The sequence below is a fragment of the Brachycentrus maculatus genome, unplaced genomic scaffold (assembly GCF_059751285.1).
Source record: "Brachycentrus maculatus isolate JH-2025_06_01 unplaced genomic scaffold, ASM5975128v1 h1tg000001l, whole genome shotgun sequence".
NCBI lineage: Eukaryota > Metazoa > Arthropoda > Insecta > Trichoptera > Brachycentridae > Brachycentrus > Brachycentrus maculatus.
In genome coordinates, this window is record NW_028280756.1 from 1,616 (window position 1) to 67,500 (window position 65,885).

Here is a 65,885-nt window from a genome sequence, read left to right on the forward strand (position 1 = left end):
ACCTAACCTAACCTAACCTAACCTAACCTAACCTAACCTAACCTAACCTAACCTAACCTAACCTAACCTAACCTAACCTAACCTAACCTAACCTAACCTAACCTAACCTAACCTAACCTAACCTAACCTAACCTAACCTAACCTAACCTAACCTAACCTAACCTAACCTAACCTAACCTAACCTAACCTAACCTAACCTAACCTAACCTAACCTAACCTAACCTAACCTAACCTAACCTAACCTAACCTAACCTAACCTAACCTAACCTAACCTAACCTAACCTAACCTAACCTAACCTAACCTAACCTAACCTAACCTAACCTAACCTAACCTAACCTAACCTAACCTAACCTAACCTAACCTAACCTAACCTAACCTAACCTAACCTAACCTAACCTAACCTAACCTAACCTAACCTAACCTAACCTAACCTAACCTAACCTAACCTAACCTAACCTAACCTAACCTAACCTAACCTAACCTAACCTAACCTAACCTAACCTAACCTAACCTAACCTAACCTAACCTAACCTAACCTAACCTAACCTAACCTAACCTAACCTAACCTAACCTAACCTAACCTAACCTAACCTAACCTAACCTAACCTAACCTAACCTAACCTAACCTAACCTAACCTAACCTAACCTAACCTAACCTAACCTAACCTAACCTAACCTAACCTAACCTAACCTAACCTAACCTAACCTAACCTAAACTAACCTAACCTAACCTAACCTAACCTAACCTAACCTAACCTAACCTAACCTAACCTAACCTACAAAAAAAAAAAAAAAAAAAATTATCAAAGTTCAAAGGTCAAAGTTCAAACTTCAGAGTCAACGTCAAAAAGGTAAATTTCAAAGTAAAAAGATCAAAGGTTAAGTTCAAAGGTCAAGTTCAAAGGTCAAAGTTCAAAGGTCAAAGTTCAAAGGTCAAAGTTCATAAGTCAAAGATCAAAGAAAAATGTCGAAGGTCAAAGAAAAATGTCAAAGGTCAAAGAAAAATGTCAAAGGTCAAAGAAAAATGTCAAGGGTCAAAGAAAAATGTCAAGGGTCAAAGAAAAATATCAAGGGTCAAAGAAAAATATCAAGGGTCAAAGAAAAATGTCAAGGGTCAAAGAAAAATGTCAAGGGTCAAAGAAAAATGTCAAGGGTCAAAGAAAAATGTCAAGGGTCAAAGAAAAATGTCAAGGGTCAAAGAAAAATGTCAAGGGTCAAAGAAAAATGTCAAGGGTCAAAGAAAAATGTCAAGGGTCAAAGAAAAATGTCAAGGGTCAAAGAAAAATGTCAAGGGTCAAAGAAAAATGTCAAGGGTCAAAGGAAAATGTCAAAGGTCAAAGAAAAATGTCAAAGGTCAAAGAAAAATGTCAAGGTTCAAAGAAAAATGTCAAGGGTCAAAGAAAAATGTCAAGGGTCAAAGAAAAATGTCAAGGGTCAAAGGAAAATGTCAAAGGTCAAAGAAAAATGTCAAAGGTCAAAGAAAAATGTCAAGGTTCAAAGAAAAATGTCAAGGGTCAAAGAAAAATGTCAAGGGTCAAAGAAAAATGTCAAGGGTCAAAGGAAAATGTCAAGGGTCAAAGAAAAATGTCAAGGGTCAAAGGAAAATGTCAAAGGTCAAAGAATATTGTCAAAGGTCAACGGAAAATGTCAAAGGTAAAAGGAAAATGTCGAAGGTCAAAGGGCCAAGATCAAAGGGCAAAGAGCAAAAATCAAAGTACAAAGATCAAAAGGAAAAAGTTCAGATTTTTTTTTTTTTTTTTTTTTGAAGTTAAAATGTCTCAGTTTCGCCTTTGCGAATGCCAAAAAAGGTTAAATTAAATTATTTACATAAGAACGTAAGTAAACACGAAATTTGTCAAAAATCAAACAGAAAATATCAATAAATAAACAGCAAGAAGAAACTCAACAAAACTCTTATCTTGTACGCAAAGAATAAACTAAATAAACTAAATTAAGTAGCGAAAAATGAACGAAGAACAAAAAAATAATTAAATGAATTAAACATACCATTTTATGAAGATATTTTGTCACCTGTAGACGAATAGTCAGAAACTCCGTATCGATGTATGGTAGAAGAAATCTGCTTTCCGCTTTCTACTGGTAGACAGGTGGCGGTAGTGTGCCTGAAATGAACAAGTGAGAAGAATTCATTATTTTTTACTATTGTCGTTGATCGAAAAACATATGATTTTATAGTCTATGGAAGAATATGCGTGTGTGATTGGAGGACTTGAAGAGGCGAGGGAGGAGGAAAGTAGAAGACTTGTCCTGTAAGGGGAAACGTCAGGGACTTAAAAAAAAAAAAAAAAAAAAAAAAAAAAAAAAAAAAAATATTGATATTGATATTGCTTTGTGATGTAGCTGTTGCTGTTGCTGTGATTATTGTTTAATTGGTTTGTATTTGTGATATTTTATTTATGCGTGTAGGCTTGACGATATTACGTTGCATTCGTCGTTAGCGAATGAAGAGGTAAATATGATGATTCATTTTATCAAGCACCCGAAAATGGATGCACGTACGTAATAGACGCCGTCGTATATACGTTAGGTACATAAATCGAAATGAATGAACTTATAAATTGCATGTTGCTTTGACCCTTTTTGCACGTTCGTCCTTATAACAATAATAATTGATTGTTATAAGAACGAACGTGCAAAAAGGTCAAATCAACATGCAAAGACATGCAAAATTTACTTGCCATTTTTAGTAATACTTGTTTTACTCAGGATCGTTTTGCTGCTGACTTCATTTGCGTTTATCGAATGTCACTGACAGCTCCTTTCGACGCGTTGTTTTCTCAGTGTGAAAGTTTCTAAAAGATGAAAAGTTTTGTTAATATATATTATATATTGTATAAAAAAGGAAGAAACGGTTTCGAACAATAATACATTATTGATCCGTCGGCTCGATATTCGATTCCAATCAACTTTGACGTTTCAGAATACGATAACCTCAAAACTCCCAAAGAAAAATTGTTACCACAGAAGAATACCTTTCTCGATTATATTATCCTAGCGAAAATGTTCCGTTGTGCCCGTGAAAACTGTGAATTCTCTTACGTTTCCTTTTGGAGTCATTTCCAGATTTATTACAGTCATGCTTCGAGATTTTTCTATTCGTCAAATCTCTCTGAACAATCCACCGATCCCCATCGTTTATAAACCCAACATGAGTTCTGCTGGGATAACCATAACGTGACATGTCCACGTCTACGTGTGCAAGTGTGTGTTCATTTTTTATTTCGTGAATTTGCACGTACATGCACGTGTAATTAACATTCACGTGTAATCGCAGTTGTAATTGCACGTGTACTTGCACGTGTAATTGCACGTGTAATCGCACTGTTATTGCACGTGTGAATACACGTGTAATCGCACGTGTAAATCCACAAGTAATGACACGTGTAATTGAACATGTAATTTCACGTGTAAAACCACGAGTAATTACACGATTGATTACACGTGTAAGTTACGTGTAAAACCACAAGTAATTACACGTATAATTGCACGTGTAATTTCACGTGTAATTGCACGTAATAGCACGTGTAATCGCACGTGTAAATCTACGAGTAATTGTACGTGTAATTGCACGTGTAATCGCACGTGTAATTGCACGTATAATCGCACGTGTAAATCTACGAGTAATGACACGTGTAATCGCACGTGTAATTTCACGTATAATTTTACGTGTAATCGCACTCACTGACAGTTCCGTTTGACATTTTAACTATGACCTTTTACCTTTGAAATGAGACATTAGAACTTTGACCTTTGCCCTTAAAATTAATACATTTTTACTTTGTCCTTTGAAATTAGACATTTGAACTTTGACCTTAAACTTTGAACTTTGACATTTGCGCTCTGACTTTTGAACTTTGACCTTTGAACTAAGATATTTGAATTTTGATCTTTGAACTTAGACATTTTGACTTTGACCTTTGATCTTTGAAGTAAGACATTTTTAACTTTGACCTTTGAACTTTCACCTTTGACCTTTGATATAAACAATAAGAAGAAATGAAGATGAAGACGGAGATGGAGATGAAGATAGAGATGGAAGATGATATGATGAATAAGATGAAATGAAGATGAAGACGGAGATGGAGAAGAACACGGAGATGAAAACGGAGATGATGACTGAGATGAACACGGAGATGAACACGGAAATAAGGACGGAGATGAAGACGAAGATGGATATGAACACGGAGATAAAGATAGAGATGAACAGGGAGATGAAGACAAAGATGAACACGGAGATGAACACGGATATGAACACGGAGATGAACACGGAGATAAAGACAGAGATGAACAAGGAGATGAACACGGAGATGAACACGGAGATGAACACGGAGATGAACACGGAGATGAACACGGAGATGAACACTGAGATGAACACGGAGATGAAGGATGAAGACGGAGATGAAGACGGAGATGAAGACGAAGATGAAGACGGAGATGAAAATGGAGACGGAGATGAAGACAGAGATGAAGATGAATACGGAGATGAGCACGAAGATGAGCACGGAGATGAACACGGAGATGAATACGGATATGAACACTGAGATGAACACGGAGATGAACACTGAGATGAACACGGAGATGAAGACAGAGATGAACAAGGAGATGAAGACGGAGATGAAGATGAATACGGATATGAACACTGAGATGAACACGGAGATGAACACTGAGATGAACACGGAGATGAAGACAGAGATGAACAAGGAGATGAACACGGAGATGAAGACGGAGATGAAGACGGAGATGAAAATGGAGACGGAGATGAAGACGGAGATGAAGATGAATACGGAGATGAACACGGAGATGAACACCGAGATGAACACGGGTATGAATACCGAGATGAACACGGAGATGAAGACGGAGATGAACACGGAGATGAACGCGGAGATGAAGACGGAGATGAAGACGGAGATGAAGACGGAGATGAACACGGAGATGAACACCGAGATGAATACGGATATGAACACTGAGATGAAGACAGAGATGAAGATGGAGATGAACACGGAGATGAACACCGAGATGAATACGGATATGAACACTGAGATGAACACGGAGATGAACACGGAGATGAACACGGAGATGAACACGGAGATGTAGATGAAGACGGAGATGAAGACGGAGATGAAAACTTAGATGAACATGGAGATGAACGCGGAGATGAAGACGGAGATGAAGACGGAGTTGAAAATGGAGACGGAGATGAAGACAGAGACGAAGATGAATACGGAGATGAGCACGGAGATGAAGATGAACACGGAGATGAAGACAGAGATGAACAAGGAGATGAACACGGAGATGAAGATGAACACGTAGATGAGCACGGAGATGTACACGGAGATGAACACTGAGATGAACACAGAGATGAGCACGGAGATGAAGACGGAGTTGAAAATGGAGACGGAGATGAAGACAGGGATGAAGATGAATACGGAGATGAGCACGGAGATGAAGATGAACACGGAGATGAATACGGAGATGAAGACAGAGATGAACAAGGAGATGAACACGGAGATGAAGATGAACACGTAGATGAGCACGGAGATGTACACGGAGATGAACACAGAGATGAGCACGGAGAGGAAGACGGAGATGAACACGGAGATGAAGATGGAGATGAACACGGAGATGAACACGGAGATGAACACGGAGATGAAGACAGAGATGAAGACGAAGATGAATACGGAGATGAAAATGGAGACGGAGATGAAGACAGAGATGAAGATGAATACGGAGATGAGCACGGAGATGAAGATGAACACGGAGATGAATACGGAGATGAAGACAAAGATGAACAAGGAGATGAACACGGAGATGAAGACGGAGATGAAGATGAACACGTAGATGAGCACGGAGATGAACACGGAGATGAACACTGAGAGGAACACAGAGATGAGCACGGAGAGCAAGACGGAGATGAACACGGAGATGAACACTGAGATGAACACGGAGATGAAGACAGAGATGAAGATGGAGATGAACACGGAGATGAACACCGAGATGAATACGGATATGAACACGGAGATGAACACTGAGATGAACACGGAGATGAAGACAGAGATGAACAAGGAGATGAAGACGGAGATGAAAATGGAGACCGTATTCATCTCAATGAAGACGGAGATGAAGATGAATACGGAGATGAACACGGAGATGAACACCGAGATGAACACGGGTATGAATACCGAGATGAACACGGAGATGAACACGGAGATGAACACGGAGATGAACACGGAGATGAACACGGAGATGAACACGGAGATGAAGAAAGAGATGAACACGGAGATGAACACCGAGATGAACACGGATATGGACACCGAGATGAACACGGAGATGAACACGGAAATGAAGATGTAGATGAAGACGGAGATGAACAAGGAGATGAACGCGGATATGAAGACGGAGATGAACACGGAGATAAAGATGGAGATGATCACGGAGTCGAACACGGAGATGAACACGGAGATGAAGATGGAGATGAACACGGAGATGAACACCGAGATAAACACTGATATGAACACTGAGACGAAGACGGAGATGAATACGGAGATGATGACGGAGATGAACACGGAGATTAAAATGGAGATGAACACGGAAATGGAGATGAACACCGAGATGAAAACGGAGATGATGACGGAGATGAACACGTAGATGAACATGGAGATGAACACGGAAATGAACACGGAGATGAAGACGGGGATGGAGATGAAGACGGAGATGGAAATAGAGATGAAGATGAAGAAGACGATGAAGATGAAGAAGATGACGGGGATGGAGACGGAGGTGAAGACGGAGATGAAGATGAACACGGAGATGAGCACGGAGATCAGCACGGAGATGAATACGGAGATGAACACGGAGATGAACACGAAGATGAACACAGAGATGAACACGGAGATGAAGACGGAGATGAAAATGGAGACGGAGATGAAGATGAACACGGAGATGAGCACGGAGATCAGCATGGAGATGAACACGGAGATGAACACGGAGATGAACACGGAGATGAAGACAGAGATGAAGATGGAGATGAAAACGGAGATGAACACGGAGATGAACACGGAAATGAAGATGTAGATGAAGACGGAGATGAAGACGGAGATGAAAACGGAGATGAACAAGGAGATGAACGCGGATATGAAGACGGAGATGAACACGGAGATGAAGACGGAGATGATCACGGAGATGATCACGGAGATGAACACGGAGATGAACACGGAGATGAAGACAGAGATGAAGATGGAGATGAACACGGAGATGAACACCGAGATGAACACGGTTATGAACACTGAGATGAAGACGGAGATGAATACGGAGATGATGACGGAGATGAACACGGAGATGAACACGGAGATTAACACGGAGATGAAGACGGATATGGAGATTAACACGGAGATGAATACGGAGATGAACACGGAGATGAACACGGAAATGGAGATGAAAACGGAGATGATGACGGAGATGAACACGTAGATGAACATGGAGATGAACATGGAAATGGAGATGAACACCGAGATGAAAACGGAGATGATGACGGATATGAACACGTAGATGAACATGGAGATGAACACGGAAATGAACACGGAGATGGAGACGGAGATGAAGACGGAGATGGAAATAGAGATGAAGATGAAGAAGACGATGAAGATGAAGAGGATGATGAAGACGATGATGAAGACGGGGATGGAGACGGAGGTGAAGACGGAGATGAAGATGGAGATGGAGATGAAAATGGAGATAGAAGATGAATTGAACATTAAGATAATTGAAGATGAAGACGATGATGTAGACGGAGATGAAGTAGTGAGTGAGATGAGATAGTCAAGTACTCGAACATTTTGATCACTTAAAGAGTCATCTTTATTTGATATTTTTTCTTTATTTGATTTGACTTGAAGTCTTTCAAGCCGTACCAATGTTTTATGTCTGTAAAATAGGGATAATAATACTTTTATTAACGCGGTTTGTATTTGACTGATGTAATGACGTGAAAACTGATGCATTTTATGTCGCTTGCCGATAGTAAAACAAAAGAAATTTAATGTGAACTTAATACAATAGCAATAAAGCTCAAATTGACTACGTTTTAGTTAGAAAACGTTTGTATGGGAAAAAGAAAATGGCCGTTTTAAGGGTTTTTCCGGCAATTATTCGAATTTTTCTCACCGTAAAAACCATCATTGAACTCCAACGAACATTTAAAAAAAATTGGCCAAATTGGTCCAGGCGTTGTTGAGTTATGCGCTTACCAACACATTTTGCGATTCATTTTTATATTATAGATTACACAAATATTCCCACTATTATTAATATTTTTAATATTATTAGTATTTATTTAATATTACCCATGGCTGGTCCCTGAAGCGCAGGAGTGATCACCTTACCTTCATGTAAGTATTGATCAAGATGCAGTGCATAAAGGTAGGTTAGCTAGTTGCTCTTGTGCTAGGCACTTAATACTACTAAATTCATAATATAAATACAGTCGAACTCGGTTAAAACGAGGATGAAAGGACCGACTGATTTTGCTCGTTATAATTGTTCCTCGTTATGTCAGAGAATATTTTTTTAAATACCAATCACATGAAGTTTTTTTTTATCTGGAACGGTCACATAACACAATATGTCACAATTGAAACAAAATTCATACAATTCACCCATTACACACATGTCATATTTTTCTGTCAATCCAGTTTTCCTATAAAAATGGAAAATCTTGTGCTGCTTCAGTACATACCATTGCAGCAGTTCGATTAAAATTTGTACGATCACAGTTCCCGTATGTTTTTTTTTAATCTGTGATGTTTTTTAATGCAGATAAAAATACAATATTCACACTGAGAATGAAGAAAACTTTTTAAAAACTTCAATTTTAATTTCTACCTGTTCACGAGAGACTTTTTCTTATTAGTACATTTGTTGATAATTCAAGGGTTTGTTTTTAACTGACCTGCTCTAGAATTGATTTGACATTCCCCACCTCGTAGTGTTTAATATGCAATGTCCATAGTAAGCAAAGAACATACAAAATATGGAAGCTATCGTAAAAATTTCCGAAACAAGCATGACGTTCAATAACTATATAATAAGTTATTGTAACAAAGTTGGTCCTTACAGACATGACAAAGCTTGTAATTTGCAACATGCAATTCAAAACCCATATGCGTGAAACCTTTTTTTACTGTCGGTGACAACACCAAATTAGTAATTAAGAGTCATAAACGTAATCCGATCCCGGCGGCAACGGTCCTGATCAATTGCCCGATTGAATTTTATTGCTTAAGGTCGAAAATGTTTTAAAGCATTAAAATATTTTCAACATTTAAAAAAAGAGCAAATATCTTCTTGCTCCCTATAGCCGAGAATAAATGTATGGAGAAAATCAGAAACCAAAATGTCAACGAATATTTCCTCGCTATAACCGTGCTCGTAATAACCGAGTTTGACTGTATACGATAAAAAAATGCTCACTGTTCGCGGTATTTATTTGGAAAAGACCTGGCAACCCTGCTAACAAGTCACCTTCGACGGTATACCGATCCCCGCAAAGTCGCTGATGAGCTTATCTATACGGTTTAGTTCTCTGCTTCAAAAAATTTCGCAACACATCCGAGTCCGACGTAATGTTGACATTTGAATGATTACGGCTCGGATAAACAAAAAACGAACGCAAATATCCAACTATGATAGGAGACTCGTCGGTTGCCGGGAGCCGCAGCCGGGAGGATGTCGGACGGCCGATGCGGCGACGCCGACGCGATGCATGTCTGTTCTTGTTCCGATTCGGAACAAGCACGGACAAACATCACCTCCAGAGTTAATTTCTGAATTACAATGAAGATATTTATTTGTTTACATATTTTTACTACTTTTTATTTAGTTTGGTGTGTATCACCCTCTTCTCCTTCTAGATACCTAGTTCGATTTGCCGCATAATTTACTACTTAATTTACTAGCGAATTGAAATCGTTTTTACTCTAATTTAGCCGGTGATCGAGAAAATTGAAAATTTAATAGGGACATACGGAGAACTGTCAAAATCAGTTATAATAGGTACATATGATTTGAACTGTGAGAAAAAAACTCAATATTCGTTAATATTATTGACTGTAGGCATTGTACTTATGAATTAATGGCTACACAATAAAGATAATCATCAAACATGAATGATTTAAATTTCATGAGCACATAACGGAATTATGAAGGAGCAATGAGGATTATTTTCACACATGGAAAGTCTTTGTTTCACACCGACAATTTTACAAAAAATCAGATGTTTAAATCAATTTTTAGATCAACACAAAATACAATAATAATAATAGGAATAAACAACACATATATATTTTTAATAAATTAAATTATTATAATCACAAAATACACACATGGGTATCTTATAAACAATTATTTGTAATCAATTCCTTAAAATGTTTATATTGTCCAATTTGAATACAATAAATAACAAATGAAAAAAAAACACTAAGTTATTGTTTTAATATCCACATTAAACATTTAAAAAACAAATAAATAAAAAAATATATAAAAAAAATGATAAAGACATAGAAAGGAGAGTGAATGCTGGGAACAAAGTGAATGGTGCACTGAAATCAGTTATAGCAAATAAAAACCTATCAGCGGAAGCTAAAGTGGCAGTCCACGACGGAGTCCTGGTTCCAACTCTAATGTATGGAAGTGAAACATGGAGTTGGCAAAAGAAGGATGAAAGTAGACGGAATGCAGTCGAAATGCGATCTCTCAGAAGAATGTGCGACAAAACGATGTATAATAGATGTTCGTATAGTGAAATAAGGAAGGAATGCAAAGCTGAGATAAGCATTATCGATAAAATTAAGAAAGGTGTGTTGAGATGGTTTGGTCATGTAGAACGAATGAGTGAGGAAAGAACGGTAAAACAAATTTATGAGGCGAACGTTAGTGGAAAAAGAAGCAGAGGAAGACCGAGAAAAATATGGCACGATCAGGTATCCCAAATACTTGAAAGTGGTCAGGTTAGGAGTCGTAACAATCGGCGGGTATGTATGAGGAGATGCATGAACGTGGAAGAGGCGAAGAATGTTTGCAAAAACAAAGTTGTATGGCGTTCTATTCTATCTGCCTACCCCTGCGGGTAAGCGGCGTGATGGTTAGTTAGTTAGTTAAAACAAATAATATTATTATTTTAATAAAATACAATGCACATTGTTTTTTTTTAATATTAGTTTTACGAATATAATATAGCAGATGAAAAAATAATTTGACGTGAAAGTTCCTTTCACGATTGAATAAGGAAGCTGATGATTGTGTTATATAAATTTGTCAAAATAAATATTGTTTACAAAACACGACATCCGGCATCCGTGCATGATCCGCGTACACTCCTGAAGGGTAATAATGACCAAAGTGCAGAAAAACAAGCACTAACGCATATTAAAAATGCGTGCGAATATAGATCACATAGGCAAACATTTTTGAGGTTATTAGGTTGAATTTCGTATGACACATATTTAGGACTGCTAAAACTGCAAATAACATCTCCAACATTTGGGAAAAAAATAAATTAAGCTAGGGGAGACCACAGAAAAAGCTAAAACATTGCCTCGATCAAAATCGAAAATACAAGGCACAGCATTGATCTTTTATACTTATTGACATATTTTACCATCCGGTTTCATTAAGGGTTATTTGTATTTAATGTTTATATGTAGTACATATATAAATTTGATGTAAGTATGCCGTATGGACGTTTTGCTTGAAGGTAAGGGAATAATAAATCATCTACAAATAGGTTGTCGGCGCCATTTCTTTTCGGCATTTATTTTTTTATTATTTTACTATTAATCTTTTAAAATCAAGTCTGTCGAAAAGAATTCAGAGTTGTTCTGCACTTATAATTTGGCGACAGGAATGAAATGGCCCCGTTTTTGTTGTTGTTACGAAATATGTTATATGTATATGTATTAATATCATTACTGCACTGATCGGACTTATCTACATGTAGTCTGTAGTAGGTGATCAATCTTTTCTCAGTATGTACGAGTATGTATTGAATATTTATAGAAGTATGTATTATGTTAGAAAGTAACTGATTATTTGAGTGACATCAATTGAATTAATTTTTTTATCTAAAAATATTTAAACTACAAATGCGGTATCTGAAATGTAATATGTACTTAAATATTTTCATAATGCATATTCTTAGATTCAGTATGGAAATACTCAATAGATATTATATCTCGACGGCGTTTATTACGTTGTGTATCTAGTATAAAAGTAGGAATATCATACACAGATATTATTTGGAGAATTTGCTATTTACTTTACCTAAAACCACGAGAAAATTATGAATGGTGCGGCGTAAGCAGTCCGTTATTAAAAATTGAATCACGTTGTGGTAGATGGGGAAAACTGTATACCTACACATGTTTTTTTTTTGTATATGGTCGAGAATATTATTGATTTAACAATAATTATTTGATTTATAAAAAAAAATATTAAGAGAATCAATATATTTCTTTAAATACATTATGTACGTACCTTCAAACACCGAAGATCTATGTATGTAAATAGTAACCAGTGCGAAATTGTTCACTTTCATGTGCACCACGTCGTAAAAATGTAAATATAATGTTTTTTGTTCTTGTAACGTCTATGTAGTCTGTGATTGCTGAAAAAAAACACAAGCAATGAATGAATTAATTAGCTAAAATAGTTATTACAACTAAAAAGCAAGCACTTTTTTGAAAGGGAATTATTTTTGTCCTCAAAACGGGACATCTACCAATTTTTACGTAAAAGTATGTATATTCAAGAAAACGCGTATTTTTTCATAGTTTTTATGGATCATTAAAAAGAAAAGGAATGTTGATAAAGTAAATAAAAGGAATAAATAATATGAAAAAAATTATGTTGTTTTATATTTTTCTGATGAACAAATTCCTTAAGTAAAAGTGGGTTTGCTTTTAATAAGAATGGAATTATTGGCAGGATTTAAAAAAAATATATCTTAACTAACATCGCTTTAAGTACTCCGATGTAATTGTGTTTTTTCTGTCGTCCACAACTTATTCATCTGTGAAAAGACTCTTTCTACGGGCGCATTTGTTCCGGGCAAGCATAAAATGAAACGGCTATACTACAAACTACCGTCATTTTTTTGCACTTTTTTTTAATTGTAACCGTGTGTTGCCCTTTTTTCGAAAACGGGGCATTTCGACGTCCAAAAAATTTTACTCGGGGACAACGGGAGACAGGCTAACTAAAACGGGACGGTGCCGTTCAAAACGGGACGTATGGTCACTTTACCCATTACGCCAGTGCCGCGCTATCAAACTTGTTCACTATGGTCGCTTTGAGTGTGTTGGTGCTTTACTATATTTTGGGGAGCTATGTCCTAGCTACAACGTTTAAGCTTATCAACTTGTTTAGTAATAGGTGAATGAAAAATGAATGAATTACGATATGTTAGAAATTGTTTTTTGTATGTGCTTTTAAATGAAATATTAATGTGAATTATGAAAAATAAACCATTTCGTTTCTACGTGGCTGGCTGATAAGTTAACTATTGAGAAATTTGAACAAGTGAGATTTAAAGATTGAGGATATGAATGAGATAACTTTGAGACGGACGGTTTTTTTTCTGTACTAACAAATCATTATAAATACTTGTAGTTGTTGCAAACTATCACTTTGCGATAAAAAGTAAACTAAATAATAAATTAAATAAGCAAGTTATGTCCTTATTTAAAATTTCAAAATAAATCGGCATTCGTTATTGCTTTGTTATTCTTATTTGATTGTTTGGCACGTAAGCTGATATGAGAATATGAAGAATGTCATACACCGCCCACAAAATAAGTTTATGGTTTATGAAAAAAAACTTTTTGTCAAAAGTAATGTACCAACACAAATCGGACAGTTAACTCAAATCTATTCTAAACTTATTCACATTTAAAACAAATCAATGACTCGAATTGCGTTGTTATAAATTATGTGTACCGTACCTAGATTTACATTACCTGGGGAGATGTGATTTGATGTGTGATAATGAAGAAATACATCCAGCGCCTGCAGATATATCCGAAGTTGAAGAAGAAGCTGTTGAAAAAAAAAAGTAAATGTAAATAAAATATAATTTTTTCACATCTCATCAAAGATGAAGAAGAATATGGAAGTCTGGGCATTTACGGGGCTGACGACCGTCATAGGCTGGTTTAAGTGATCACTTTACACGTGTAACATTCACCAATTCTACCCAATAATGGTTGGGATATCCTGGAGAGACCACATCTCGATCCACGAGGTATTGTACTACGAATAAGAGAAGAAAGAAGGCACCTACTCGCGACTATCGCGAAGAGACGCGCCAAAAGGATCGGTCCCGTGTTGTAGTCATATTGATATCATTAGTGATTTTTTATCCGTATTTTTGATTTACGAAAATATATGAAAAATAAAGAGGGAAGTGTATTTTTGTTGACAAAGTATTACAAAAACACCTAATGAAAGACAAATATTGATGAATAAAATAATTAAGAGCAAAATGTATTTTTACTGAACAAAATATTGTATTACAAAATAAGTAGAATCAATATTTATTAAAAAAAAACAACGTACAAAACACCCGTCCTTAGTGTGTTAAAACACAGATACGCAAAATTACACCGCGCTGCCTTCGACGATGCAGATTGATTTTACCCTTTACAACGTTGCCAAATCTATGCAACAGCAAATATATTTTTTTATAAATACTGTTTCTATTATTTAAAGCGTAATGTGTTTTTATGTCAGTTGTGTACATTTTGATTTTTTCATGACCATGATTTTTTCCTAGTTTCCAGTTGATGTTCTTACTAAGATCACTGTGCCACGAGGACATGGGCTGTTCAACGCATGAGGAGCTGAAGAGGGTATATATATAATAATAATAATAATTTGGATAATTTGTATAGCGCCATTTTCGTAAAATACTACCTCAAGGGCGCTTATAAAGACATGGATAATAATAATAATAATAGGATGATGATGATAATGAAATACAAAAAATAAATAGATTAAAACGTCGTCAATTGGTCTCGGGCCGTCGAGTCTGGAGGGGGGAAAAGGTGAGCCGACAAATTAAAGCGCCTGCCTCTTGATCCCATGGGCTGGAGAATGGCCAAGGTGTTGGGCAGGACGCCTTCCCGAGCGATGGTCGTCACGCTGGAGGGCAGCTTGTTGAGCTCCTCGTCATTGTGAATGGCCAACTTCCAACTTCCAGACTAGCACAGTTTCAAACGGGACTTTTATCCTGTTTTTTGCATGCCAGTATCAAAGTATGGTTAGATTAATAGAATACCCAAATATAAGGAGTAGATGACGAGCGCTAGATTATAATCACCCCCAAGATGTTTATTATGTTGCAGAGGAAATTAAAAACATGCACAAATTTAAACAAAATTAAGCATGCGTTGCGAGATTGGTTAGAAGAGCATTTTTTATAAATTTATATTTCTCATGTTCTTACACATTGACTATTAACATATTTTTTCATCTACTTTTCTCATATTTTATTAATATTTGATTGTATTTTTCTTACTATTTTTTCTTATTTCATATCATGCTAGTAAAACATAAGTTTTGTTTAATAATTTTTATTATTTAAATTAATATAATAATAAAAAATCAGCATCACAGATTACGGTATTGTGCCCTCACATTACCGTAATCAATTAATTAATTAGGTTTTTTTATGAGAGTTACATTATTATTTATCTTTATTATGTACGAAGTTTATACATCAGTTAGTGGGTTTTTGTTACTTCTACTCGTAGGTTAAATCTGTGTTGATAACAGGAGGTTATCTAGTTTGAGCTAATCATTGAATTCTCGGCATTTGGTCATTGCTAGGAGGAAGTCTTGTTAAGTTTGGTTTAGTTATGAAAGTTTGTTGGGTTAGGTAAGATTCCAGTAATTTTTGTAAAGCTAGATTAGGTTAGGTTTAATTTGGTTTAGTTATTAAGATTTGTTAGGTTATGTTAAATTCTGATACCTTGAAGAAACCCATTTGACCAGGATGTTCTCAATGGCGGCCGTTGAGATGGGTTGGTTTGATTGCTCCTCCTCGTTGTCAGCTTCTCTTCGAGTTTCATCATGTTGCTGGACTACTAGTACTTGGCACTGCAGTTGTCAGCTCTTCTTAGTGTTCTTCAACGAACTCGTGCGCTGAACCACTCGAGTGTCCTCAGCTGCTTCTCCCTGCATCGGAATGCAGTCCGTGAGGGGCATAATGGACGAACACAAATGTCGTTGTGCGCAGCGTTCGTTATGCGAGGCATCACTGTAAATTAATAATAAAATAATTATTATTGGAGAAGAAAAAAAATTGTATTTTTAGTTAATAATATAAATAAACAATTATATTAAAATGGGTGTAATGGTTACCGTGTTTAGCTACCGTGTAGGAGGTCCTGGGTTCGATTCCCTTGTGAAAATAAATATTAGTGAATTCACACTCTAAACCCGAAGCGTAGGTATCCTTGTATATTAAAAAATAAGAAATGAAGAAATTAGGATCAAAACCAGAATGGCTAAAAAATTTTACGTCTGGTTTATACTTGCTTATAGCAATTTCTCCAATTTAACAACAACAACAAAACTTTTTAATACTAAGATGAACGATATTTTTAATCGGTGATTTTTACCGATGACTTTGATGGTCACCACTTTTACCGGCAACCCGATTCTCCGCAAAGTGACGACCCTGGTCCTAGTTATATTGATATTTGAATGATTACAGCTCGACTAAACGAACGTGAACTTCAAAGACAACAACGCCTGGAGGCGCGTTGCAGGAGCCTGGGTGAGGACCTATCCGACATCGGATCCGTTATAGTTCATAAGGAACTGTCACGAGAGGTGGTATCATACATGATATAACTAGCAAAGGACATTGGTACCATAAACCAAGCTAGGACAACCCTCTTCTAGTGGAACGGAGGGTCTGCTGACGAATGTCAACAGTCCGGCTTCTGAGGACTTTTGCGTGGTTTTCTCCCAGCAATGAGCAAATTCTGACAAGTTTCTGATTGGCCTACACTAGATCCCAACCTCCTGTTCCCAACACAGATTAAAATATAACATCTTTTTTTAAGTTAGAACAAAAAAATATCACTTAATGATCTTTAGATAATTTATAAACCTTGTACATCATAATAAGCAAGGTAAAAAATAGACGCAACTCTAAACTGATCTTTTATTTTTGTCCTCAAAACGGGACATCTACCAATTTTTACGTAATAGTATAAATATTCAAGAAAACACATATTTTTCATAGTTTTTATATATTAATAAAAAGAAAATGAATGTTGATAAAGAAAATAAGAGAAATAAATAATACGAATATGAAAAAAAAAATGTTGTTTTATATTTTTGTGAAGAACAAATTTTCTTGTACTCAAATACTTTTTAGAAATTTTATTAAGTGGGTTTGCTTTTATAAATTAGTTTGTCTTTGCACATGACTCACCAGCCACCTGCTGTAGCCATTTGCACCGAAATCAAGCTAGGGTTTGTTCAGCAAAGTTATATGAAACGGCTATATGTACAACAAACTACCGTCGATTTTTTTGCTCTTTTTTAAAATTGTTACCGTGTGTTGCTCTTTTTTGAAAACGGGACATTTTGACGTTCCAAAACTTTAAAATGGGACGTATGGTCACTTTATGCAACTCCCATCTAAAAAAAGTGTTTACATATTAAAAGTTTTCTTATTCAGTACACTCCCGATTTTCCGGGATGTATATTGGGGTGTAAAAATCCCGTATAATTGATTTCCTTATTGATGTAGACAAATAAAAATTTTAATTTGCGATTGTGTATACCTACTTGCTTAGTAAAGCGCACGTGTTGGCAGCGTGACTCGACTAGAGACGACAAACCTTATAAAACTTTTGCACTTAAAAATATATTTTTTTGAGGTTGAGACCACAAAGTATCGTATGGATTATAATTGGTAAGATCCGATCATTTAAATGATCCGCATCAGTAAATCTGTACTATTCGGTATTAGTACCGAAACAATAAATCTTTCGTCGTATAAATAGCACCGATAAGGCTAATTAATCAACTCCTAAATAATATGTAATCATCGAACATGGATGATTTAAATTATCCGAGCACACAACGGGCTCATGTAGGAATAATGAGGATTCTTTTCTCGAGAGTGCTGGAGTTACAAGTAACTACAATAATGAATTACATGTCACCCTTGAAGTATGTCACGTAAAAAAATTAAAATCGCGTATAAATATAAGATTAGCGCTTAATGTAAAGTTTTATAGGAAGCACCATTTTATTTAGTTTTAGATTTAGATGAACGAGTCAATGCCACACAGATTGGATCAAACGCTTCGGCGTTATTCGTAACGGAGTCGGTGCTAGTTGCTAGTTGCTACTTGCTAGTGTCTGCATGGAACATCGTTTAAAGCAATGTTAAGATCAACACCAAACACAATAATTATAATATAGGAGCATACGATGTACATTTGTTTATAAATTAAATTATTTTAATCACACAATAATAGACACACACGGGTATCTCAAGAATAATTATTTCTAATAAATTCTTTAAAATGTCTATATTAAAGTCCAATTTAAATATAATAGAGGACAAATGAAAAACAACAAGTAATTAATTATTTTTATATCCACATTAAACATTAAAAAAAAAACAAATAATATTACTACGTATTATGATAATACTATGCACAAATGTTTTAAATACAAGTATTATGAACATAATATATCAGATGAAAACTTAATTGCACGTGAAAGGATGATAATGATTGTGTAAAGTAAATTTGTCAAAATAAATACATATTACATACAAAACACGGCAACCGTGCATGACCGCGTACACTTCTGAAGGGTAAGAATGACCTAATTGCAGAAAAACACTTAAGAGCGAATTAAAAATGCGTGCGAATATAGATTACACGGGCGAACATTTTTGAAGTTCTTAGGTTGAATTTCGTATGACGCATATAGAAATTTGCAAATTTGTAAATAATATCTCCGATATTTGGGAAGGAAAATAAATTAAGGTGGGAGAGACCACAGAAAAATGATAAAACATTGCCTCGATCAAAATTAAAAACACAAGGCACAGCATTGATTTTTTTATGTATTGACATATTTTACCATCCAGTTTTTTTTTCGCATTCTTATTTTTATTCAGAATTTTACTGTTAATCTTTTAAAAGCAAATCTGTCGAAAAGAATTCCGAGCTGTTTTGCATTTATATTTTAACGACAGGAATAAAATGGCCGGCGTTTTTGTTGTTGCGAAATTAGATCTTAATTTATAAAAATATGAATATCATTACTGCACTGACGGGACTTATCTACCTGTAGTAGTAGATGATCAATCTTTTCTCAGTATGTATGTATTGAATATTTATAGGGTGTGTAAGACAATAACTGATTATTTGAGTGACTAATTGGTTACATTATTTCATCTAAAAAATATTTGAATTACAAATACGATATCTGAAATGTAATATTCAAATATGTTCATAATGCATTTTTATGCAGATTCTTAGATTTAGTACGGAAATACTCAATATACATTTTATATCTCGATTTTTCGAAAGCATTTTTTACGTTGTGTAGTATAAAAGTAAAATGTCATACACGTATATTATTTAAGAAGAATTTGCAGTTTATTTTATCTAAAACTATGAGAAGACGAGGGAAACTGTATATGTACCACATACGGATTGTTTGTATATGGTCGGGAATATTATTCATTTAACAATCATTATTTGATTAACCACTTCACACTCGTTTTTTTTTATTTAAGAAATTGGTCCTAACGAATACATTTTTTATTGCATTTTAATTATGTTCTCGTCATTTTGAATTTTTTTTTGTGTGAAGATATCAAATGTGATCGAGTGCGAACATAATGCCAAGTGAACGCGATCACAGTAGCGCGCGAATGTGCAGCGGTTGATAAAAATAAAATACATATAGTAATACAGTATTAACCTTTTCATAGCCGCAGTGCTCAACAGGCCAAGTATTTATTTGAAAAAAAAAAGTTGTCTAAAGAAATTTTTTTTTGTTGTTTTTATTGAATTATAATTTACTTACCAAATATTATATCCCGCATCGATTGTTAGAGTTTTATTCTTGAAGTTAAACCAGTTTCAAATTTTCATCTCAGACAGGGTTGTCACACTGAGTCGCACACGCAAGTTTTTATTAAATTTAATATTAACACAAAACTATTATTTATCAATGGAATATAGTTTGAAATGTAAAAAAATAGTAAATTTAATATTAACACTCAACTATTATTTATCAGGTATCTTAGAATGAAGTTTAGCTAAAAATGTGATAAATTAGTAATTTTCCATTGTGTGGTACTTCTCAAAGCACGGTATAACACAAAGAGCCATCTTGCATTGTTTACACCTATAACTAGACTCTTTTCTTAGTTTTTTGCTAGTACACACAATACACTTCGCAGTCGGGGTGATTTTTTTCGATCCGTGGTAGTTTTTCCAAAAAATGTCTTTCTGTAAGTCGCGATAGAAATTCTGCCTTCCGTTTTCTGCCATGAGAAGTACCGGGTTGTTCTTTTTCACTTAGCACGAAGAAGAACAAAGAACTTAGCACAAAGAAATAATTTATTTACTAAAAAGTTGTGAAAAGAAACCAATATCACTAGCAAAACACTGATAAAATCGGAGTAAATATAACGCGAAAGGTATAAATAAACAAATATTTTCATAATAATATTTTAAAATAATAAGAAAAACACAAAAAAATTGAGCAAAATAAAAACCCCTGGCGTTCAAAACAATCGATTAAAATAATCAATATTTCAAGTGGTTTGAGTGGTAGCCCTAATGACATCTGTCAACTGTCAGCTGAAAGTGATACCGATAAATCGCTTTAAAGTATTTAAAAACTTTATAAAATATTTTGTGAGAACTTCAACAGATGGCAATGTATGTTCCGTTTTTGACAGATTGTCAATATGAGTTAAAACTGCGGAGTAATACGTCATCAAAAGTACTGACGAGATATCTCGTCTCTGGCAATACGGGCACTCCGCCATTTGCCGAGATATCTCGTCTCTGGCAACCATCGGGTTAAGAGAATACATAATATAGAATACATAATAATATATAGTGGAACCTCTCATAATAAGTAATTCGCATAGCGAGAAAAAATGTGAAAAAGTTGCTCCCTTAATGAGCGATATTTCGCATAACGAGTTATAAAGGACAAGTCCCCTTTTCACGACATTCACTTGTGAGCCGAGACCTCCGCGGCGCGGGAAGGAGCCTCACTTCTGTTTGGAAAAAAAACCTTGACCAGAGAGTGTTGTCGAATGTGATTTTGAAACAGTACCTGTGGAGTCTACAGTCGACGAGATTATGTGACTCGAGGTGGATAACGAGGATATTGAAAAGCTTGTGAAAGAGCACAGCCAAGAGCTGACCACCGAAGAGCTTGTGGAGTTGCATCGGGTTCCACGGCCAGAAATTATGGAGGATTTATTAATTTCACAGCTTGTAAATGGAGGAGGAGGAAGTAGCAGAGCAACAATCCTTTAGCACAATAAGAGAAATGCCGAAAGCTTCAGAATCTTTGGATCGCACATTAAGAGCATCATCATAATTCCTTATTAGGAGGAGGCTATTCGTGCACAAAATTTATTCAATGATAATGATTTGAAGCGTCGGCAAAACCAAATGTCTTTACACAGTTTTCTAGTTGAAAATAATTAATTATTTGTCATAAATTCATATTTTTAGTTACGTTTTTTTTTCAAATTAAATAGTTTTCCTTGGAAATAGTTTTACTTATAACCACTGTAACCACAGTAACAGTGAAGCACACTCCTTAACAATTTGCAAGTTATTTTATTTGAAAAAACGTAAATAAAAAAATGTAATAAAAAGAGTATTCTTTCAGCATAGAGCGCAATATCATATTTTACATCGATTTGTATGGGAAAAAATGTTTCGCTTAACGAGTGAGGTGTTGGAACAAACTATGCTCGTTATAAGAGGTTCCACTGTATTTATTTACAAACACTATGTATGTACGTTCAAATACCGAAGATCTACGTAATAGCAACCAATGCGAAATCGTTCACTTCCATGTGCACCATGTTGCACAAATGCAAAGAAAATGTTGTTTTTTGTAACATCTGGTGTGTGATTTCTGAAAAAAATATATAAACAATGAATGAATAAATTAGGTAAAACAGTTGTTACAAATAAAAAATAAACACTTATTTGAAAGGGAAAAAAACGTGGTAAAACTGACCATTTATGTTTGACCTCAAAACGGGAAATCTACCAATTTTTACGTAATAGTATGTATATACAGACGGGGGTCTGGAGAACTCTCATCAGTACTGAACTGGCGAGGAGCTCTCTGGATGGTCCCGGTGCAGGCCGCGTACCTAAGGATGATGGCTGCCAGGAAACTGGACAGCCGGCATCCACAGCCCGAGTTAGCTGGGCTACTGCACTGATGGAGGGCAGCAATACCTATCAGAACTGGAAGCGAGCGGAGGCAATGGATGCCAGAATGGTTGCCCAACAGATTACGAGCCTCAACGACTGGAGTACTGCGGTGCAGAAGGCAACGGGAAACCACTCCACTACTCTCCCAAGACAACCCAATGAAAGTAAGCAAACAAATAGGAAGGCCGTCGAGCAATCCGGTTGACACCCGGCGCCTCTGGGGGTCCGGGCCCCAAGGTGGGAAATCAGTGACCGGGCACATCGGTGTGACGCACCAGGCACCATGTGAGAAATGTGTGACTAGTGAAGCTAATTCATAGAATATCCGTGCGTAATACACACACAGAGTTGGCACCTGGAACGTCAGAGGATTACGCCTGCCAGGAAAGACGGATATTCTAGAAAAAGAAATGACCAACCATAACATACACATATAAGGAGTCTCAGAAACACATTGGACCGAAAATGGACACTTAACAACAGCAAACGGTAATACAATATACTTCTCAGGCAATGCAACATTTAGTGGGGTAGCGGTAATTTTAATATCTCAGTTAAGTAAGTCTGTCATTGGATATAACCCCATTAATGACAGAATGATCCACATCAAACTGAACAATCAACCCTGCAAAATGAATATTGTACAAATGTATGCACCGACTGCCGATGCTCCAGATGAAGTTATTGATCTTTTCTATTCTGCTCTCAAAGAAACGCTGGCTCAAATACCCAATAAAGAAATAACAATGGTTATTGGTGATCTCAATGCAAAAGTTGGATCAAACAGTTACCTTGAAGGTGCAGTTGGCCATTATGGAATTGGCACCCAAAATGATAGAGGTGAACGTTTGATCCAATTTGCTATTGAAGAAAAAGTGACAATCATGAATACTTGGTTTAAACAGCACATCAGACGCCCATACACATGGATATCACCGGGTGATAGATGTCGCAACCAGATTGATTACATCATGATAAATATTCGCTGGAGGTCATCGGTAAGTAATGTTAAAACTTATCCTGGTGCAGATTGTGGCGCTGATCGTAATCTGCTGATTGCACAAATCAGAGCCAAGTTCGAAATTATAAAAAGGGATAAGTTGAAAACTTGAAACCTCAATGAGATAGCAATTAAAAGTTTTGGCACAGATATCAGGAAACAAGAAGCTGATTTCAACGTAAACTCCTCTGAAAATGTCGAACAGCGTTGGAACAGTCTCAAAGAGAAAATTGTGAAGACTGCAATGAAGTATCAGGATCCGAGAAACGAAAAGAGGAAATCTTGGATATCAGACCCCACATGGGATATGATATCAAAGAGTGAGTAAAAGATGAGTAAAAGAGTGAGTAAAAGAGTGAGCAAAATGAGAGTAAAAGGAACCTCATCTGCAGAAGCGAGACAAGAATACTCTAGGCTCAATAAATATATACAAAGACATTGCCGACGAGATAAAAATAAACAAATTTCGGATATCTGTGCTGAGACAGAAGATAAAGCGAATAGCGTCACTACAAAGGAACTCTTCTAAAAAGTTAAACTCTTAACCTGTACTTTCAAACCTCAGACATGGGCAATAAAGGACCACAATGGAATCCTTAGCGGGGCCCCAGAATATGTGAATGAACTCAGCATCGATGACCTCCTCGTCATTGTAAAGAAAAGACTTTTTCACTCATGGCAGGAATATTGGGATACCTCTGCACCTTTGTCCGCCTCCGTAATGTAATGTGTAAAAATAAATATAAGTAATTTTTTCACTGTAATATTTATTCAATATTACCATGAACTGGTACCTGAAGCGTTGGGCTGATCACCTTTCCTTCATGTGTAAAACGATCATGATAACACTGCATTTATAAGACACAGTGCCCTATGCACCATTGGGGTGCGGATAAGGGTTTTATTATTTTTTATTATTATCTGCCCAAATAAAGGGTAAAAATCTGTATTACATATCTCCTTTAGTAACGGAGAAACCCTGGTTCTCCCAGATAACTCTAAACAAGTTTGAGACAACATCTATATGCAGAATGCGACTAAGCCACTGCTGTTGCAGTTCTCACTTGTTTAGAATACATGTCCGGGATACTGCCATGTGTGAATGTCGTCTTGAAGAGGAGGATCTAGATCACATGTTGTTTGGGTGCCCGTTGAATGACGGCTACCCGAGCTTTCTTTCAGACCTCTCCAGCATAAACGTTCCATTTCCCACCAACATTTTAACCTTAATAACCTCCCCTAACAAACTATATAAAATAATTAGTAAATATCTTAAAATTAATTGTATAAATTTGTAAAGGTGTATGATAACTCACTAAAATAACTCACTAAACAAACTAACATTACTAATAAAACTAACCCCACTAACAGGAATACTAACACTTGAAAGTCAAATGTAAAAAGTGTAAATAAAAAATAACTCGACACTGGCTATAACACCCAGGATGGGTGAAAAGCCATTAAAAAGAAGAAGAAGAAGAAGAGAATCAAACCATGGAACCCGACATTTTGGAAGAAGAGATTCTAGATGCACTGAAAAAACTAAAATGCAACAAGTCCCCCGGCAATGACTGCATACAGGCCGAGCTTCTAAAGGAACTAGGGGATAAGGGCATAAAAACAGTGCTGGATCTCTGCAACCTCATATGGAGAACGGGAACATGGCCTCAGGAATGGGCAGAATCTGTTTTCATTCCTCTTCACAAAAAAGGCTCATCCAAAAAGTGTGAAAACTATAGGACAATAGCACTTATCTCTCACACCAGCAAGATATTGCTATATGTTCTAAAAGTATGTTTACATAGTTACATTGAATGGCAAATACCAAAGGAACAAGCTGGTTTTGTGAAAGGAAGAGGAACAAGAGAGCAGATCCTCAACATCCACCAAGTGATGGAAAACAGCCGGGAGTTCCTGACGCCAACAGTTTTATGCTTTATCGATTACAAGAAAGCTTTCGATTGCGTGAAGTGGGAATATCTATGGAAAGTTCTCATGGAGATGGGAGTCCCATCCCATTTGATAAAACTCATCCATGGACTTTATACCCAAAGTAAGGCAATCGTAAGAATCAATGGCATAAACACTGCAAGTTTCCCCACTGAGAAAGGTGTAAGACAGGGATGCATACTCTCCCCTGACCTGTTTAACATCTATGGGGAATACATTATGGCTCTCTACGAATGGAATGGAGGAGTGTCCATTGGTGGCGTAAAGCTGTCCAATATACGATATGCGGACGACACAACACTTTTGGCCAAAGACCCAAAAGAGATGGTAGATCTCCTTAAACGAGTAGAAATTGAGAGCAAGGCACTGGGACTAGAGATTAACCAGAGCAAGACCAAGATCATGATCATAGATCGATCTAAGAAGTTTGGTTATCTCGGGAACTCGCTCGAAGGTTTAGAGATAATAAACGAGTTCCAGTTCCTTGGATCTCAAATCAGCAATGAAGGAACTTGTGAAGGAGAGATTAGACGTAGTATTGCCATCGCCAAAAGTGCCATGCTAAGCTAGACAAAATCTGGAAACACCGGACTATGAGTAACAACACCAAGATGAAGCTTGTCAGGAGCTTGGTCCACTCCATTTTTCTCTATGCTGCTGAAACATGGACGATAAAAGCAGCAGAAAAGAGAAAAATTGATGCCTTCGATGTGTGGTGGAGGCGCATGCTCCGAATTCCATGGACAGCTAGACGCACCAATGAGTCCATTCGCCAGGAACTACGCTTGGACGGCTTGACTCTGGCCAATATCTGTACCCGACGGATTCTCCAGTTCTTTGGACACGTTGCGCGTGGCAACGAGGATAGCCTGGAACGACTAATTGTGATCGGTAGCCTGGAGGGAAAGAGAGGGAGAGGAAGATCCCCACACGATGGACCGATCAAATTAAGGCAGCAGCAGGCACCTCAGTGGTTGGAGCGCTACGTGCAGCGCAGTCAAGGGATAACTGGAGAAGAGTCATTGGTTCTGCAAGGGTCACAACCCTCAGCAATGAGGAATAAGACGGAGAAGAAGATGTATATTCAAGAAAATACGTATTTTTCACAGTTTTTATGCATTAACAAAAAGAAAAAGAATGTTGACAAAGAAAATAAGAGGAATAAATAATATAAATATAAAAATATAATGTTGTTTTATTATTTATAAAGAGTCAGCGGTCTTTAGTCTTTGCACATGACTCACCAGCCACCTGTTGTAGCCATATGCACCAAAATCGGGACATTTCGACGTCCCGAAACTTTACTTGGGGACAACGGGACAGGCTATCTAAAAACAGGACAGTCAGCGGGACGTAGTTTCAGCTATGAAACTCCCGAAAAGCTGTACACGGGTTTTTATCAGCGCAAGAGAACCCCAGAAACCAATAAGGGTTTCGGTAACAAATCAGTCGGCTGGGTCTAAAGGCATCAAAAACCAATAAAGTGTTTCAGATGTGGCAAGTCCGGTCATATTTAAAAAAAATGCAGCGGGCCGGGGACCAGTGCACCTGGAAATTTACACAAATGCCATGGTTGTGGAAAATTCGGCCATACTTTGGCCAAATGTTTGAAGAGAAAACGAGTGGAGAGAGAGGAGGAGCAAGTGCAGGTAATTAGGTCAACTGAGACCAATGCAGCATACAATAAAGATATTACTATTAATGGTTCCCGATTTAAAGGTTATATATGTAGATACCGGAAGCCAGTCCAATATCATCACCTTGCGGATTAAGGAGGCGATAAGTCTCGAGATGGGACAATCTTTTACAGTCCTCAAAGGTTTTGCCGGAAGAGCTGCACCACCTTTGGGAGTAGTATCATTTGTATTGGGAGTTGACAGCCTATTCCTAGTGACTTCAGCATTGGTAACAGACTGTAACATGGGAGATGTTGACATACTTATTGGTCAACCTATTGTTCATCAACTAGGAACAACATTGATAGTACGAGGAGCTACAGTGAGGATTGTCAAGGATAAAGAGGATGATCCTCTCAGCAGCATAGCGATTGAACAATCTAATTATATACAGTCGTGGTCCGTAGGACTTTCAGGCGATGTTGATATTGTACCGGGCACGGTTAAACATGTCAGGGCTTGTGCTTCAGGTGCAACCAGAGAATCACAATGCTTCACTTCAGCTGCTCGCTGTTACGAGCTCGGTAATACCAGTTATATGGTACCTAGTACTCTACTAGGCTTTGAAGAGTCTGAAATCTCTATCCACAATCTCGGTCGAGAGACTCTTAGCTGGAAGAAAGGACAACTTTTAACTAGAGCTTTAGAGAAAGTGTCAGCCTAATTTTCAACACGTAGGGAGTAACTCACTCTGCTTTAATATCGAGAGTTCGGAGGTGGATGTTGGAGACATCGGATCTCAGGAAAAAGACGAACTATACAAATTATTAAGCAATTTTAGTTCATGTTTTGCGAGTTCGACCAGTGAACTTGGATGCACGAGTTTTGGTCAAATGAAAATAAAGACGGTTAATGATAAACCCGTTTATACCCAGCCAAGGTAAGGTAGTTCAGGGGAAAGTTGAAGATCTTCTTGCTAATGGGATAATTCAAGAGTCGGAGTCTAATTATGCTAGTCCTGTTATCCTAGTTCGTAAAAAGACAGGCGACTAGGCTATGCGTGGACTATAGAGCTCTAAATTTAATTACTGTTAGAGATAGATTTCCTTTACCTCATATTGAAGATCAGATTAGTAAGTTGGCTAATTAAGTTTACTTTACCAGCTTAGACCTGACTCAGGGATACCATCAGATTCCCATGGAGGAGGAATCCATTCCAAAGACCGCATTTATCATACCGGATGGGCAGTATGAGTATTTACGTATGGGATATGGTTTAGCTAACGCACCTTCTGTGTTTATGAGAATAATAAAAAAGCTTTACATATGATACCTAGTGAGAATATATTAATTTATGTGGATGATATTTTAATACCCAGTATAACTATAACTAAATATAAAAAAATAAAAAAAACTATAACTGAGGGGTTGAATTTATTGAGATCTGTATTTGAGCTTTCAGCGAAGGCAGATCTAAAATTGAACATAAAGAAATGTTCATTCTTAAAGACTCAAATTAATTACCTAGGACATGAGGTAACTGGAAATGGAGAAGCTCCAGGATTCAATAAAATCTCGGCAGTAGAGAAATTCAAAGCTCCATGCAATGTACATGAAATTCGACAATTTATTGGATTGACGAGTTATTTCTGCAAATTCATTCAAAATTTTGCTAGTATAGCACGACTACTTACTGAATTAACCAAAAAGAATGTTTCGTGGATATGGGAGACAACACAACAAAATGCATTTGAAACTTTGAAAGACAAGTTGGCCTCACCACCCGTTCTAGCCTTGTACGACAGCTAGAAACTGAGTTGCATACTGATGCAAGTAAATTGGGTTTGGGGGAATATTAATGCAAGTTCAGAAAAATGGAGAGTTAAATCCCGTGGCATACTTTAGTAGAGTCACTTCTAAGGAGGAAGGATTTTACCATAGTTACGAGTTAGAAACTTTAGCCGTTGTGGAATCCATCAAACGATTCCGTATTTATTTAGTTGGTATTCATTTTAAAGTCGTTACAGATTGCACCGCTGTTAGATCAACCTTTGTGAAAAAGGATATGATACCAAGGATAGCGAGATGGTGGCTGATCATCCAGGAGTATGATCTAGAGATAGAATACCAACTGGACACCGTATGAAACATGTAGACGCATTGAGCCGTAATCCAGACCTGTTAGTTGCGAATATTATAATGAATTATAATGACGATTGGCTGCTATCGTTACAATTACAAGATAGCAGCCAAGCTAATATCTATTGTACAACAACTTGATAGTGGAAACATTAATGCGGACATTGCCACTGATTTTTGTTTACTAGACAATAGATTGTATCGTAAGACTTTGGGTGGTAACCGTTTTGTTGTACCCAATATTGCCAAATGGATGTTAATAAGAAAATATCATGATGATGTAGGACATCCGCGCTTAGACAGATGTGAGAAGCTAATTAAAAGTGAATTTTGGTTTCCAAAGATGAGTCGCTTTATTAGAAAAATGTGTCAGCGTGCATTCATTGTGCATTTGTTAAGAGTCAGTATGGAAAGAAAGAAGGAAAGCTCAATGTGGTTCCTAAACCAGGGAAACCTATGCATATTCTCCATGTCTAAGGGACCATTTCCAAAGAGTAAACTTTGTTTTGTCTGCCTCCGTAGTGTAATGGTCAGCACGCTCGGCTACCGTTCTGGAGGTCCCGGGTTCGATTCCCAAGGGGGGTAAAATAAATATAGTGATTTTTTCACTGTAATATTTATTTAATATTACCCTGGACTGGTACCTGAAGCGGAGGGCTGATCACCTTTCCTTCATGTGTAAACGATCAAGATAACACTGCGTTTATATGACGCAGTGCCCTATGCACCATTGGGGTGCGGATAAGGGTTTTATTATTATTATTATTAAACTTTGTAATAATTACATACTTGTACTGACAGATGCGTTTTCAAAATTTGTGTTTGTCTATCCAACTTGTACTATGAGTTTGGTAGAAACTATTACAAAAATTAATGAGTTGATCAGTTCGTTTGGTATACATACTAGAGTAATCTCTGATTGAGGTTTGGCTTTTGATAGTAGGCATTTTAAAGAATTTTCCACGCAAAAGCAGTTCAGACATATTTTAAATGCGATAGTTACACCAAGAGCTAATGGTTAAGTTGAAAGGACAAACCGTACAATACTTGATGCTATGCATACCTCGGGCAGTGATTTTAGATTATAGGATACACATTTTCCAGAAATTCTTTGGGGCATAAACAATACTGTAAATGCTAGTACTAAGTTCACTCCTTATCAGTTAATGTTTGGACATGAAAGTAATATTTTGGGTGATTTAAGTGGTGAAGTGGAAGATGTCGAACCTGTTAATAGGGCGCAACAACTAAAAGCTATTCAGAAAGAGGCCCAGAGTAATATTGAGATAGTGGCTGGTTATAAAAAATTCAGTGCAATAGTAGCAGTTAATGCTTTGAGGCCTTATAAGGGAGCTCCAAAAGACTCAAGTGAGTCAGATACCCAAAGAAGTGAAGTAGATCAAGAAAGCTAGTGCTGTGGAAGCATTTGTATGGGTAGTACAGTGATGATAAACTCATCTACCGAGTTGGGTTTTATACAAGAACTTATTGAGATTACATTTGTGTAATGTAATGTGTGTCCCGTGTGGACTGAATAAGCGGTGGCTTATTGCGAATACATTTGTGTGATGTAATGTGTGTCCTGTGTGAACTGAATAAGCGGTGGCTTTTTCGTGATTACATTTGTGTAATGTAATGTGTGTCCTGTGTCTACTGAATAAGCGGTGGCTCATTGCGATTACATTTGTGTAATGTAATGTGTGTCCTGTGTGAGGACTGAAAAAGCAGTGAGTTATTGTAATTACATTTGTGTAATGTAATGTGTGTCCGGTGTGCATTGAAAAAGCGGTGACTTATTGTGATTACATTTGTGGAATGTGATGTGTGTCCTGTGTGGACTGAATAAGCGGTGGCTTATTGTGATTACATTTGTGTAATGTAATGTGTGTCCTGTGTGGACTGAAAAAGCAGTGGCTTAAAGAGATTACATTTGTGTAATGCAATGTGTGTCTGAAAAAACGGTGGCTTATTTTGATTATATTTGTGTGATGTGATGTGTGTCCTGTGTGGACTGAAAAAGCAGTGGCTTAATGTGATTACATTTGTGTAATGTGATGTGTGTCCTGTGTGGACTGAATAAGCAGTGGCTTATTGTGATTACATTTGTGTGATGTGATGTGTGTCCTGTGTGGACTGAATAAGCGGTGGCTTAGCGTGATCACATTTGTATTATGTAATGTGTGTCCTGTTTGGACTGAAAAAGCAGTGGCTTATTGTGATTACATTTGTATGATGTAATGTGTGGACTGAAAAAGCGGTGGCTTATTTTGATTACATTTGTGTGATGTGATGTGTGTCCTGTGTGGACTGAAAAAGCAGTGGCTTAATGTGATTACATTTATGTAACGTAATGTGTGTCCTGTGTGAACTGAATAAGCGGTGGCTTATTGTGATTACATTTGTGTAATGTGATGTGAGTCCTGTGTGGACTGAATAAGCGGTGGCTTAGCGTGATCACATTTATATTATGTAATGTGTCTCCTGTTTGGACTGAAAAAGCAGTGGCTTAATGTGATTACATTTGTGTGATGTGATGTATGTCCTGTGTGGACTGAAAAAGCAGTGGCTTATTGTGATTACATTTGTGTGATTTAATGTGTGGACTGAAAAAAAGTGGGTTATTGTGATTACATTTTTGTAATGTAATGTGTATCCTGTGTCGACTGAATAAGCAGTGGATTATTGCAATTACATTTGTGTAATGTAATGTGTGTCATGTGTGGACTGAAAAAGCGATGGCTTTTTTTTATTACGTTTGTGTGATGTGATGTGTGTCCAGTGTGGACTGAAAAAGCAGTGGCTTAATGTGATTACATTTGTGTGATGTTATGTATGTCCTGTGTGGACTGAAAAAGCAGTGGCTTATTGTGATTTTATTTGTGTAATGTAATGTGTGTCGTGTGTGGACTGAATAAGCGGTGGCTTATTGTGATTACATTTGTGTAATGTAATGTGTGTCCTGAAAAAGCGGTGGCATATTGTGATTTCATTTGTGTGATGTGATGTGTGTCCTGTGTGGGCTTAAAAAGCGGTGGCTTAATGTGATTACATTTAAGTAATGTAATGTGTGTCCTATGTAGACAGAAAAAACGGTGGCTTATTTTTATTACATTTGTGTGATGTGATTGTGTCCTGTGTGGACTGAAAAAGCAGTGGCTTATTGTGATTACATTTGTGTGATGTAATGTGTGGACTGAAAAAGCGGTAGCTTATTGTGATTACACTAGTGAAATGTGATGTATGGACTGAATAAGCGGTGGCTTATCGTGATTACATTTGTATTATGTAATGTTTGTCCTGTGTGGACTGAATAAGCAGTGGCTTATTCTGATTACATTTGTGTGATGTGATGTGTGTCCAGTGTGGACTGAAAAAGCAGTGGCTTAATGTGATAACATTTATGTAACGTAATGTGTGTCCTGTGTGGACTGAAAAAGCGGTAGCTTATTGTGATTACATTTGTGTAATGTAATGTGTGGCCTGTGTGGACTGAATAAGCAGTGGCTTATTCTGATTACATTTGTGTGATGTGATGTGTGTCCAGTGTGGACTGAAAAAGCAGTGGCTTAATGTGATAACATTTATGTAACGTAATGTGTGTCCTGTGTGGACTGAAAAAGCGGTAGCTTATTGTGATTACATTTGTGTAATGTAATGTGTGGCCTGTGTGGACTGAATAAGCAGTGGCTTATTCTGATTACATTTGTGTGATGTGATGTGTGTCCAGTGTGGACTGAAAAAGCAGTGGCTTAATGTGATAACATTTATGTAACGTAATGTGTGTCCTGTGTGGACTGAAAAAGCGGTGGCTTATTGTGATTACATTTATGTAACGTAATGTGTGTCCTGTGTGGACTGAATAAGCGGTGGCTTAGCGTGATCACATTTGTATTATGTAATGTGTGTCCAGTGTGGACTGAAAAAGCAGTGGCTTAATGTGATTACATTTGTGTGATGTTATGTATGTCCTGTGTGGACTGAAAAAGCAGTGGCTTATTGTGATTACATTTGTGTGATGTAATGTGTGGACTGAAAAAGCGGTAGGTTATTGTGATTACATTTGTGTAATGTGATGTGTGTCCTGTGTGGACTGAATAAGCGGTGGCTTATTGTGATTACATTTATGTAATGTGATGTGTGGCCTGTGTGGACTGAATAAGCAGTGGCTTATTCTGATTACATTTGTGTGATGTGATGTGTGTCCAGTGTGGACTGAAAAAGCAGTGGCTTAATGTGATAACATTTATGTAACGTAATGTGTGTCCTGTGTGGACTGAAAAAGCGGTAGCTTATTGTGATTACATTTGTGTAATGTAATGTGTGGCCTGTGTGGACTGAATAAGCAGTGGCTTATTCTGATTACATTTGTGTGATGTGATGTGTGTCCAGTGTGGACTGAAAAAGCAGTGGCTTAATGTGATAACATTTATGTAACGTAATGTGTGTCCTGTGTGGACTGAAAAAGCGGTGGCTTATTGTGATTACATTTATGTAACGTAATGTGTGTCCTGTGTGGACTGAATAAGCGGTGGCTTAGCGTGATCACATTTGTATTATGTAATGTGTGTCCAGTGTGGACTGAAAAAGCAGTGGCTTAATGTGATTACATTTGTGTGATGTTATGTATGTCCTGTGTGGACTGAAAAAGCAGTGGCTTATTGTGATTACATTTGTGTGATGTAATGTGTGGACTGAAAAAGCGGTAGGTTATTGTGATTACATTTGTGTAATGTGATGTGTGTCCTGTGTGGACTGAATAAGCGGTGGCTTATTGTGATTACATTTATGTAATGTGATGTGTGTCCTGTGTTGACTGAATAAGCGGTGGCATAGCGTAATTTTTATTTATTTTTTTTTTATAAATTTTTTAATCAAAGATACATTGTATGGCAAAATAATTAACATTGTTACATATACATAGTTTTTTTTTACGTGCTACCTCACTACGAGATTGCTCGTGTTTAGAGAGGGAGTTCGCTTACATTTGTATTATGTAATGTTTGTCCTGTGTGGACTGACTAAGCAGTGGCTTATTGTGATTACATTTGTGTGATGTAATGTATGTCCTGTGTGTACTGAAAAAGCTGTGGCTTATTCTGATTACATTTGTGTGATGTGATGTGTGTGTCCAGTGTGGACTAAAAAAGCAGTGGCTTATTGTGATTACATTTGTGTGATGTAATGTGTGTCCTGTGTGTACTGAATAAGCGGTGGCTTATTGTGATTACATTTGTGTAATGTAATATGTGTCCTGTGTGGACTGAAATAGCAGTGGCTTAATGTGATTACATTTGTGTAATGTAATGTGTGTCCTGTGTGGACTGAATAAGCGGTGGCTTATTGTGATTACATTTGTGTAATGTAATGTGTGTCCTGAAAAAACGGTGGCATATTGTGATTTCATTTGTGTGATGTGATGTGTGTCCTGTGTGGGCTAAAAAAGCGGTGGCTTATGGTGATCACATTTGTGTGTGTAGGGTCAGGATGGTCGAATGTCACATGACAACACCCGCCATATTGCTTGGAGCACGTGTACTCGTAAACAAACGTTGGCAACCCGCACTTCCTCCCCGTATCGAGACCGATGTAGATCATACATAAAATCGTATTGCGCTTCTGTTGTGAAATAAATCTTCTGTTACAAACCTTAAGTATTTTTACTAAAAAACACGAGGGCTGTTACAATATATAAAAAAATATAACTCCCAAGTGGACAAAACCCGGATTTGTGAAACAAAGATATTGGACACATTAAAAATATTGCAAATACTATAATAGTACGCACATCAATTCTTTTTGATTCTCGGATGACCGATTGTCTTACATTTTTGCCTACATTTTATTTTCCTATACTTACAAAGTACCGAAAATAAAACGTAGACAACATGAACATCGATAGTGAAAACTCCGAGGACGAGCCAATTTCACATGACCTTGACACATTCTTGTGAATGAAAATCTTGTTTTTTTCTCAGATCGCATTTTTTAAAAATATATATAAATATGTATTCTCTTCTCTGTCTTAGTCTTTATTACTGAGGGTAGTGAGTGACCCTTGTGGAAGCAATGACTCTTCTCCAGTTAACCCTTGACTGCGCTGAACGTAGCGCTCCAACCACCTGAACTCCATCGGTCCATCGTTTGGGGAATCTTCCATATACCAATACCAGTAACAAATACTAAAATCGGTGAAATTAAAAATATTGTTGATGTTGCACAAATTTAATAAAAAGGATCATTTTTCCAAAAAGGTCTTCATACATATGGCGATTTCAGCATACATATAAGAATAAAATCTCAGCACCAAAAAATATATATATTGTACATACATATATTTATTTATATGTTTGTTAATTTTTTGGCAGGATATGCCGGTAACGTACTAGTAGCCCAGTTTCTAGTTCTATTTGCGGCCGGATTCGAGACCAGCAGCACCGCCATGTCCCTCCTGCTGACAACTCTCGCCAGTTACCCTAAAATCCAAGTAGGTTGACCCGTCAACATTTCTATAAATGTGTCCTAACAATGTGTCCTGATGATGATAATGATGTGACAAGTGTTTTTGTCTTGAATTTTCACTCGTGAATTACATGAAATAAGAGTAAGATCAAACATATGGTACAGATTTAACACTGTACTCATGAAAAATTCAATGAAAACACTGTTATAGTGAATGTGTCAAGTTAAGAATCCTACGCAAAATTTACAGGGAGAAATCCAACTGAAATTTTAAATATTTCACAGTTAACACGTTTCATTATCACTAGCATCCATAATTTTTTAAACTTGTCTTGAAATTCCGAAAATACTGGATCCACGTATGCATTGTTGAAGGCATTCTTGTGTATGCAAGAAAGGAGATATAGGAAGTGCTGAAGAAACTGCTATGACGCCATATTCTATTATAAGTCTTTTTGGTCCTACGTGAAAAGTAAACACAACTCCAACAATATCCCATTAAACATGCAATACCAAAATCAAGTATCTATTAATGCCCAGGAAGTCGTTGACAATTTTTCTAAATACTTCAACTCTGTCTGTACTCAAAGTGATCCAACTGAAGTATGTGAAATGCATATACCTTTACAACAAACATGTAATTCTTTTGAATCTTCTTTTACTATTTCAAGTACTGACATGCTTGAAACATTAGATGTCAACAAGGGTGCTGGTCACGACAAATTACCTCCATTATTTGTGGTTAAATGCGCTTAACAACTGGCTACTCCTCTCTCAATATTATTCAATCGCTCTTTGAAAGAACACATTTTTCCTGATAATTGAAAAAAAGGCACTAATTGACTATGACATTGGGAAATACTTTCTTAATTCTAAATACATTATGTGCGCTGATGATATGAAGGTGTATTCGAATATAAGAAGTCCTCACGATCGTCTAAAAATGCAAGAATACCTCTCGAGACTGTCCGAGTACTGTAAAATTAATACGTTATCTCTAAATTTTTATAAATGTATGAAAATACCATTTAATAGAAAAGTCAACACTATTGATTACACATATAATCTCAATAACAGTAACATCAAGTCTGTACAAACGGTTCGCGATCTAGGCATCCTTCGTGATAGTAAACTTAATTATACTAAACACATTGAAAGCATCACTGATAAATCATATAAAACACTTGGATTCTTACTTTGAACCTGTAAGCCTTTTCTAAATATTAACTCTTTGAAACTACTTTATTTTTCCTACGTGCGTAGTATTCTAGAATTTTCATCTCCTATTTGGTTACCCTATTATCAAATGCAAAATGAATATTGTACAAGTGTATGCACCGACAGCCGATGCTCCAGATGAAGTTATTGATCTTTTCTATTCTGCTCTCAAAGAAACGCTGGCTCGAATACCCAATAAAGAAATAACAATGGTCATTGGTGATCTCAATGCAAAAGTTGGATCAAACAGTTACCTTGAAGGTGCAGTTGGCCATTATGGAATTGGCACCCAAAATGATAGAGGTGAACGTTTGATCCAATTTGCTATTGAAGAAAAAATGACAATCATGAATACTTGGTTTAAACAGCGCATCAGACACCCATACACATGGATATCACCGGGTGATAGATGTCGCAACCAGATTGATTACATCATGATAAATAGTCGCTGGAGGTCATCGGTAAGTAATGTTAAAACTTATCCTGGTGCAGATTGCGGCTCTGATCATAATCTGTGGATTGCACAAATCAGAGCTAAGTTCAAAATTATAAAAAGAGATAAGTTTAAAACTTTAAACCTCAATGAGCTAGCAATTAAAAGTTTTGGCACAGATATCAGGAAATAAGACGCTGATTTCAACGTAAACTCTGAAAATGTCGAACAGCATTGGAACAGTCTCAAGACTGCAATGAAGTATCAAGAGTGGAGAAACAAAAAGAGGAAATCTTGGATATCAGACCCCATATGGGATATGATATCAAAGCAATGAGAGTAAAAGGAACCTCATCTGCAGAAGCGAGACAAGAATACTCTAGGCTCAATAAAGATATACATATAAAGACATTGTCGACGAGACAAAAATAAACAAATTTCGGATATCTGTGCTGAGATAGAAGATAAAGCGAATAGCGTCACTACAAAGGATCTTTTCCAAAAGGTTAAACTCTTGACCCGTGCTTTCAAACCTCACACATGGGCAATAGAGGACCACAATGGAAGCGTTCTGACGGACATTGGTAGCGTCTTGAGAGATGGCGAGGTTACTGCTCCGGACTATATGCCGCGACCTCAACAGCAGGAAGTCCTTCCTTTGAGAATCAAACCATGGAACCCGACATTTTGGAAGAAGAGATTCAAGATGCACTGAGAAAACTAAAATGCAACAAGTCCCCCGGCAATGACTGCATACAGGCCGAGCTTCTAAAAGAACTAGGGGATAAGGGCATAAAAACAGTGCTGGATCTCTGCAACCACATATGGAGAACGGGAACATGGCCTCAGGAATGGGCAAAATCTGTTTTCATTCCTCTTCACAAAAAAGGCTCATCCAAAAAGTGTGAAAACTATAGGACAATAGCACTTATTTCTCACACCAGCAAGATATTGCTATATGTTCTAAAAACACATTTACACAGTTAGATTGGATGGCAAATACCAAAGGAACAAGCTGGTTTTGTGAAAGGAAGAGGAACAAGAGAGCAAATCCTCAACATCCGCCAAGTGATGGAAAACAGCCGAGAGTTCCTGACGCCAAAAGTTTTATGCTTTATCGATTACAAGAAAGCTTTCGATTGCGTGAAGTGGGAATATCTATGGAAAGTTCTCATGGAGATGGGAGTCCCATCCCATTTGATAAAACTCATCCATGGACTTTATACCCAAAGTAAGGCAATCGTAAGAATCAATGGCATAAACACTGCAAGTTTCCCCACTGAGAAAGGTGTAAGACAGGGATGCATACTCTCCCCTGACCTGTTTAACATCTATGGGGAATACATCATGCGCAGGGCTCTCTACGAATGGAATGGAGGAGTGTCCATTAGTGGCGTAAAGCTGCCCAATATACGATATGCGGACGACACAACACTTTTGGCCAAAGACACAAAAGAGATGGTAGATCTCCTTAAACGAGTAGAAATTGAGAGCAAGGCACTGGGACTAGAGATTAACCAGAGCAAGACCAAGATCATGATCATAGATCGATCTAAGAAGTTTGGTGATCTCGGGAACTCGCTCGAAGGTTTAGAGATAATAAACGAGTTCCAGTTCTTTGGATCTCAAATAAGCCATGAAGGAACTTGTGAAGGAGAGATTAGACGTCGTATCGCCATCGCCAAAAGTGCCATGCTAAGCTAGACAAAATCTGGAAAGACCGGGGTGTGAGTAACAACACCAAGATGAAGCTTGTCAGGAGCTTGGTCCACTCCATTTTTCTCTACGCTGCTGAAACATGGACCATAAAAGCAGCAGAAAGGAGAAAAATTGATTCCTTCGAAATGTGGTGTTGGAGGCGCATGCTCCGAATTTCATGGACAGCTAACCAACAAAATTGATTCCCCTGACCTAGTAGCCTGTATTAATTTTAGAGTACCTCAAAGACGTATGCGTTCTACTCACCTTCTTCATGTACCAAAGTGCAACACAGTCTTCTTACAAAATTCCACTCTAAACAGAATCATGGACACTTACAAGAAGACATTTAATGACATTGATATTTTTAGAAAAAGCATAGCTACAGTAAAAAAGAGGTTAGTAGAAAGATGTCATACTCTGTTTACTCTCCACCAATAACATAGTTATGTTATGGGTGGGGGGTGAACGGAGCATGAATTTTTTTTCTCTGTATATGTAATGTATATGTATATGTATGTATGTATATATATATATATATATATATATATATATATATATATATATATATATATATATATATATATATATATATATATATATATATATATATATATATATATATATATTCTTATTTTTAAACTTCTTACCTAGAAAAAAAATCCTTTAACCACTCTCATTAATTCCTCTCCTTCCTGCAAAATCTATTTTTTTATACCATACCCTTTTTTTTAAATCTCTGAATGTTTTTTAATAGTTATTATAACATAAATGTGGAATTGTTTAGTTGGCTTTATTTTTATTAAAGGAACTATTTTTTTGTTAATGTAATGTAATGTTTATTATTGTTAATGTAACTATTGTTTATTATATACTTTTTTATATGTAAAGCTGTACAATTCCCGAACAAATAAAATAAAATAAAATATTGGAAATGCCCTCCTTGGGCATGGCTTATAACCGTAAACATTCTTCTTTTTCTAACTCTTATCCGCACCCAATGGCACTGCAATATATCGATGCAGTGTTCATTTTTTTTGTAGGCAGACAAAACAGAACGGCACACTACTCTGTTTTTCCAAATATACTTTACCCCTTCCACATTCATGCACCTCCTCATACATACCCGCCGATTATTCTGACTCCTGAACTGATCAAGCCCATGTATTTAAAATACTTGATAATGACAAGTTTTCCTCGCTCTTACTCAGCTTCTATTTCCAACTGCGTTTGCCTCATCAATTTGTTTGACTGTACATTCTTCACTCATTGGTTCCACATGCCCAAACCATCTTTCTTAATTTGATAGATAATACTAATATCAGCCTTGTATTGTGTGGTGGAAAAATACAGTTACTAAATAAAAATGTTTAATTTCGCTGAAATTCTCCGCCTCTATCCCACGCTTCCTTTTATTGACAGACTTTGCACCAAGACCGACACCGTTCCGGGAATCGGGAGGGTCATCGAGAAGGGAACCGAGCTCCACATCTCCCTGAGCGGCCTGCAGAGTGACCCCCGCTCCTGGGACAAGTCAGAGCTCTTCGATCCGTGAGGTTTTCCAGATACAATCTGAGCAAGATCACTCTGTACACCTATCTTCCGTTTGGGGAGGGACCCAAAGTGCGCATCGGTGAGTCCATCTCCCACCGGACTTGCGAGGGAAGGCACATTCCCCACACATGCTGCACACTTATACCTGATGAGCTGTATGCTGCGCTTCTTGCCGATAGTAGAGAAGACCTGCAGGAGCTGGTGACAAGGGTGTATAGTGTGTGCGAGGAAAGTGACTTGCTGATCAATAGGCAGCAACTCCAAAGTCGTGATATTCGAAAAAGATTAATGTATGTAGATCTGCTTATAAAATAGCAGTTAATGGGGAAACAGGTAGATGGTTTACTTTATCTGTCAATTATAGCAAATAAAACCCTAACAGTGAAAACTAAACTGCCAGTATAGAGCCTAATGTATGGGTATTAACCCTGATGTATGGAAGAAGGATGAAAGTAGACTGAATGCAGTCAAAATGCGATCACCCAGAAGAATGTGAAACAAAACGATGTGTGTACGATACATGTTAGAATGGTAAAATAAGGAAAGAATGCAAGGCTGAGGAACACTTGCCCAAACTGATCCTTGCAATGTTCAGCTAATAGTGATCAATAGTTGGGAGATAACGTATTAATATAAGATAACTCGACAATATGACGAGTGATAATCGTTCTTTGCAGGCGAAGGCATGGGACAAATCCAGTCAAAAGTTGGACTGGCGAGCATACTGAATCGCTTCAAGGTCGTGTCGTCTTCCCCTGTTGCTGTCGGGAAGAGGGTCCGAGTCCAGAGTCGAGGAATCATACTCGCTCCGGCCGAACCGGCCCGGATGCTCTTCATCCCTGACTAGACGGATCCGGAACATGACTCCGTGAAACTCACACCTTGCACCGCTTGCAAAACTCACACCTCAAATAACATCAACATCTCAACATAGCTGAAGTAGAATATGCAAGTCAGAAAGTCAACGTAGCTGAAGTAGAATATGGAAGTCAGTAACTATTTACAGGGCTTACGACCTCTGTCAAAGGCTGGTTTAAGCGGCCACTTTATACATGTGTAACATTCACTATTCTACTTATACTATTTGAATAAAATAACTGGTTAAATAATGAGTTAAATGAAAATTTCAAATCATGTTTTCAGGCGTCTCCTAGTATGTAAAATAATTCAGGCAGAATCTTACATGCATTTTGTGAAGGTATCTGCTAAACAAATAGCTTTCTAAACTCAACCATAGATGATGCCAAAAACTCAGATGTGAAAGGAGTCAATCAAGGACATATGTACAACTTCCGAAATTTGAGTAGTGCATTTTAACAACCACACCTTTAAAAATGTTTTTGACCCATGATTGACATCATGGGTAGAAGGGTGAATGTTACACATTTATAAAGTGATCACTTAAACCAGCCTGTGATAGGTCGTAAGCCCTGGAAATACCCAGACTTCCATATTCTTCTTCATCTCTGTCGAGATGTTTATTCTTTCTGCTTACTCCTGCGGTAAGCGGAGAGATGGTTAGTTATTCAATATACAGGTCAAATCTCTTTGTAGCGAATACCGAAGTAACGAAATTTCCAGTATAACGAATTAGCAATTCGTCCCCGGTAAATTTCCATATAAAATGTACTGAACCAAAACTCAAAGTAGCGAAGCCGATCTCAGAATAACAAAGTTTTTTTTAATTTTTAAAATGTTTTAACATGAAATTTTATGAAACAATTTTACATAAAATTTCTCCGAATTCAGTTTGTTTTTGGCACTTAGTGACTTTGCACTTGTTCATAAGTGACCGCTGGTGAGCGTAACACGTGTCGTAAACGTGATAAATCTCAAATTTTTGTTTTTGTTCTTACGTACCTACTTACCTACTGCTGTATTCACCCTTTGTGTCTCCGGCGAACACGCAATCTGAAGAACTTAAAAAAATCGACGTGAAAGAAGTCCGCGATATGATTTGTGCCGCATGGTGGTCTGTAAACGAGTCCACAATTTACAAATGTCGGGACAAATCGTCAAGTGATTGAAGGTACCTGCATGGATACTATCGACGAATCACTGGAGATTGAAAATGAAGCAGAAGAAATTTATAGATCGGTAGTTCCTGTCTCTGCTTCCAAGATTATATCGATGTAGACAAAAATGTGGTTGTTGCAGGCGAGCTGACGGAAAAGCAGTTCGTTGGAAATGAATCTTCAGCGAATGAAGATGAGAATGAGAATGAAACTAATTGTTCCGCTTGAAGCGAAAGTTTCCTTAGCGGAAGCATTAATTGGGCTGAAGAATGTCCATTTTTCAAGCCACCAAGGAAAATTCTGTCCAAAAGAAAATTTCTGATTTTTTTTATCAACAAATAAAAACCTATTTGAGCTTGCTTTTTAATTGATGTTTCTTTTATTGCTTATAAATTAATAATTTTTCCAATAAAGTCTCACAGTTTGAGAATCATAGTTTCATTTCTCTCATGTCCTGTACTAGGTAGGTACCTATATTGTATTGATCACTGGCCAGAAGATCGAGTGTAGTGTAACAGGGATTTAACTTGAGTGGGTATAATATGGCGATAAAATAAATTTAAAATGTGTCAAATACTATACATCCAATATAACGAATTTTCATTTATTTAATTAAACAAATTTCCAACACATTTCATAAACATATATTGAGTACACAAATGCGTCCTTCCCTAACAAATGCGGTCCAATTTTAGGTACTAGTTCTGTGGCATTTGCTTTAGACATTTTCCCATTTTTACAATCACAAAATTCTATTCAATAAAAATATATATTTTCTTTCTGCACGTAGATGCCCAGAGCACCAGATTGGGGAGAGCTCGACGAGAGATGAGGACATCGGTCTTCGGACGCGGTATGCGGAGGACAAAGCCGATAAAAAATAAATCAATGTAAAATTTTAGATAAAAAAACAAAAAGTTATTTTCACTTGTTACAAAGGAATAATAATTTATTATTGCTGTTAATATTATATATATAAATAATAATTTATATGTATTAAACTGCCACAGTTAGGATGCTATTTCATCGAAGCGCAGTAACAGCTCACCCGTGGATCATTGAAGTACAGTAACAGTTCACTTGTGGCCTTCGAGGTTTTGACAGAATTCAGCCAGAAAGTTGAAAAAAAGGTGTAATTTTTCACTCGTGAATTTTCTACCACCGGCTACTCTTCTGATGGTCGCCGAAAGGTTGTTCAGCGTATTCTGAAAACAAAGATTCAATTCAACAACTACCACTCACACAGTGTTATCTTGATCGTTAACACATGAAGGAAAGGTGTTCAGCCCTGCGGAGGGCTGAGCGGTTCAGGTAACAGTCCAGGGTAATATTGAATAAATATTAGATTGAAAAAAATCACTTACATTTATTTGACCCCCTCCCCTGGGAATCGAACCAGGGATCTACAGAATGGTAGCCGAGCGTGCTGATTATTACACTACGAAGGCGGAAACACTAATGCATTGGAATAATGTTAAATTTGTAACAATATTTTTAATGTAAAATTTTGAATGCATTACCTGCTGCCAATCCTGTCTGTAGACGGCCAGGCACTGCTCCGTGAGACAATCTTCGCTCAGGAAGTTTTCCGCCAGTAAAAAGTTTAAAAAATTCAGTCAACTTGTCCCAGACGTCCGCTCCCGACTGTCCCAGTTGTCCCAGAAGACAAATGTTTCCGGAACAAAGTACGGAATTGAAGAACTCCATGCTCTGTCCCGAATCTTGGTCGTCATCATCTGTAGGCGGGTCGTCGAATCATCGAGGTCTTTAAATTGACAGTCTCGGAACATCAGTTTTGCTAAATCGTCTTTCTCGTCATCGCCAGCGTCGTCATCAATCTCCGATGCTGCGGGATTCAAAAATGGCATTTTGATAACGCAAATAGTGTCGCCATATTGTCGCCAACTTCTTCAAATTCTCAGCTGTCAATATGGAAGGTTGCAATGCCACTGTAAAAAAAAAAATCAACAATGAAATCCTGACCCTCATCCGCGCCCAATGGTGCATAGGGCACTGCATCAGGATAGAATGTTATACAAAAGATAATTTTAAGACTTAATAGGTGGTACTAGGTGCGTTGCTAGTGAGGCCGGCTTGACAAACTCACTAAAGTAAATCTTTGAAATAATCTAAAATATGGAACATGCAGAGACATCTACTGGGATAATGAATAAATACTACAATATTACCAACTGTCACGTGGCTTCTCATGCAGGGGTAGGCAGAGATAATAGAACACTATAGCAATCTGTCTCTGCAAACAACTACTCTTCTTCCACATTGGTGCATCTCCTCATACACCGATTGTTCCCTGTCCTGACCTGACCACATTCAAGTATTTGAAATACTTGATGATGCCAAGCTTTCCTCAGTCTTGGAATGCAAGGCCGAGATAAGCCGAGCATTGTGGGTAAAATTAAGAAAGGTATGTTGAGATGGTTTGGGCATGTCAATCCATTCAAAAAAAGAACAGTAAAACAAATTTGTGAGGTAAATGTAGTGGAGAAGGACTGAGGAAACTTGATATGATCGAGTGAGGAGTCCGCCTCAGTAGTGTAATGGTCGGCACGCTCCGGTACAGTACTGGATATCCCGGGTTCAGTTCCCAGGGGGGTCAAATAAATATAAATGACTTTTTCACTCTAATATGTATTCAATATTAGCCTGGACCGGTACCTGAAGCGGAGGGCTGATCACCTTTCCTTCATGTGTTAGCCATCGAGATAACCCTGCGTTTATATGATGCGGTACTCTAAGCACAATTGGGTGCGAATGAAGGTTTTAAATTTGAAATTGAAGGCATGAGATGTACACTCCCCCACATTGCACTGTACGGCCAACTCCCGGGCAGACCACCAAAGAGATGGATCGACAGCTGGGAATCCACATTGCAGGAGGCTAATCCCTCTAAAAAAACAAGTCACAAGGCCTACACCAAGCGGGAGAAGAATGAGAAGGGGTGAAGACAGGTCGGTGTGGTGTGTGATGGGAGATCACCAGGAGGAGAGCGGCATCCAGGGTGAGCTGCGCGAGGGTGCGCTCGGTGGCGGGGGGCACGTAGTCTTGCCTCGCGCGCAGCTGCAGCCCCTCCAGTGCCAGAGCTCACCAGCTCCACGCGCAGGTCCTGGGGAGACACAAACACTCGAGTCAACACTGACCAGTAGTGAACAGAGACTTCCACACACGAGACTCTGTACACTATCCTCATATAGGTACAGCAAACTATGTAATGTAGCGTAGAGCACCGCATCAGATAGACACATTAAATGTTTTTTATTTATTGTTTCGGCATTAACTTTGTGGTAAGACATGTTACAATGATTAAAGAAAACACTTCGTTTTTTACCACTTGAGTTTTATTATAGACTACATGTTTCAGAAGTTAAACTTCCATCATTCAGGTCTGTATAATAACTAAAATATAAAATATAAAATTGTTCTATAAATAAGGAGAGGGGAAAGTAAGGGGAAGGGGTTAGTCAAGGAACGGAGTTTGAAAACAAAGGAAAAATGGAAAGCAATGGCGAAGAATTTTGAAACAATATATTATTTAATAAATTATTATTAGAATTCAGGTTTTTTTGTATTTCTAAATTTTCAAGATAATTCATAATTTGGCCTTTATATGGAACAAGGTGTAATAATTTTAATTTATGAGAGTGAAATGAGTGATTAGTATCTATTATATGATTTGCAAATTCCGAAAAATAATTACTAACAAGACCGCTATGATGTTCTTCAATTCTAATCTTTAAATTTCTCGCAGTTTGGCCAATATATTTTCTATCACAATCTCCACACGAAATTTCATAAACACCACTTTTTTAGATTTTGAGTTATCGAGGATTTTATGTAAATTATTATTTGTATAATATGCAGGTTGGATATGGGAGGGTAAGATTTTCGAAATATTTTTAGTTATTGAACCCGTATGTAAAATTTTTCGCCGAGATTTATTTTTGATTGAATCATTATTAGGAGCTGAATATATGTATTTTTTGGTTAAATTATTTTTAATTTTATTTTTTAACATTTTATCTATTAGCGCGCTATTATACCCGTTGTTTTTTGCTATTAGTTTAATCGTGTTTAATTCACGATTATAATTTGAGTTACTGAGGGGGATATTAATTAGTCTATTTAATAATGAATGGAAACTGGCCATTTTATGTGAAATGGGATGAATGGAATCAGCTGGAATGACTGTGTCAGTGTGTGTTGGTTTACGATATATACTAAAATCTAATTTATTATTTATAACTTTAATCGATAAATCAAGAAAATATAGGGTATTATCGTCATTTTTTTCTAAAGTAAATTTAATATTATTATGTAATGTGTTGATGTGAGTAAGGAATGAATCTAGTTGTCTATCAGTCCCAATAAAAATACAAAAAATGTCATCAACGTACCTAAACCATCTAAAAATACATGTTTTTACAATAGGATGACTAGAATTAAATAATTCTGTCTCAAAATCATTAAGGAACATATCAGCTAATACTGGCGAAAGAGGAGAACCCATTGGGAGTCCGTCTCGTTGTTCATAAATTAAGCTATTAAATTCAAAATAATTTTGAGATGTACAAATATCATAAATTCTAGTCATTTCTTTTACATACAAATCATCTAAATCTGAATCACATAATAGTTTCATAAAAACACTTTTGGCATCATCTATTGGGACGTTTGTGAATAAATTTACAATATCAAATGAAATAATTTTAGCATTAGAAGGAATATTTAAATATTTAGTTTTCTCGATAAATTCCAAAGTATTCTTTATGCTATATGTTGGAGAAAAAATTTTATGACATATAATTAAATGATTTAGTAATTTTATTAAATGTTTTAGTGCTACATATATATATGCTAAAATTACCGAAAAATTTTTTTTTGCAAAAATGGTAGTTTTGATTGGGTGTGTACAAAATCAAGAATATTTTTCCCAAACAATGACCGATTTTAGTATTTCTTTTTGGTACTGGTGGAGAACATTTTGCAGCATTTTGTAATACACATACTTAGTAAATTACATTTCACAAAGGTCTCTATTAAATAAAGAACTGACTCAACTCGACCATATATGGCGCAGAGAGCTTGCATGTGACGAAAGGCTTCAATTGAAGGATACATACAACTTTTGAAATTTTAGTAGTGTGGTTTTTAATCATGAGTAGAATGGTGAATGTTACAAATGTATTAAGTAATTACTTAAACCAACCTATGATAGATTGTAAATACCTTTTCGTAGTGTAATGGTTAGCACGCAAAGCCACCATACTGGAGGTCCCGGGTTCGATTCCCAGGGGAGGCTGGCTGGCGCGGGGAGGCTCCCCGGGTGCTCCGCCCCGGGCGCCTGCAGATAGGCGCGCAGCTCCTCGCAATTGCCCCGAGCAACTGCAGGCGCTCCCCGGGGGTGGCCCTGCCTCAGCCTGGCCACGTCGGCATTCCGATCCGCCGCGATGGCGACTGGAAAGTTATAACGATGGAATGGAGAGCAATTAACATATGTATAGTGCCCCGAGTGCCACACGCATTGAGCTATTAACAATTCATTTTTCGCGAACCAACCATAGATGGCTCCAGTGAACAAATAGGGATTTTAAGAAATAGTGGTATTTACCAAGTAAAAATTAAAATTAAAATAGATAGATTTTACTACAAAGTGACAGCCGAATCAAACAAAAAAGTAAAGGTGTCTACTAAATTTACAAGATGGCTCTTGTAAACTCATATGTGTCATGAGATTGATATATGTAGGCGTTTAAAAAATTTTTTTAGAGTGGTTGTCAATCGTTGATATGAAGAATGTAAAGTCATCAATCACTCAATGAGCCTATGACAGGTCATAAACCCTATCAATACAGACCTCCATATTCTTTTCATCTATGTTGAGATGCCAAAATGTAAATATAACTCCTGAGTGGAGAAACCCTAATTTTTTAACAAGTATTTCGACATTCTCAAAATGTTGTAAATTTCATACATATGCTGTAGGAAGAGTAGATTCTGTGTCGGGAGGAGTCTGATACCTACGTTTTAGACTCTTAGACCCTGACAGTGGCGTTCAGAAGCAAAAAAGTGGACTACGGATAACATTCCAGTATTATACACGTCTATTCATTTTTCAAAACTTGCTAGTTTCTTGCTTTGAGCTTTGGTAAGGTGCCACGACTCACATCCGTACAGCAACACTGTTAGGATGCAGGCGTTAAAGAGACGACACTTGGTTTTTGTCGAGTAAAGCAGCGAGTCCCAGACATTGCGCATTTTATTGAATATAGCTCCTGCCGTTCCGAGCCGTACATTCAGTTCCTTCTGGACACTACCATCCTCCGCCATGAGTGTTCCAAGGTATCTGAAGGTGTCGACACGAACGAGCGCTCGTCCCTCACAGGTAAGATGTTGATCTCGGTTCAGACAGGCTGAGTTGCGCATGACATTGGTCTTTTTGGCATTCACTCTTAGGCCTAACCGAGCGGAGTTTATTTGGAGGGAGTTAATTATATCTTGCAGGGCTCCGATCGATGTTTCATAGGTTTAATGTTTGATTAATAGGTGCCTGAGGCGAATACTGGGTATAAAGTGGTATGACTTCGTCAGGAATGACGATGTAAGGAGAAGAACTCAACAGCCCCTCATACTGGAAGTCCTGAAGATGAGAAGGTGGACATGGTTGGGACATAATAATAATAATAAATTTGGATAACTTATATAGCGCCATTTTTGTAAAATAATACCTCAAGGGCGCTTCACTGTGAATGAATTGGGGAAAATATTATGGTGGAAATGATTTAGCAAACAAATGTGTTTTTAAGTCTTTTTCTAAAGATCATCTCACTCTCACTATTTCTAACCATTGGTGGAAGTGCATTCCACGCCGTCGGCCCTGCAACAGCAAAGGCATGCTCGCCAAATTTAGTGCGTTGGTTGCGAGCTGGTAAGATCACTTTACCCATTGCAGATGTTGTAGCCGATCGAAGCGTGAGACGTCTATCGACCAATTCATCTGGAATACACAGCTCCTTAAGATACTCTGGAGCCATATTGTGTATTGATTTATACATGAGTAGGCAGAATTTATACTCAACCCTTTCGGGAAAGTGTAACCAGTGGAGTTTGTGAAGTAGTGGGGTGATGTGACTGAATTTAGAAATTCCGAAAATTAGTCTCACTGCTGCGTTTAACACTGATTGCAGTCGACTCATTTTATTGTTTGGTAGACCCGTGTATATACCGTTACAATAATCGACTCTAGATATTACAAACGCGTTTATTAATTGACGGGCAGCATCAACTGGCAGATTCTTGCGAATGCTTTTAATTTGCCTTAGCTGATAGAAACAAGTATTTGTTGTTTTGCTAATTTGAGTCTCAAGGAAGAGATCAGAATCTAAGAACACGCCGAGCAGTTTGACAGCCGGTGTAGTGGTACTCTTTGGATTGAGTGGTGTCGTGTTATCAATTAAATTCTGTCGTTTAGGTGTGGCTATCCAGAGATGTTCCGTTTTGGACGGGTTTAATGTTAATCTGTTTTCAGCCATCCATTCTCCTATTCTCTCAATGCACTTATTAATAGAGTCAACAAGTTTATATTTTTCCTCCGGCCTACAGTAAAAATAAATTTGAGTGTCATCCGCATAGCAGTGAGACCACAATCCGTGTGACTTTATAATATATTCTATGTCTTTCGTATAGAGAAGGTATAGAAGAGGACCTAGGACTGATCCTTGGGGTACACCACTAGAGACGGAATGAAAAGGGGATTTAAAATTTTGAAAAATGACTGAATATTCACGTTCTCGAAGGTATGAGCAAAACCATGCAAGTGCTTTATCACAGATGCCGTATGTCTTCCTCAAGCGTTCCAGCAGAATATTGTGATCAACCGTATCGAAAGCAGCACTCATATCCAAAAAGGAAACCAAAACAAGGTCACCAGCATCCACAGCAGTTATTATATCAGACAGTACTCTCACTACGCCTGTCTCTGTAGAGTGGTATCGCCTGTATGCCGATTGCCTCTCTGAAAACAACTTGTTATTTTCAACATATGTTGTCAGTCTATGGGCAACAATTTTCTCTATTATTGTGACGGACCAGCTGAGCATTTTAGGGCCGTGTCCCTAAAATGGACCGTATTTATAAATTGCATATGTATAAATGAATGTTGCTCTGAAAAGGGACTTTGAATAATGATTTGTATTTATCAAAGTAGTGCTACCCCTCCAATAAAGAAATGTTTCGCTTTCGGGGGTGGCCACCTTAATGTAATGTTGAAATACGTAAAAATATACATAAACATGTCATGGGGAAATCGGCAGTGCGCACTGAGAACCTCTCGCTTCAGGCATCAAACCCCGACTGCGCTACGTGACGTGAGTTTTTAATCAGGGTAAGCAGTAGCAGTAGGGTTGGGTAAGGACAAGGCACAGTAGGCACTGGTTGTGTTTCTATATGGAACGCGGGTAATCCAGAGTAGGCACTGCTTTTCTGCCTGTATAGAATGCACGCCTCTGGCCTAAGGTGAACTCCGCTAGCTCGGTGTAAGTATAAATCACCATCATAAAGGAAATTTGCATTATTGAGGTATGCAGATTGAAATCACAGAAATGGAGAAGAAAATTCTGCGGCTGAATATTCATCCCACTGCATTTACTCAAACATGTCAAGAAATTCCTACCGGTTTCAGACAGATTGATGCTTATACAAATCGAAGGTCGACCATTTAACATGAATATTTAACAAGTGTACGCTCCGACTTTAGAAACAAGGTATGATGACGATGTTGAGGAATTATACGAAAATATTGAAAGGATCTTCAGTTCATTGAAAAGCGATGATATCGTTCTGATCATCGGGCACTTTAATGCAAAAATAGGTGAAGGCCGTCGGTCCAACATAGTCAGCGAATGGGGATTAGGACAGGGCAATCAGAGAAGAGACAAGCTATTTGAGTTCTGTGAAGAACGCAACATGATCATTGCATTGTAACTGTATGTGTGGGTCAGGACGCGCAGGGCGGCCACCAGGCCGCGCCCGCTCCACCGCGCGGCTCAGCGTGCGCGACTGGCTGCGCAGGAACCACTCCCCCAGCTGCACCTGAAATCACCACCATACCACTCTAATCTGCAGCATAGGAAAGATATCGACTAAAGCAGACTGAATGCAGTTGGAATGTGATCTCTCAGTGTGGCAAAACCATATATGGTACGTGTTCCAATGGTGATATACGGAAAGTGTGCAAGGCTGAGATAAGAATTATCCAGCAAACTAAGGAAAGTGTGTTGAGATGGTTTGGGCATGTGAAACGAATGAATGAAGAATGAAAGGTAAAAGAAATTTATGAAGCGAATGTAGTTGGAAATAGAAATAGGAAGGAAGTCTTGGCATGATCAAGTATGACAAATATATACTTGGGCGCAGTCAGGTTAGAAGTCAGGAACAATCGGTGTGTACCAGAATATTTGCAAATATAGAGTGAGGTGACATTTTATTCTCTCTGCCTACCTCTAAGGGAGGTGACGGGATGGTTATATAGTGTTAGTAAAGAATAAATATAAAATACAATGTACCTGAATTTGCTTTTCCCGTATTTTAGTCTTGTCTTTGTTGAAACAGCTGGTGATGGGCGTGATGTGCCGGAAGGACTCGGCCTTGACGGCGCATCCGGAGTCCATGGTCGCCAGGATGTTCCTGTAATAATACAAAAAATAAAGAGAATTTTCATTTTCTGAAGTTGAAAAATTTCTCAGTTCACAACGGGTTAATGCTAACCTCGTCGCGAACAAATATTTTATGAAAGCGCTCGACTAATCTCAGCGATTGAACAATTGCTCTCAAGAAATCAGGTTTTGGAAGCATGGGTGATCAGTTGCACCAAAGTAAGTTATATTTAAATAAATGGCAACATATTTTATTTATTGTTTCGGCATTAACTTTGTGGTAAGACATGTTACAATGATTAAAGAAAACACTTGTTTTTTACCACTTGAGTTTTATTATAGACTACATGTTTCAGAAGTTAAACTTCCAACATTCAGGTCTGTATAATAACTAAAATATAAAATATAAAATTGTTCTATAAATAAGGAGAGGGGAAAGTAAGGGGAAGGAGTTAGTCAAGGGGCGGAGTTTGAAAACAAAGGAAAAATGGAAAGCAAAGGCGAAGAATTTTGAAACAATATATTATTTAATAAATTATTATTGGAATTTAGGTTTTTTTTGGATTTCTAAATTTTCAAGATAATTCATAATTTGGCCTCAAGTGGTAAAAAACAAGTGTTTTCTTTAATCATTGTAAATGGCAACATCATTGGCTCATCGGGATGTTACATCAGATGCAAGGGGCAGGCCAGGCGTACATCAGATCAGAAGAAACTGCACCAGCGTCGACTGTCGGGCGGACTATGTTGAGCGTCATCTTGAATTTGAGGTTATAATCAGCGGGTTTTCTTCTTGGTTTGAAATAACTATAATTTACGTCATTGTATAAGTTCTAGGCACTCTTTGTCAACGATAACGTTACTTAATTATATAGATTACATGTTGTTAAACTGGGACCACGCGGCCGTTTACCGCCAAGGTACGCGTGTGAACGCTACCATGGTTAATTTTCGAATGATGGAAGCGAGCGTTGAAGTCCTCACCTGCGCAGGGAGGCATGGAGGGGGAAGCTGCGCGCGCCGATACAGAGGGCAGCGCGGCCCGTGGCAACAGGCATTCCGTCTCCTGCCAAGGGCCCCGAGCCGGCAGCTGATCATGCGTTAAGCACATGTTTTAGTTAACCTGCATAAGCTAACACTACAACAAAAATGAATTTATTCAATTGTAATTAAATTTTAAAATGCTGGTGCGTAAAAGTCGTACTATTACACTCCCACCTATGTTATGATTGCAAAAAAAAGAAAAGTAAGAAAAAAAAATTCTATGTACGCGATTCTATTCCCTAATATTCTGGTATGCAAAGACTTTGTAAGCTTTGTAGCTACACCGTCAAATTGGCACCGCCGAAAAATACGAACATGACAAATTCGCTACGGAAATTCCCGAACAAAATCAACGATCGCGGCGAACCGAGGAGAAGAGGGCGAGTGTCGCCTACACCGTTTGTCGACAGCGGACGTGTTTATCTAGTTTCACATTTTTACTTCCTTAGTTCATAAATTCATTAGATTAAGTATTTTTAGTAATTATCAATTTTGTAGTGTACGCGCTTAGAGAAAATAAACGATCTGTAAGTAAGAACAACATTCTTTAAATATCCTTTTCTGGCTTCCCTTTTTAAGAACCCACACGTGATCCGTTCACATGCTATTAAACACGGCAACATCTGCCAACAACACAGAATATAGTTAATTACACTATAACTTAACTGACTTAATACTAAAGGTCCTGACTATTATCATTATACTAAACAGAATTACATATAGAGTACAACAATGGTTAATCTTATCCTAGGTGACATACTTTTGGAACATACTGTAAACAGTATACAATAGTTTTATATAATATAAACTATTGTTGACAACACAAAATTGTAGGTTTAAAGATTTACAATTGGCAAAACAGTGTGAATATTGAAGTAAAGAATTATTATACACAACGAAAGTTTGACAAACTCAGAAAGAACGGGACTTTAGAGGTTGCTCATTGTTTATATTCGAGGTGCAAACACAAGACAAGAAAGATTACATGAAGTATTAGTGAACTCCCTGATAGTAAATTAACAAAAGAGATACACCCAATATACAATAGACTAGACTACGAAGTCGATTAACCGAAGTGACTGACAATTCAATATCCAGCACCTGGAGCGAAATCATAGACATTGTCGAGAACAACATACAATAGACTAGACTACAAAGTCGATTAACCGAAGTGACTGATAATTCAATATTCAGCACCTGGAGTGAAATCATAGACATCGTCGGGAACAACATACAATTGAAAATAATTGACAATCTCATGTATAAAATTAATATAAATTTCTCTATATGAGTGGAGAGGACCAACGGTTTGACAACCCTAGGCAACATGACCTAGAATGTAAACAAAATGTGGGGAACTTTTGTCAACATGACAAAGATCTCAATTCCATGGGGAACATGTGTCAATATACACAAGCCATTGACGGAAGATTTAATTTTCTGCAACATCCAAAGGACAATTCACAAATAAATCTCATACAAAATTCTCATTCAATAATCCGGCATCTCTTGCAATAGGGCAGGCAATCAGTTGACGTGGCACATCCACGTTTAGCCTCCCAGACCACCAACAGAGCTAGCGAAACAATCAATCGACAATAACAATTTAGGTCCATAATTTTTATTTCGCACAAATATGTATTTCCTTTTAAAACCTTTCTTTTCAATTACACATAATAAAACTAAAATTTACTAAAAGGTTTGGGTCATAAAAAAACTTTGTAGCCGGGATAGATTTTATGTGGCCTTTTGAAGGATTCAAAATTACCTTTTTCCGGTGCTTTTTAAAAAAAAAAAAATTTATGATGCATTTTATTGAAAGCTGTCCCACCGCATGCCCAGATCTGATACAGAAGCATCTAGGCTTCCTGACAGATCTGCTCTTGCTAAGCAATTTTTTTTTTGAACTAAGTTGCGAAATTTATTGAAAATGTAAAACAACATAAAATTGTATCCCGATTTTACTATGAATTTACATTTAAAAGCTTTCAATATACCTACCCATTCCATTTAGGTGTTGGGAGCAATCATCCGAACAATGTAATTCGGGTAGTCTTAAATCAAGTCGGGCCTCGCAATTACGGCCCACACACTCGGAACTTGAATTAGAAGTCATGTGCGGACTTCGCAATTCCGCAGACGAGGAAAGCCATAACATGGGAGAAAGAAAAAAAGAGAAGAGTAGAGAGAAGAAGAAAGAAGAAACCACGAGTCTGGATGGAGCGGAAAACGGAGGAAACAGAAAGCATACCTACGCCAGGTTATAAGCCTTTAATTAAGAGCTGAAGCTCTACACAGAGAAGAAGAAGAGAAAAAACGGGAGTTACTCATCCGGAGTATCCCATGCAGAAAGCGCTGCGGGAAAAGCAAACCTACGCCGGGTTATAAGCCTTAAATTAAGAGCTGAAGCTCTACACAGAGAAGAAGAAAAGAAGAAATGGGAGTTACTCATCCGGAGTATCCCACGCAGAAAGCGCTGCGGGAAAAGCAAACCTACGCCGGGTTATAAGCCTTAAATTAAGAGCTGAAGCTCTACACAGAGAAGAAGAAAAGAAGATATGGGAGTTACTCATCCGGAGTATCCCACGCAGAAAAAGCTGCGGGAAAAGCAAACCTACGCCGGGTTATAAGCCTTAAATTAAGAGCTGAAGCTCTACAAAGAGAAGAAGAAGAGGAGAAACGGGAGTCGCGTTAAACAGAGAGAACGAAGAGAAGAAACGAGAGTCGCTCCACGCAGAGAAGAAGAAGGGGAGAAACTTATCCCTGGTGCGGTGCAGCGGTCATTGAAGAAAATCATTGCATGGCGGCCCGTCCGGAAGCCCGCCACCCTCAGATCTACAGCGGGTTTCCCAAAAAGGTTAGAATAAGTTTAATTTAAGTTAGAATAAGTTTAATTTAAGTTTAGATTAAGATAGATTAGTTTAAGTTAAACTCGATAATTATCTTTTTTTATTAAATCAATATATTTTTTGTTTCTTTCCGCTCACTACCCCCTTCTAACATCCGAAGATATATCAGCTTGATAAAGTGGGCGACGTCACAGTCATACATCATCTGTTTTGATTCTCACATTCAAGATAACAAAATCAACGGTGATTAAAATAACATGCAGGAATTTTAAAGAGATCAGATCAGAGGTTTCCAAAATGTTCATGGAAAATTCTTGACAATACAGAAGGTCTATCTGAAGGATTGTAGAGAGCGCCACTGAGTTTTCAACCCGAACTCAGAAACTTGGTTTTCTATACATGGCAAACAGCATTTTGAAGACAATGCTACGAACGGACGGGGAAAAACATGAGATTGGAAGAAGAAATAATACATATAAAATCAAGCGTACCTTTCTATCTGTTCCATGTGAAGAATAACGTAACAACATGTTACAACCACACTATTATGAGGCGTGTGAACCTTTCGTGTAAAAGCATTTTCAAAGGAGCTTTATCCTACAGCCCCAGGCATTATTCCAGGCCAACCTCGTTTTGGACGTCTCCAAAGCACTTGGGAGGGACACACCACATACCCCAACGGTAATGATCAGCGACCAGCTATCGCGGATCAACGGTAATTATAAGCACCAGCGCTCACGATCTATAAATATACATACATACACATAAATACAAAACAAAGAAAGTGTAGCACAGCTCTACAATAATAAATTAATGCTGAGAATGTACATGACGACAATCTATACACACAAAATATAAAACACAATGACACAGAGGGAAACAGAAAATAAGTAGACAAAATAAAATACAAGTCGGGCATTGCATATTAAAATGAAATTGCTCGTCCAAGCCCTAGTCCAAGCGAAGATGTTCTGAAAATTTAGACCTGTACAAAGTAAAGTGATACAAGGATGTACTTGAAGTCAGTACATAAAGACAGGAAAATTTCCTTGACTCGGAAGACTGAAAAAAGGTGGTAAAAGGCAACAAATCTTGTACCATAATCCGGAAATGTAAGATGAAATATAACCAGGTCTTTCCAAACGACTTTCTTCAAATCAAGATAGAAAGGAAGTCTCGCTTTTCCGTTTAGGGGATTTTAACCACAAGGTCGAAAAGTCCTAATTACCTATCTCAGATCTTGAAAGCCTAACACACCAACAAGACATAGCTATCTTTTCTATTAAAAAAAAGGATTTTTACCTCCAGGTCGAAAGTTGCAAATAACCCATTCCAGATCCTGCTGCATGTAATACAAGCGAGACTTTATTCTATCGCCGCTGGAATACAGCTAGAAGTTCCAAGTTGAAACTTCTGAAGACCGGTGACAAGGCGACACTGAGATCGAGAGTAGCCTAGAATTCATACAACAACAAATGTAAAATGTGACAAAATATAACAACAATTAATTAAAACATGGTAAAGTTACATTACACTAATTATAGTTATATAATATTATAAATAATCAATCATTTGGGGAGAATGACTTCCTTTAAAGAAGTATGAAATTCTAATAGAAAGGCGCAATTAAAAGTGAGACCCGCGTTTAAGGGTGCCAGTGAAATAGTACAAAAAATAAAAAAATATAGAAGAAAAAGAAAGAAATGAGTTTTTGTTATTTTTGTTGGAAGAGAAAAAGTTTCGGTTCACAACGGGTTAATAATGACCTTGTCGCGAATAGCTTGGAATGTCGAATATTTGATTAGCGCTCGACTAATCTCAGCTTTTGAACAATTGCTCTCAAGAAATCAGGTTTTGTAAGCATGGGCGATAATTACACCAAAATTAGTTATATTTAATTAATGGGAACATCATTGGCTCATCTAGATGTTACATCAGATGGAAGGAGAGGCCAGGAGTACATCACATCAGAAGAAACTGTACCGCGTCGGCTGCCGGCAGACTATGTTGAGCGACTATGTTCATCTTGAATTTGAGGTTATAATCAGCGGGTTTTCTTCTTGGTTTGAAATAACTATAATTTACATCATTGTATTAGTTCTAGGCACTCTTTGTCAATGATAACGTTACTTAATTATATAGATTACATGTTGTTCAACTGGGATCGCGCAGCCGTTTACCGCCAAAACTTACTTGAGAAGGTATGCGTGTGAACGCTACCATGGTTAATTTTCGAATGATGGAAGCGAGCGTCGAAGTCCTCACCTGCGCAGGGAGGCGTGGAGGGGGAAGCTGCGCGCGCCGATACAGAGGGCAGCGCGGCCCGTGGCAACAGGCATTCCGTCTCCTGCCAAGGGCCCCGAGCCGGCAGCTGATCATGCGTTAAGCGCATGTTTTAATTAACCTGTATAAGCTAACACTACAACAAAAATGAATTTATTCAATTTTAAAATGCTGGTGAGTAATAGTCGTACTATTACAGTGCCACAATGGATTTAAGAAATAGTGCTAAAACTTAAATTAAAAATGGATAGATTTTACAACAAAGAGACTGCTGAATTATGATTAATTTATGATTTTTTTTTTATTTAGTAAAGAACTTCATAAAAAAATATGCAAGATTCTTCCCAAATTACTATACCATACTAAGATACGCCTGAAACATGATTCCCAATTTTTATTCAACTTTGCTTTGATTAACTTTAATAAAAATAACTGGCCAATCAAATAAAATAACTGGTCATACCAGAAAGGTATAAAGAAAGATTATTTTCAAATTATTTTGTATACTAAGAGATGCCTGAAAACATGATTCTCTATTTTTATCTCACTTTTATTTAACCAATTGTAATAAAATAAGTGGTCAAACAAGAAAGATAAGATCGGTGGGATCCAGTCGATGACTGACTGATGAAGGCCTGTTGATTCTGAGAAGTGGGAACCATCGCGTGGGCATCTTCCTCTCCCTCTCTTCCCCTCCAGGCTACCCATCACAACCAGACGTCCCAGGTTATCCTCAACATGTCCAAAGAACTGGAGAATCCGCCAGGTACAAACATCGGGGATACGTTTACACGTTCCAAACTAGTGATGATCTCCCAGTGTGGGAAGGAGAGAGTGAGAGAACAACGCACCTGTGTCCTCAGTCTCCGAGGAGAGGAAGGCGGTTTGGTCGAGGCGGCATATCTCCTGCGTCAAGGAGTCCGCTAAGTGCTGCCGCAAGGCACCGCTGTCGGCCAGTATCAAAAAGTCTCTGCAACAGAAAATATCACAAATTACATTTATATAATATAACTCATCACACAGAAATCACATATAAAAAACATATCCTTCATATCCAAAAGTTGCACATAGACAACTACAAATCTACAAATTTCCTTGTTGTTCTAGTCAAATCTTTATCCGCACGCAATGGTGCATAGGGACTGCATCATATAAACGCACTCGAATATGGCTCCTTGTTGTCGGAAGAATGTGGAGAAATGTCGTTGGACTGCGACGTGTTGAACTGCACAATACTGCAAGTAAATTGCAATACGGGTAAGCCAGCTCGGTTGTTGAAGAACGTGGAAGAGATCTAAGTAAATATATAATGACATAAAAATCATGGGGCCATCCTCATTCTCTTCTCCCGTACATGTTTGCTAAACATATTTTCATAGTCATTCACACGGTATCCGTTCGCTCCATATGTCCATACCACCTTAAAGAAATTTTCTTAGTCTTCTCAGTTATCTCTAGTTCAACCTTAGATTCCTTATTTATATCTTCATTTTTAATACTGTCATACAATGATTTTCCACACATCTTATCAACGCACAAGCGGGCGGCTGTGAAGAAACTTTCATGATAAGGAATATGTGACGCCAACTCGTCGCTACATTGCGCCTGCTCGCATCATTACATATAAAAACATCCTTGCATTGCGTCTCTGCGCTAGGCCGCAAATAAGCCAAAATATAACATAAATAATATCGAGATAACGCATCAGTAACTTTGATAACTTACCTTTGATTTCTGAGAAGAGAAATGAAATAAATCGTAAAGTCCGCTTTGAAACAAGGAAAGGCGTCTTTCTAAAAACATAAAATAATTTAAAAAGATTTCCTTGCTATTTCCACAAACCGCACATCCTGCAACGTAACCTCGCAAATATCTCGATACAAAATACGAAAGCCAACCTGCTCGACACCGTATTGCAACCACGTTTTTTTTTACATTTTTCTAGGTCAATATTGCTTTTTGGACATCTATCGCTATTTATTTTTCTTTTGTGCAAAATTTATCGCTTTTTTTCGAACAATATTTATTTTTACAATTGACAGCATAGAGCGGGAAAAATGGCTACATATTTTTGACAATAATAAAGTTGCCAGATATACTATATAAGTATTAATCCAGGAGCCTATTTAAATATTTTAGTACTTACCTGCAAATAAAAAAATGGGGTGTATATGATCAAAAATGGGTTTAGAAAAAAAAATAAAGTCAGCAGTTTTCTGAAGTTGTTTAGATTATTCCGCAGTTGGAAAGCTCGAGATGAGATCCGCCCGAGCGCTCGCTACTCGCTACTCGCTACTCGCTACTCGCTACTCGCTACTCGCTACTCGCTACTCGCTACTCGCTACTCGCTACTCGCTACTCGCTACTCGCTACTCGCTACTCGAGTACTCGCTTACCAGTGCTCGTTTTCAAATCAGTATCATTATAACGCACGAGTTTATTTTGTACATTTTTTTAAAAAAAGCTCACATTAAATGTAAGTTTTAAAGTTTATTCGAATAGTATGATATTATTATTTTTTGGTTCTTTGAAAAAAAGTATTCTTACTCCTACATTTCCACCATAATATTTTCCCCAATTCATTCACCGTGAAGCGCCCTTGAGGTATTTTTTTACGAAAATGGCGCTATATAAGTTATCCAAATTTATTATTATTACTGCTTTATATGAATGCAAGGAATTCATATTAACCTCTAAGCTGCTCGATTTCGAGTGTCAAACTTTTCGTCCCCTGCTGGATTATTTTACATTACAATATTTTTGACAAAAAAAGCATATTTTTTGTGGTGAAACTTTCGGAAGTCACTCGGATATCGATTATAGATGTTCACAGTACACAATTCAGTTTACTTATTATGTTTTTATTGTGTATTTACACCAAAATATTATCATCAATTAACAATTCTGCCGCGAGTCCGCGGCAGAAAATTTGGCGGTTGTATAAAAGACGCGGCTGTTGTATAGTCCATTCGTTGCGTGCGCGCAGTTTTTTTTAAATGCGTTATTAAAAAAAATTATTTAAATTAATATGAAATTTTTAAAATAATTTAAATTAAAGTTTATATTTAAAAGCGGAAATGATTAATATATCGAAATTTTGTGAAAATCTTCAAAACAGGGATTAGAACAAAAATGCATTTTGCATATGGGACATCAAAATTATGTGACTTTATGCCTTTTCTCGCGTATTGGTAATGGTCGCTTTCACCATTTTTGTTTTCAGAATCGTTGTTTCTTATAAAAACATTATGACGATAAAAGTTAAAACATTAAAAAAAATGCTTCCAGTATTCGAAGCATTGCACGATAATAAACAAACAAAAAAAAATGTACAAAAATATCACAAAACACCGTGTTACACAATCACTTGTTTGTTAATTATAATACCCTTCTCGTTCCACACAGTTAATAAATATAATAATTATGAAAAAACTTTATGATAATTTAGATCACCTAAACTGATTGAACAGACTAAACGATACTGAGACCACGCGCCGAGCACGAGCCGACCGGAAGTATTCACGATTAAGTTGACACCAAATAAAAATAATTTTGATATTTTATGACACCAAATCAAAGAGAACTAATTCATCTATGCCTCAAACCAAATTTAAGTGCAAAAAATTATCCATATGTGTTGATATAAGTACGTAAAGTTGAAAAACGACTATGCATGCGATCCGCAGTCAACGGTACCTTTAAAAAAAACGACAATAGATGCGATCCGCAGCTTACGGGTTAAGAGCAGTAGAAGTAAGAATACTTTGCTGGATACTTTGATGAAAACAATCTTCATATTCTAAATTCGGTAACGAGCCTACATTCCAGGTGCGTAGAGGTCTATTTCAAAGTATAATAGATATAAATTTAATTTATATCTTTAGGATTAAAACCTTAACAAAATAGAATGATGGAGGGTGGATCCGGATATGACCAGTTCGGACCATAATATGTATATATAATGCCATCCGCTTCAAATTTATTGATGACAGAAATAATGAGAGAGGATACATAACATTTACATTAACATTGGGAAAGATTTGAAAATGAACTGAATAAACACTTATCAAAAAATGATGTCAATACAGAGAGGATGACAAAATTGAACAGCCAAGACGAAGTGGACACGGTGGTCAAATTGTAGATTGATTCGGTTATGTGTGCATGTAATGTGGCAATACCTAAGATAAAAGGAAATAATAGAGTGAATCTGCCATGGTGGTCATCGGAACTGGACAAATTGAAATGTGAGACGATTAGAAGGAAGAGGCGCATTAGGTGTGCAGCAGTGGAAAGAAGAAGTTACGTTATTAAGGCATACATCGAGGCCAAGGAAATGTTTGAGACAGCGGCAAAGATAGCACAAACTACAAGTTGGAAAGAATTCTGTAAAACCCAAACAAAGGAGAGCCTCTGGGATGGGATTTACAGGATCATACGCCAAACATCTAAAAGGAAAGAAGATATACACAAGAAAGAAAAGATGGTCCCCTTCGAACCCTCCCCAATCCGCGGAACACCTCACGAAAACCTTGTTCCCAGAGGATGACCCAGAAGAAGACACTCCGAAACATCATCGGTCAGGAGAATGGTGGAGGTTGCAAATGCGTCATTGACAGCAGACGTAACAGATGATCCATCTTTTACAATAGTGGAATTGAGGGAGGCGATTGGTTCGTTTAGCTCAAAGAAGGCTCCAAGACCTGACGGCTTCACCTCAGATATAGTTGTTGGAAGAGCCGTTCGATTCAATGAGGACCTGTTTTTGGGAATAATGAATGGGTGCCTCTCTGTGGGGCGATTCCCGGCTGACTGGAAGAAGGCGGCGGTGGTAATACTGCGTAAACCCGGAGAATCAGACTATACTCTTCTCAAGGCCTATCGCCCGATTGGACTATTGTTTGTGATGGGGAAGGTCTTGGAGAAGGTGATGATTTCCCGGGTTAAATGGCACATACTACCGTCTCTTAGTCCGAGGGAATACGGATTTGTACCGCAGAGGAGTACGGAAGATGCTCTCAAAACTTGGTCGAGCATATTAAGGCGGTGTCGGAAGATGCAATTCTGGCGTTGAGCACCATCCCGCTGATCGCCCTCTGCTAGCCCTCGAAAGACAGGCGATCTATGGCGGGTAAGACAAGCGCTCCGAAACTTGCGCTCGAAGAATTTCCAGACGCTTGTCCAGAAGTTCTTCGAACTCACGGACGTCAATAGCAACAATAGGATTGACTCTCCCTCAGTCAGGTGGAGAGTCAAACAGCTCCAGTTGGACGCTCTGCGCGAGGCCATCGCGGAAAGCACCGAACCGCTTCCGGACGACTCCGCGGAAGAGACGGTGGCCAAAGTTATAGAGGCTATAACCAGAGGCTGCGATGCCTCCATGCCAAGACGGAAAGGGGGCTCTCGTGGGAGGCAGGTGTATTGGCGGAATGACACCATAGCCGGCTTCCGACGGGAGTGCCTCGCCGCTAGCAGGAGATCGCAGCGAAGACCTGAAGACGAAGGCAGGAGAGCCCTGTACAAGGCGGCCAAGAGCGCCCTCAAGAAGGTCATTAAGGGCAGCAAAGAGCGGTGCTGGCTGGAGCTGTGCGGGTTAATAGACGAGGACCCGTGGGGACTTTCTAAATGAAAAGGTTGAATTTCTAAATGAAGAAATTAAACAAGTGAATATTTTTGATAACTTTTTTTCAGACTCGTAAAATAAATGATTCTAAATCGGATACAAGAAAGAGTAAAATTTTACAAGTAATTAGGTACTTATTAGTAAAAATTGTTTTATATCCAAAATTCACTAATTTAGAAAATATTTATGCTCCCTTGAATTTGTTTGAATAACTGTTGCGCGGGCGTATTACAAAGGAGGGCGAGGTGCTTGGAAAAGCGGGTGAAGAGTGATGACGGGTGACGGGGTGGCCGGTGCCGGGCGCCGGAAACGGGCGCCGCGACGCTCTGCCAGTTGGCCGTGAGCTGTGCGTCCGAAAGCTCGTGGCGCGCCGGCCATTCCCCTACTGGCACCGATACACTCTCGCGAAGTTATTACGACCAAGTAATCGGCGCATTTCCACACGAGACTATGATTGTGGCTTATAGCAACTATTATCACCGAGTCTTTATAACATTTTCATCTAGAAGATTATGTATGAACGACGTTGTTTTTTAAGAGTGTGGAGCATGAGCGTGTTTCGACTGTTTCTGTGTTTATTAGTGTTTCGATCGTCATCGGGTCACGATCTACTCGGACAATGTGAAATTAGGGGTCCCGCTTTAAAATGTAAACTTAGAACTCTCGATGCAGCGAAGTTTCCCAAATATTCGTCATCCGATATTTTTAATTATTCGAAGATCTACCTTATCTGCAGCGAAGTACTTTTCTTCGAAAGTACATTGGAACGTTCCAACGAAGGCAATCAGTCTTCCGGATTTCTTACAAATATTCAAAGTTTGACGGAATTAGTGATCGAGTATTGCAAGATTCGTCACGTACCACCGAACACTTTTGCCAATTTATCGGAGCTCAAGTACCTCACTCTGAAGACCCATAATAGCGATTGGTCATCTATGACATTAGAATTATCCAATGATAGTTTTTGTGGATTGAATGATCTTAAAGATTTAGATATCTCTAACAACAATATCTGGACTTTACCGACTGAAGTATTTTGTCCGCTTCGAAGTTTGAAAAGTTTAAATTTAAGCAGAAACCACATACAAGATATAGTACATTGTGGATTTACGGATCACGGGAATAACAATGTACGAGTGTGTAACGCAGCGATGGAAGAATTGGACCTTTCGCAGAATGATATAATTACTATGCGAGATAACAGTTTATCCAGTTTGCGGTCCCTTACAGCATTGTACCTGCAAGAGAACGCGATATCTACGGTCAGTGAGAGAGCTCTCGGAGGTCTCTCGGCATTACAGGTGTTAAATTTATCCAGTAATTTCATATCGTCTTTTCCTCGTATTTTATTTAAAAGTTGTAAAGATATTAAGCAAATTTATTTTAAAAATAATTCTTTGAGTACTTTATCGCCCGGATCATTCGAAGATCTCGATCAGTTACAGGTGTTGGATTTGTCAAAAAATGATCTTAGTAATAAATATTTACCAAAAGGTGTTTTTTCTGGCCTTGTGAGGATGATTGTGTTTAATTTAGCTTATAATTCTTTTACGTCGTTAGATTCGCTAACTTTCAAAAATTTATATAGTTTACAAATTTTAAATTTAGACCATAATAAAATCGAGACAATAGCCGAAGATGCGTTTGACGATTTGAAAAATATCCACGCCATAACTTTATCTCAAAATTATATAATTCGTTTAGAGGCCAACCATTTCTCTAAATTATACGTTTTAAACCAGCTCTCCCTCGATCATAATAATATTTCTTTTATTCATTCGAAGACTTTTGACAACG

At 37.6% G+C, this 65,885-nt stretch overlaps 1 protein-coding gene and 1 pseudogene across 13 annotated transcripts; one reads left to right on the top strand and one right to left on the bottom strand.

Annotated features, from left to right (window-relative positions):
* Nucleotides 1-43,217: 43,217 nt before the first annotated feature.
* LOC148314061 (uncharacterized) lies at nt 43,218-60,518 on the bottom strand. 13 transcript variants are annotated; one of them, XM_088264021.1, is made up of 10 exons: nt 60,364-60,518; nt 60,191-60,258; nt 59,317-59,435; nt 58,448-58,601; nt 52,200-52,320; nt 51,620-51,726; nt 47,866-48,093; nt 45,619-45,745; nt 44,142-44,570; nt 43,218-43,826 (listed from the first exon to the last, which is right to left on the bottom strand). In XM_088264021.1, exons 4-8 carry the CDS (start codon nt 58,519-58,521, stop codon nt 45,724-45,726), a joined length of 552 nt encoding a protein of 183 aa, XP_088120147.1. In that variant the 5' UTR covers nt 58,522-58,601; nt 59,317-59,435; nt 60,191-60,258; nt 60,364-60,518; the 3' UTR covers nt 43,218-43,826; nt 44,142-44,570; nt 45,619-45,723. The 13 variants fall into 13 exon arrangements, with proteins under 13 accessions (XP_088120147.1, XP_088119393.1, XP_088118609.1 ...); XM_088263267.1 differs by having other exon boundaries at nt 45,555-45,745; XM_088262483.1 differs by having other exon boundaries at nt 45,298-45,745.
* Nucleotides 60,519-64,483: 3,965 nt separating this feature from the next.
* Nucleotides 64,484-65,885, top strand: part of LOC148314062 (toll-like receptor 6 pseudogene) — a 4,286-nt pseudogene continuing 2,884 nt past the window's right edge.

Excerpts from the sequence above, each read along its gene's own strand:
- LOC148314061 (XM_088258570.1), bottom strand. The coding sequence starts at position 58,521 with ATGCCTGTTGCCACGGGCCGCGCTGCCCTCTGTATCGGCGCGCGCAGC. Across the intron at positions 48,094-51,619 it reads CGTCCTGACCCACACATACA|TCGCCATCGCGGCGGATCGG; the intron begins GTTACAATGCAA and ends ATAACTTTCCAG. Across the intron at positions 44,571-47,865 it reads AACCATTACACTACGAAAAG|TGGCATTGCAACCTTCCATA; the intron begins GTATTTACAATC and ends TTTTTTTTACAG.